Source organism: Rhododendron vialii, chromosome 2a, assembly GCF_030253575.1.
Source record: "Rhododendron vialii isolate Sample 1 chromosome 2a, ASM3025357v1".
NCBI classification, from domain to species: Eukaryota; Viridiplantae; Streptophyta; class Magnoliopsida; order Ericales; family Ericaceae; genus Rhododendron; species Rhododendron vialii.
In genome coordinates this window covers 28,645,330-28,717,418 of record NC_080558.1, presented here as the reverse complement: position 1 = coordinate 28,717,418, position 72,089 = coordinate 28,645,330, and the positions used below count along the sequence as shown (strand labels likewise).

The following is a 72,089-nucleotide window of genomic DNA, read 5'->3' as shown; positions in this document are numbered from 1 at the left end:
AATACAGAATACCTATCCTGTATGACAACCTTAGCTATAAGTTGACAAACTCAAGTTACAAGAGTGCCAAAGTAAGAGAACTTAGCAAGTTTTGCATTCACTTTCAGTTACTGAAAGAGGAGCAAATAACAAGTCTTTTTTCAAATGTGGAAGCATTTCTGTACCTAATTAGTGTCAAGATTGAATTCAACTATCTTCTTCCAGAATTTCAGAGTCATGTCTTCAATGTCTGTTTCGTACAAAGCAAGGCTGCTTATCTGGAAGTTGAGGCTATTGATGCTTTCATCAAGCATGTTGGCTTTCTCTTGAGCTTTCTTTTTCTCCTCATTGGATAAATCCCGATAAATGATACTCAGATGTGGCATATAAGCTACAAGAGTTATACGACATGTATTAATCAGCAAAACCCATTTTCTAATCAAACGAACAAGGACATAAATTAGCATTCTTTGTTCCATAGACATTGGACATATGGTAAATATCAGGTTAAACTAAGGAAAATAAAAGTCACACTGTAGCAAACTCTGGTTTTGTTTCTTTTCTCTAAATATTGAACCGTTCCATAATGCATTCTTCCAAATAGCATTACCAACAAAAGTGGTTCGAGACTCGGAATATTAAGAGATCTTAACCCAATAAACTAGTGTTTATAATTATGTACTAACTAGCAACATTAAGCTTCAGCTTTCAAGTTATTGCGAACAACATTTAATTTAAGCTTTGTCAGAAAATCAATTAAGTTGTGGTAAAAATAAGCATTTCCACAGTAGATAGTAATTGATGACAAACTGCCCTTGATTCAGAATGAACCCGTAATAAGCATTCACTCTGCAAGGATATGATCTGTTGTTACCTTGCATCCGAAAGATGTATTAGTTGTTAATTTTTATGGGTTCAAGTTCAACAAAGGGAAATACATGTCACACGGAAGCCAACTCTAGATATTACTCTCCGACTGCTATGGATGTTGAAGTATTTTATAATGTACTCTTACATATTTACTCTCCAACTATTACCAATCGCTTTGCCAATAGGTGCAAGAATGTTAAGAGAATCTTAACCTATAAACTTAGGTTTCCATCTCGTAGATACTAGCAAACATTAAACTTAAAGATATTAGTTTTAAGCTTTTTCAAGCAAATTCTATCAAGTGTCAGTCATACTACGCATTTCCTTAATATATATTAATTGATGACAAAGTGCCCAGGTTTTTGAAGAGACATAACTACGTTATACTGCTATGCAAGCATAAACGAACCTATTACACTGCATCCAAACATTCAATGAGTTGTGGGAATTAGAAACTAGTTCACTAGAAAATGCTTCTTCCTATGAAGCAAGAGAAAGTGCTTCTACCATTTCTTGATTATATCTGCATTTGACAAAACTAACTCACGTGACTTAATCAACAAAGTTTCAGAGACTTGAGTTGTCCTACGGGTTGAGCTCTTGTAACCAAAATGCCCGGTGTAGTGTGAACAAGCCTCCACTACCTGAAATAAGAAATCCATGCCACCAAATCCTATTCAGCATACTGGGATACAAGTGCTTGCTAACATATAACAAAATGAGAATAAAGTGAATAAGTATCTAAATTAATACCTACCCTCCATGGTTTTAGAAAAAGTTCAACAGAGACAAATATGATGCCTTAGCAATAAGAACAACCAACAATTGACTAACCAACTTCCTTTTTAGTCTGACTCATTCCCAAATAACCAATTTGATGATGGTCGTGCCCTGACGGTAGGGCCTCACCGGCTTGTCACACTAATTTTGTAGGAATGCCTAAGAAACTGAAAACCCCTTCTATACTGCTAATACGCCACTCTACCCAAGATGAGCTCAACCTTTTCCTTTCTTTTATCATCTCCTTACCTAGTTCCATCGATTTCCAAACTTTTATTGGCTTTGCTCTCCTATGCTCCAACCAAACACAAGGGCGTGGCTACCAAATTAGGTTTGGGGGTTTCTTCATGCTCCCACATCATTTTTAACATGCTTGAAACCTAATATGAGGTAATCATTCTAATTCTGCATTCTCCCCTTCTTTCACCAAAGTTTATTCACATTGAACCGCAGATAAAATGGCTGTATACAAGATGACCCAAACAAATATGCAAGTGTTCATCAAAGAACCCAAAAGACTATTCTATGGGCAAGTTGAGCCGTGAGACGGCATGTGCCGAGAGATTAGCTGCGGTGAAGCCTTGAATACACTCATTACTTGAAAGAAAAAACTGTATTCATCTAAAACCTGGGACAAGTTAACCCCCAATCTTTGCATACCCGGCGGCCAGATACATTTGCGGATCATGACCATTGTTCATCCACATGTTGTGTTTTCCCTTCTTGAAACCAATAATTTCTAAATTTTATCACAAAACCAATAGCAGATTCATCTTAGACTTGAACAACTATTCACCCATCAATTTTTCCATGCTTGAAACTGATAAGAGTTTAAATTCTGAACCCATTTGATGAAGCTCATTGTTCACCCTCATTTTTATGTTTTCCAATTGTTGCAGAAAATAATCTTTACCTTAAAAAAAATGCCGGTATACATCTAAGATAGCTTCCTTCCCACCCTATCCTCCGCCTGCACCCACCACAACCAGCACACTCTCACACAAAAACATAAATCTATCTTTACATTCTTGGAACACGATAGGAGTTAAAACTGAGGGGCCATTGTGATGCAGGCCACCATTTTAATTAATATAAAAATATTAGAATTTTAGTTTATTATTTTGAATTTAGTATTTTAGTAGGAATCGATCCGTTTTAGCGTAAATTGCCTAGGATATTACTCCTTCCGTCCCATAATGTTTGACACTTTCACTATTCCAACCTTATGAAAAAATTAACTATATCTTTTAATGCATAATTTTTTTTATAAGCAATATGGATCTTGTTTGATAGAGTTTTATTTGTTCTATTAAACAAAGTTCAAAAAATCGCCTAAAACATTATGGATTGAAAGATATATGCAATTTAAAAATGGCACGCATTCCTGAAAATGCCAAACATTATGGGACGGAGGGAGTATGTTTTCTTATTTTGGTAGATTCTATTTCCTTTTTATTATTTTCTTGTTCTAGAAGATTTAGATTTTTAGATTTCCTTTATTTTATTTCCATTTTAGTATTTCTAGGCTATCATTATAATTACAGTAAGTTGCAAGCCTAAGGGTTGAGGAGTTGTTTATGAATTGATTAATAAAAATTTGAGAAGTTTTCTCAATATCGTTTGTTTGTAGAGAAAGTATCTCTAGTTCAAATTTATTTGTGATTGTCCTTGTTGCGCGTTCTTCTTTTTTGACACGCCTCCCTGCATCACATTGCCATAAGTTCAAATTTTCAAAACACAAAAAAATAGAAGAGAGGGAATACAACTTTTTTTTATATAAAAGTTTTACCACAGATTTTTATGTTGTAATTAGGTATAGCGGTATTATTTCCTAGAATTGGTGGCCAATCCCTACATAACAACAATTTTGCATTCTATAAAAAATATTTTCCGTAGACGAAACACGTGTTTTGATATATACCACAAATTTTTACAATGTAGTTCTTTATAGCTAACTTTTAACTGTATATCATTGACGCATTTTACAATACATGATACATGTCCCGATACGATTCATAAGTAGAGGAAAAACGAACAACGATACACGATACATGTCCCGATTTGAAAATATTGTTGGTGGCCAATCCCTACATAGCAACAAAACCATGCCCAAAATGACGATGCAAACATTTCAAAACAAACTACCCAATTGAACAAGTCCAATACAACATACGGTCGTACTACACACAGATAGAGAGGAACACATACATAGAAAATGTATCTGGAAAATTACCATGCATATTGCTTACATATCAATCAAAATTTGAAATAAACTATCCTATTGAACAAGCCCAAATGCCCAATACAGTCATAATACACACACACACAGAAAAGCGGGGGGGCGGGGGGGGGGGGGGTGTTTCAAACTCGGGCCCACTGAATTCCGATCGGAGCCCAGCCATCAGCTTCTTGAACCGCTCTGTTATGTCCTCTAATGGTATCGCCCACACTGAATACATATGTTTCAAGGGCTGAGGTGGTTCAAGGACTTGTACCTCCATGGAGAAATTGATTGGATCAATAGAGAGGAACAAAGGTATGTTGAGAGAGGAAAGAAAAATGGGGATATGATACGAAGAGTTCAAGGGACCTGCACTGGAAGACGAGAAATTTTTCAGTGCCGCCCAGCTGACGTGGTGGCCGAGCGGGCACATCCGAACTGTCCAAAAGTGTATTGGACAGCACAGATTGAAACACCATTTCTCCTCTCACCCCCACAATCTCTCTCCTCTTCTTCTCTCATTTTTCACTCTCTAAATCCGAGCCTTCCAAAACAAAAATGGACAACCTGGATGCACCGAGCCGGCATCACGTGGTACCCGCTCGGCACTAAAAAATTTCTCTGACACCCCCTTTGGCTACCATGTGAGAAAAGAAAAGATAGGGGTGTGATTTTCCTTATTAGTGAAAAAGGAAAAGAAATGAGTGTGGTTTCTCACCGTCTCATTTGGATGGACAAAATTTAGGTGAGGAGAAAATAGAGGATCATGTGTATCTTTACCAATCTAACCTTTCAAGCCTTAAAAGTTAGGGTTCCAATTGGACAAGTACTACGAAGACCACCATGACCAGAGCGACCCCCTCCTTTTTCTTTTTTCTTTTTTTTTTGATAGGCAACAAAGTTTTATTAAGAAACTTGACAAAAGGTGTAGTTGGAGGATGGGGAAGGGGAATCTAACAAAAATTAGATGCAACACGTGTTTGGACAAAACCCAAAACACCTTATGGGCCTCAAAATGCCCAGATTTAAACCGTAAAGCTCAAAACAATACCAAGGCCAAAAATCCCACGTATTCAATTCAGCACAAATCAAAGGCAAGGACCAAATGGGGCAAACCCAACCCTAAGCCCAAACACCCAATCAGCTCTAGATCAGTTCACCACCACCACCACCCACCGTCGCCACCCACCCAGACCACGACCTAGACAGCCTACGCCGCCGCGACACCCACGAGCTACTGGATCCCACAAGATGCCGCCAAGAAACCGTTGATTCGGTTCTCATAAACGGCTCGGAAACCGACAGCCAAGCTTCCATACGCGCGCCGCTGCACTTTGCCTAGGCATGAGACCGACTGTGCCCAAGAACACAGCCGGCGTGGAGACCTCGTGATCCGCCTCCACCCACCACTACAGCACCTAGCCGTTAGGACAAACCGGTAACCCCCAGATGTGGTTACTGGCGAGCAAACGGTGGCCGGAGAAGACGAAAAAGGCAGGAGAAAACGGGTATGGCAGAGAAAAGAGAAAAACGCTGAAGGAGTGAGGGGCAAAAATGCCCAGGGGGAGGAGGGAGAAGGCGGCGCCTCCCCCCCGGGCAGCAAACCCTAGTCGGGGTGAAAATATGGAGAGTTTAGAAAGAAAAGGAATCCGCTCCAATGCTCTGGCCCCCTCTTATTTCTTCTATGGTGGACGGGTTTTTGGTCTCCTCTTCAAATAAATTGAGGAAGAGTTCAAATCGAGAGACCCTCAATTGGATTTGCTCTTGAGTTTTGCCTCCATTCCCCAGCTGAGTTCTTACCTCCCCCCCCCCCCCCCCCCCCCCCCCCTTTTCACTGGTCTTTCACAATTTCCTTCATTTCCAGTTCGAACCAAACTTTTTGAGGGGTGGGTTACAGCAGTGATGGTGGGTTGAGGACATGAAGCGGTGGTGCGGCGGTGGCGAGGGGAGGGTAAAATTGGCACAGGCTGCTCCACTCTTCCTTTCTCACGAAATCTCACCAATTTTGGTGAGAAAGAAACTGGGCTCTTTAAAGGGTTCTGGTCATTTACGGTCTCTCACCCTCTCCCACCGTTTCTCACCTTTCAAGTCATCCAAACGTGGGAAAGTGTAACAACTCCGATTTTTAGTAAATAAAAATCTTGTTTAAATATTTGAAAATTCCTATTTTATGTTCTAAATTTCCTTTTAGCTTTAATAATCCGTCATAATTAGATTTGAGACTTTTAAAATCAAATCTCTTAGCATCGGACAATCCAGTCCTTTTCCAAAAGACAAGCATGCTATAAAAGCACTTGTATATTTTTCTAGTAAAGGAAACAAAGTCTTTACAATATATTTCTTGGCTAGAAATATTACTTGGCAAGTAGAATTAGCTTTCAATCAAGTAGTTAGTAGAAACCTAGTTACCATTCAACTTAGTTACCTTTCCCTAACATTTACCCTAACATTTAAGGACCATTGGATCAAATGTAGAGACCCCTGAATTTTCCTACTTTCTTTAATCATTTAAAATATGTGGAATATTGTATTTTAAGGTTGTATTGATGTTTCGAAGTGTTGGTAGCAAGTGGAGTTTGATTCGGTGTCCGTCAGAAAAATTTTATTTTTTGCCCAGATTGTACTGGTATTGCCTTTTACCCAGTACCGGTACATGGTGTCCAGAAGTTGTGTTTTTTTGGCATTTTTGGGGTTCCAGTACCGGTACTGGGAATCGCCCAGTACCGGTACATGCTGTATTTTTCTGCAATTTTCAGCACACTTTTTGGATCACTATAAATATCCCTCTTTACCATTTTCACTCCAAAAACCCACGAAATACACTTGGAAACACCCCCTCTCACCTACCCAACTCCAATCTCACCCAAAACTCTTGATTTCAACCTCAAATCTTCAAGATCCAAGGGTTTCCAACCTCAAATCACTTGAATCTTGGATTTGGAGAACAAGGGGTAAGTTTTGTGTTCTTGCTCTCATCTTTGGGCTCTCACCCACGTTTTCCTCTCTCTCCTCTCAATCACTTGTTGATCTTTGTTCATTTGTCTTGTTTTTGGGTTGTATTCACTTTAGATCTTATATCTAAGCTTGGGTGGAGCTCATTTTTTTATGGATTCAAGCATATAACTCTTGGTAGACCTAGGATTTTGCTCAAAATCCACTTTGGTAAGGATTTCTCTCTTTCTCTACATGTATTGTGGTGATTTCGTGTGATATTGGTGCTTGAGCGCTATATATGGTTCGAATGGATTACCTTAGGGTTTGAGAATTTCATACCCTTTGAAATGATGTGTTGTTGTTTTGATTCTTGTGATCCATGAGTTATTTGTGATGTGTTGGATAATGTTGATATGTGAGGAGTTTGCCGTAACGCAAGGGGTGGAAATACAAAATCGCAATGGGTGGAGTTTACCGTAACACAAGGGGTGGAAACACGGATCGTAAGGGGTGGAAATTTGGTGGCAGTAGCATGTATGTGTATGTGCTTGAGAGTGCTTTTATACTAGGAAGTGGTGTTGGATTGTGTTATTCTTGAATGTGCCATTTAGCTTGATTCTCTATATTCATATTGATCATCTCATTACATATAGATTTAGTAGAGATTTTCCTACTGGGCTAGTGTAGCTCAACAAAATCCTTCTTTTCAGGTCCGAGTGCCGAGTAGTAGCTTGCATGGCATCGAATGCTCAGAGTGGAAGTCATTTTTGGAAGCTAACAAAGTCTAATTACTTAATCATCTTTGTAAATCACCTACTTTTGTTAGAGATGGTTTTGTAACTAATTCCTCTTGATTTCTTTGACTAAACTGTCTGTAAATCAATAACTCATTCGTACTTGTATTTGACTTAGTTTGGGCCATGGTGCCAAAGATGTAATTTAAGAAACATGGGGATTTGTTTGTAAATTGAACAAGTGGGAAACCATTTTGGGTATTATTTATTTTATGCGAGGATCTTTTATCGAAATGGTTTATTTATTTATGTTGAAAATCGAGGGCATGACAAATTGGTATCAAAGCATCTAGGTTTGAATACTTTGAGACCGAGGGAAGACTTTTAGTCTCATGGGTTCAAAAGTCACACCTTTTGCATAAACGTACGTGTGCTTGAGTGCATTGACATTATTTGGATTACTTGGCATTGCATTTGAATATGGTAGAGTGGCGTAGAGTTGTTTTACCCTTGTTGGGATAGTCGGGGGCTTAGAGCTCATTAAATGAAGTTGTTATTGATGGACCTTTATTTTCTTATATCTTGTAGTAAGATGCCTCCGAGAACGCGTGCTAGAGTAGGTGAGGGTGAAAGTTGAGGTGGTCGTGGTCGTGGCCGAGAGGCGCCAGTGAGGATAAGGTTAGCCAGCTAGGGGAAAATACGAATGGGAATCCGGGGGATGGGACCGGACACGGTCAGGGAGAGGAAGTACTGATCGTTCAAAATCCCTTTGCTAGGGATTTCGTTGTGGCTCATGCGGCCGCAAACCTTTTAAACCCAGCTCCTAGGGAAAGTGCAGACAGTCGTGCCTTGTCAGCAATGAGGGAGTTTTGTCGTAGGAATCCACCGACATTCGACGGGTCGAGCAATGACCCTTTCGTGGCCGATCATTGGCTAGCCCAAATCCGAAAACTTTTCAGGGCTCTTGGGATTACCGAGGATGACTTGCGAGTCAATATTGTGGTCGTTCAACTTACTGGGGAAGCTAATGAGTGGTGGGAGTTTGTGTTGGAGTTGAGGAAGGATACAAGGAGAGCGGCAAGGACTGCGGCTCAAGCGAATGAGCCAGATGTAGAGAACTTAACTTGGGCCAAATTTGAGGTGCTCTTCGAGGAGCAGTACTTTCCGGAGACTAGCCGTGACCAACTAAGGGAGGAGTTCGAGAAGTTGGAACAAGGGAATATGACCGTGTCGGAATACGCTCTAAAGTTCCAATCTTTGTCCCGTTTCACGTCGGAGTTGGTGGCTATTAAGGACAGAAAATGTAGGCAGTTTGAAAAGGGGTTGGATGGCACAACGTAAGGGAAGGTTCGCCGATGTCGTCGAGTGTGCAAGGAGCATTGAGATTCCAAAGAAAGCACCACGAAATCCTAAGGCTTGGGAATCGAGGCAACCGATGGGGGGTATGAGCTCTTCTTCGGAGAGTTTTGGCAGCAAGATCAATTTCCAGCTTCCCAAGGTCCGTCGAACTTTAGGCCTCCATCGTCTTCTTCTTTCGGGACTCGGGGAAATCCGACTAGGACTCCAATTGTGTGTCACGAGTGTGGTCAGGCGGGGCACATTCGTGCTCAGTGTCCGCTGCTCTTGGGTACATGTTTTACATGTGCGAAGGCCGGTCATTTTACGAGAAATTGTCCGCATAAGGAAGGTACACGAAGCGAATCTGGTTCGGTCCAGCAACCAAGGGGTGGACAGGGTCTTAGTCGGCAGTCATTTCGGGGTACTCAGAGGCAGCAACAACCTCACTTCCGTCAGACCACATCAGCTCAGGGAACTTAGGTTGAGAGAGGAGCGAGTTCTTCGGCACCTACTCAGAGCTCCGGTCAGCGAGGTGGACATGTTCAGAGTCAGATGACTCAGGGAAGGGCTTTTGCTATCACTTCTGCTATTCCGCCACCACCACCACCTCCTCCTGTCACTTCTCAAGCCCCGAAAACTTTGGTTGTGAGGGGTACATTTCTATTGTTTAACTCCTTTGCTAGAATACTTTTTGATTCTGGAGCATCGCATTCATTCATTGCTGCATCTTTTGCGTGTGCTTTGGAATTGGAAATTGAGAATATTAGTCCTCCGTTGTTCGTTGAGACACCTATAGGGGGTAGATCGCCGTTAGATCGTATTTGCCGGGATTGTGAACTCATTATTCGAGATCATCGTTTTACCTTTGACTTCATTGTGTTGAATACGTCGGGGTTCGACCTCATTTTGGGCATGAATTGGCTATCTACATTTCATGCTACCATAGATTGCTTCAAGCATCTGGTCCGTATCTGTCCACCTGGGGGTTCTTGTTTTGAATTCTTCGGGGAGCGTCGGGAACCGTTAGAGCTATATTTGTGCTAGTCTCGGGAGCAAGAGTCGATGTATGCCTTATTAGCAAGCTTGGCCTCAGATGAGGATGTGTCCGCACACGGGGAGTTGCCCTGTAACGACCTGCTCCATCTTTGTACAATATTGTCCGATTTAGACGCTCAAAACCCATAGACTTCCCAGTAGGTCACCCATCCCTGGACTACCCCAGGATGAGCACGCTTAACTATGAAGTTTCTATGCGCTTTGGCTCGCCCTCACGGCTTTAAAAGGCCTTGTACAAGTAGGAGGGATCTTTTCCTTATAAACCATGACTTGCCCCCTCCAGTCCGGACGGAGCCTGCCATCCTGCAGTACCGTCGGCCACCGGAAAGCGGGGTGTCACAATCTACCCCCCTTAGGGATGCAACGTCCTCGTTGCACAGGCCCAGCAACCTCCCCTGGGGTCCGTGGTATCAGAGCCCCGCCCTGGGCAAAGTGGTGGGTAGTTTTAAAAGAGAAGAAAGGAATTAATCCTATTAAAAGGGGATTTATTTTTATGTGGGCTTTGATATTATTTTACATGATAGCCGGGTGTTAATTTTGTGAAAGAGTGCACGTGAGGTGTTTGTGTGCTGGAGTGCATGCATGGTATGTGTGTTTATTTGTTGGGTTGTGGAATGGATGAGGAAGAAGGAAAAAAACAAACAAGCAATGGACACTTGTCCACCAAATGGCACCTAATGAGATGACTGAGCATGTTCTCTATCTATATATACAAGGAATAAAAGAAGGAAAAAGGGGGGCCGGGGAGAATATTGGGGGGATTATTATTTTGGTTGTGGAAAAGAAAGAGAGGAAGAGAGCAGTGGGAGGTGCTCCCGCAGTGGGGTTTGGCCAGGGTGGTGATGGTTTCACTAATAATTATAAGTATGAACAAAATGTGATTGGTTGTAGGAACGATTAGGACGGGTCGTTACAGATTTATTTTCTACAAAAGGTGCTAGAGGGAACGGGTCGTTACATGCCCCTTGTTGTTTGTGATTTTCCGGACGTATTTTCGAAGGAGGTACTTGGTTTGCCACCCGAGAGATAGATTGAGTTCACCATCGATTTATTTCCTGGCATTGCTTCTATTTTCGTATCTCCTTATCGTTTCGCGCCCACCGAGTTGCAAGAATTGAAGACTCAACTGCAAGAATTGGAGGATTTGGGGTTTATCCATCCGAGTACATCACCGTGGGGAGCATCAGCCTTGTTTGCTCAGAAGAAAGATGGGTCGCTTCATCTATGTATCGATTATCGTAAGTTGAACCGTGCCACCATTAAGAATAAGTATCCAATGTGTAGAATCGACGATTTGTTTGACCAATTTCGAGGCGCAACTTATTTCTCCAAGATCGATTTAAGGTCCGGTTACGATCAATTGAGAGTTCGGAGGGAAGACATTCCTAAAACCGCTTTTCGTACTCGTTATGGCCATTACGAGTTTGTTGTGATGCCCTTTGGATTGACGAACGCACCGCCAACTTTCATGGACTTAATGAATCGTATCTTTCATGCCTATCTTGATCGTTTCGTGGTCGTTTTCATGGACGATATCCTTATCTATTCGCCTTCAGAGGAGGAACATCAAACCCACCTTTTTATCATTCTTGAACTCTTACGAAAACACCATTTATATGCCAAACTTAGTAAGTGCGAATTTTGGTTGTTCGAAGTCAAGTTTTTAGGTCACGTTGTGTAGAAGGATGGGGTGTTTGATGATCCGGGGAAAATAGAGTCAGTAATGAATTGGCAGCGACCGAAGAGCGTATTCGAGATTCGTAGTTTCTTGGGTTTGGTTGGGTACTATCGTCGTTACGTACTTGATTTCTCTCGTCTAGCAGCTCTGATGACTAGGTTGACTTGAAAAGGGACTCGTTTTGTTTGGAGTGACGCATGTGAGGTGGCCTTTGAAGAATTGAAGAGAAGGTTGACTACCGCACCGGTTTCAATCCTCCTTGGACGGGGAGTCGGTTACTCCATGTATTGTGATGCTGCTAAGGAGGGGTTAGGATGCGTATTGATGCAATTGGTGCGAGTGGTAGCGTATGGATCACGACAATTGAAAACTCACGAACGGAACTACCCTACCCATGATTTAGAGCTAGCGGTTGTCGTCTTTGCATTGAAGAGTTGGCATCATTACATTTACGGTGAGAGATTCAAAGTCTTTTCCGATCACAAGAGTCTAAAGTACTTATTTTCCCAAAGGGAACTTAATTTGCGACAACGCCGTTGGATGGAGCACTTAGAAGATTATGGATTTGAGTTGCAATATCATCTAGGAAAGGCGAACGTAGTAGCGGACGCTTTAAGCAGAAAATCGACTCACCTTGCGAATCTAGCCATTCATGAGTGGAAGATGACAAACGATTTGGGCACTTATGCCTTGCATTTTGAAGAGGTCCGTGATGGAGTCACCCTGTATAACTTAATCGTTCAATCAACCTTGTCGACTCGAGTAATTGAGGCCCAATAGCAAGACGAAGAAGTAAGAGAGTAGGAGAGTTTTGTGCCGAGTTTCTTAGCATAAATGCTCAAGAGGGGTGGATGATTCATGCCGATCAAGGGTTACAATACCAAGGAAAGTTGTTCATACCCATTTCATGTCGGGAGGATTTTGAGGGAATTTCACCATTCACCATCAGCCGTGCATCCGGGGGGAACAAAAATGTATCATGACTTGCGTAGATAGTTTTGGTGGCCGGGAATGAAGAGGGACATCGTCGTTTTCGTATCCAAATGCCTTACGTGTCAACAAGTCAAAGCCGAACACCAACGACCTGCCGGGGAGTTACAACCATTGCCAGTGGCCGAATGGAAGTGAGAGAATCTGACTATGGATTTCGTTACCGGGTTACCAAGGTCGCCGAGGGGGCATGATGCCATTTGGGTGATAGTTGATCTATTGACCAAGTCGGCGCACTTCTTACCTATCCAGGTTTCAGACTCGATTGATACGCTTAGTCGTTTGTACATCCGTGAAATTATCCCTCTTCATGGAATTCCCATTTCCATCTTGTTGGATCGAGATCCAAGATTTACCGCGCGTTTTTGGCAAAGTCTGTAGGCTGCTTTTGGCACCAATCTTCTATTTAGCACCACATATCATCCTCAAACGGATGGGCAATCCGAGAGAGTGATCCAAATTCTAGAAGACAAGCTTCGGGCTTGTGTTATGGACTTCCGAGGAAATTAGGAAGATCACCTATCGTTAGTCAAATTCGCGTACAATAGTAGTTATCAATCTAGTATCCAGATGGCACAGTATGAAGCTTTGTATGGGAGACCGTGTCGATCACACGTTTGTTGGACCGAGTTGGGCGAGGTTACGTTAGTTGGGCCGGATTTGATCAAAGAAACCTTCGAAAGCATGAGAGCGATTCGCCAACGTCTTCTTGAGGCACAAAAGAGAACCACCGAGCAAGTCAAAGTGATTCGTCAACGATTATTAACCGCGCAAAAGTAGACAAAAGAGTTATGCTGATCGTCGTCGCCGACTGTTATCAGTTGAAGTGGGGGATCATGTATTCCTTAAGGTGTCACCGCATCGGGGGTTATCTCGTTTTGGGCAAAAGGGAAAGCTTTCATCGCGTTTTATCGGGCCGTTTGATATCATCGAGAAGATCAGGGAAGTGGCATATATAGCATTGCCACCAAGGTTATCGGGCGTTCATGACGTGTTCCACGTGTTGATGTTCCGAAAATACGAGTTGGATCCGTCACACGTTCTAGAGTGGTCCAAACTAGAGTTGGAAGCTGATGCATCTTATGGGGAGGAGCCGATACGAATCCTAGACTCGCATGACCAAGTTTTGAGGGGTAAGACCATTCTGTTAGTGTGAGTTCTATGGAGTGATCTTGGAAAGGAAGAATCGACGTGGGAAATGGAAGACGAAGTTAGAGAGAAGTATCCGCATTTATTTCTAAATTAACCAATGTGAGTCTCAAATTTCGACCTTATTATTGTTAACTCGTTGTTTGATAAAATGTGTTGTGACATGAGCATGTTTACTCGATGCATAAGTTTAGTCGGCATGGATTGTTAATTTCGGGACGAAATTTCTTTAAGGAGGGTACAGTGTAGAGACCCATGAATTTTCCTATTTTCCTTAACATTTAAAATATGTGGAATATTGTATTTTGAGGTTGTATTGATGTTTGGAAGTGTTGGTAGCAAGTGGGGTTTGATTCGGTGTCTGTCGGAAAAATTTTATTTTCTGCCTAGCTTGTACCAGTACTGCCTTTCACCCAGTACTGGTACATGGTGTCCAGAATTTGTGTTTTTTGGCATTTTTGGGGTTCCAGTACCGGTACTGGGAGTCACCCAGTACCGGTACTGGGAGTCACCCAGTACCAGTACCGGTACATGCTGTGTTTTTCTACGATTTTCAGCACGCTTTGTTTTTTTTTTTTTGAAAAATCAGCACGCATTTTGGACCACTATAAATAACCCCCTTTACAAATTTTCACACCCAAAACCCACGAAATACACTTAGAAACACCCCCTCTCACCTACCCAACTCCAATCTCACCCAAAACTCTTGATTTCAACCTCAAATCTTCAAGATCCAAGGGTTTCCAACCTCAAAATCACTTGAATCTTGCATTTAGAGAACAAGGGGTAGGTTTTGTGTTTTTGCTCTCATCTTTGGGCTCTCACCCACATTTTTCTCTCTCCTCTCAATCACTTGTTGATCTTTGTTCATTTGTCTTGTTTTTGGGTTGTATTCACTCTAGATCTTGTATCCAAGCTTGGGTGGAGCTCGTTTTTGGTGGATTCAAGCATATAACTCTTGGTAAACCTAGGGTTTTGCTCAAAACCCACTTTGGTAAGGATTTATCTCTTTCTCTACATGTATTGTGGTGATTTCGTGTGATATTGGTGCTTGAACGCTATATATGGTTCAAATGGATTACCTTAGGGTTTGAGAATTTCATACCCTTTGAAATGATGTGTTGTTGTTCTGATTCTTGTGATCCATGAGTTATTTGTGATGCGTTGGATAATGTTGATATGTGAGGAGTTTGCCGTAACGCAAGGGGTGGAAATATGAAATTGCAAGGGGTGGAGTTTACCGTAATGCAAGGGGGTGGAAACACGGATTGCAAGGGGTGGAAATTTGGTAGAAGTAGTATGTATGTGTATAAGCTTGAGAGTGCTTTTATACTAGGAAGTGGTGTTGGATTGTGTTATTCTTGAATGTGCCATTTAGCTTGATTCTCTATATTCATATTGATCATCTCATTACATATAGATTTAGTAGAGATTTTCCTACTGGGCTAGTGTAACTCAACAAAATCCTTCTTTTCAAGTCCGAGTGTCGGGCAGTAGCTTGCATAGCATCGAAAGCTCAGTGTGGAAGTCATTTTTGGAAGCTAACGAAGTCTAATTACTTAATCATCTTTGTAAATCACCTATTTTTGTTAGAGATGGTTTTGTAACTAATTCCTCTTGATTTCTTTGACTAAACTGTCTGTAAATCAATAACTCATTTGTACTTGTATTTGACTTAGTTTGGGCCGTGGTGCCAAGGATGTAATTTAAGAAACATGGGGATTTGTTTGTAAATTGAACAAGTGGGAAACCATTTTGGGTATTATTTATGTTATGCGATGCTCTTTTATCGAAATGATTTATTTATTTATGTTGAAAATCGAGGGCGTGACACCAAAGGTAGTCATTGTGATACTACCAAAAGTAGTAATCATTATACTTGTCAGGCACGCAACCCTAAAGACTAATTAGTACCTAGGCCCAATAGGACTAATTAGTACCTAAGTATCCTTAACTATGTATATATATAGATATATACACTTTCTAGGGGAAATATTGACCATTGGGTATTATCTAGCACTTGAGAGCCTTAACCTTTAATCATTACTTTCCCTAGGCTTAGTAAGCTACTTAGACCTTAACACCCTTAGTCTTACACATATGTATATATATATATATATATATATACACATGGGGAAAAGAGAGAGAAGCCGAGAGAGAGAGAGAGAGAGAGAGAGAGAGAGGGAAAGGGAGAGAGAGAGGCTGAGAGAGAGAAAGAGGAGAGAGAGGCTGAGAGTGAGAGAGAGTGAGGTGTGTGCATGTGTTTTGGTACACTCCCACAAGCTACTTCTTAGCCAACTTCATACTCAAGCCTAGGACTATTTGACAACTCATTCCTAGACTACTTCAAGCATACAATCTAGCCTTTAATCATCCTAGAACCTAGCCCTTGATTACCCTAGATATTGACTTACAACCTAGCCTAGGATTGACTAAACATGAAAGGCTATTCTTTAGCCCAATCAACCATATCTTTAGACTTGTAAGACTTGTTTAGATAGGGTATAATTACTTAGGATTTTCCCTAAAAAGCCTTAAGATCCTACTTGATTTTATAGCTTTATGCCTAAAGATTGGATTTGACAAGTCATGGCAACACAATGGAGCAAATCCATGAGAGAAAGAGAGAAAATGAGGGGGGGGGGGGGGGGGGGTGTGGCGGCCACAGGAGGGGAGAGGGAGCCAAAATTTTGCTAAAAATAGGACCCCCCCTCATGCCATTCAACCCACACCTTCCATCCTTTAACTTCTCTCTCTAGAAATTCTTGTGTTCTTACTTGTTTTTCCTTTGTTCTTGAGTTCTTCAAGAAACTCATTCAAGGCAGCCACTAAACCACCACTCGACCACCATTTCGATCTAAAAAGTTTAGTAGCTTAGTCAAGAACTAGTTTCGAGAGAAACCTTTCTCTTTCGAAACTACCGCAAGCTTACCGTAGGAAGTCATTCCGTGCGATCGCCGACGTACTTACTTTTCCGTAGCTGTCCTACCGCCAAGAAGAACGGTAGAATACCTCTACTCATTATCTCTAAGTATAAATAGAAGTGTGTATATTGTTTGAATGTTTGAATGCATGAGAATTTGAAAAGTGTTTTACTAAAGGTTTGAAAAGAAATATGACTTATTGAATATCCCGACTTTATTTTCTAGAAAAACATATGTTGTTTTGAACTTCCCTAAGAGAAAGAAAGAACGAATTTTCGAAATATTAACTTGATGGCAAAGTATTCGTATTTTGATCTTAGGATGGTTATGAGCATATATACGTGATTACTTGTATTACTTATTGTTGTGTGATAAAGCATAAGTGGTTTTCCACTCCAAAGGTGTCCGTCCATATGACACTATGCTTTATATTGTGTGCTAAATGTTTGAGCATGACTACGTGGTAAAATTGAGCATGATAAGTAATATAGAGTTGGATGATCTTGCTAGTTTAGTTTTAAGATTTCAATGAATGAATTATGTGTACGTACGTGAAAAGTCCTACCGCGGAGTCCATGCATGTAACGAGACATAGAAATTGAGAAAGTAGAAACATGACACCTAGGGTGTGTTAAAGACAATGTGTGGTTTTGAAACTGCAATGTGGCCGGACTTGCCTATTGTATGGTGTGTGTGTGTTTTTTCGAAAACCCAATGGGAACCTGGAGCGACGGAACCATTGTGGTATACTCGGAAACCCGGACCGGCAGAACCGAGGAATGAATTGTGGTCTGGTTATCCGCAGAGAGGAGCCAACGCAATTGTTTTAATGATTTTCGAAAACCCAAATGGGAACCCGGACCGGCAGAACTATTGTGGGATACTCGGGAATCCAGAGCGGCGGAACCGAGGGTTTTGAATTGTAAATTGGTTATCTGTGGAGAGGACCCAATGCCAAATTCCATATTTTTGTGTGCAATGGGAACCCGGAGTGGCGGAACCATTGTGAGGATACTCGGAAACCCGGAGCAGCGGAACTGAGGTTGGGTGTGTTAAAAAAATGCTTTTTGAAATGGTAAATGAAAACGAGACACGGTCTACGATGAGTCATGTAGAAGAAACACATATATATCTGACACCAACGTTAGATTAGGGAATGTGGATGTGTCATTGTCATTGTTATATTGAATATCCATGAGTTGTGTGACAATCATGAGTTTGTGTACTATATCTATGACCTGCTATGTGTAAATTATGGGTTAGGGGGTATATGATTATTCTATTGAGCTCCTATAACTCATGGTGTTACCTTTGGTGACTCTGACATATTACACTAGTGGCGACGCTGGTATAATGTGTTAGACTTTGTAGATGATCAGGGTGAGCTGCACACCTTGGAGGCTTTCGGAGCCGAAGAGCTGGCTAGAATGGAGGAGCAGGCGGAGCTGTAATTAGGAACCTTAGTTTCCCCTCATTTTATGTAATGAAAGTACTCTTATGGGAGTTATAATGAAATAATGAGTCAGACTCTATTTTGAAGTTTCCAATAAAATTGTTTACTTAACGTTCCCAAAATTTGCGGCGTTACAGAGAGAGTCCCCTTCCCTTCAGTTTCTTTTCTTTTCTCCTAAAATCATTCCATCCAAACGATCTGTAAGACTAGGCTTTGTTTGGAGTTGAGGAAAAATGATGGTCCTAAAATCATTCCATCCAAACGATCTGTAAGACTAGGCTTTGTTTGGAGTTGAGGAAAAATGATGGAAAATTAGGGAAATAAAATGAGAGGGAAATTGGGAGAGAAATTTTACTATTCGCAAAATTTAGAATTCTTTATTTTATTTTCTCTTTCTCAAACAATTAGAAAGAAAAAATTTAACTTTCCATTCTTTTCTCTCAGCTTTCCTAAGTTCCAAACAGAGCAACAAGGAATATTTCAAACAAAAGGAAAATTTCGTGGAGTATTTTTTTTTCTCCTTCATTTCTTTTCCATATGTTCCAAACAAATCCTTAACGGTATGGTTGCAAATGAGCTGAGCCATTTGTAAAATATTCAAGACTTGACTTAGTAAAAACTCGTTTAAGCTCAATTCGAGGACCAAAAGGATCTCCAGCCTTGACCCATTTTAAGACACAAACCCAAAATATGGGTAAAATCATCAAAAATACATCTCCAATCATGACCCAAATTCTTCCCCATTTTTGGATTTTACCCATTTTCTTTCCCAAATCTAGGACAAACCAGACTCATACCTATTTTTCTGCCTCTCTCTCTCTCTCTCTCTCTCTCTCTCTCCAACTTTAGATACAGATTCACACCCACATGAAACCTAGTCCTGCCCGAGCTCTTTGATTTGCTCCACGACGCTCTCAAGATCAACGGTGCCGACATCACCCTCTGCTGCGACTCCTTGAAAAACGGCCCCAACGACTCCAACCTCATCTCTTCCAACCTCCACGTGAGACGTTCGGAGCTTCGCTGGTGAGATGAATGCCACTGGGTATTTAAAAAATGATAAATTTGGGTCAAAATAGGGTTTTTCCATTAGAGATGCTCCTATCCAAAATGAGTTTTTGCTTAGAATTTGACCCAAATTTGGGGAAGAAAAATGGCAAGGACTTGAGATGCTCTAAACGAGCCAAACCTGAACCTCAATTTTAGACTCGTTTATTAAATGAGCCGAACTTGAACCTGACAGTATTAGAGTCGATTAGGCTCGCGAACTTGGAGTATGTGTATATATCCTTCAATAGCTTATTTTTTCTATTAATTTTTCCTTATAACTTTAATAGAAAAAATAAACAGTAAATATCAAATCTCCGATTACCATTTGCTGGGTCAACATTCAGTTTCACCACTCCACTCAATCCCTGACCAACCAAAGGTTGGATCCAAAACATGAACACGTGTTTTTTCCTTGTGACATGAAATTTAGTAATGTGTTGCACCTAAAGCATAGGCTGTCAAAATAAGAATTGTGAATTTGATCCCCAATTGCTGCTTTCATGTCATTTTCTTATATTTGGGCTATTAAGAAATTAAGGAAGTCAGGTTTCGGTTCTTTTTGGGACCAAAAAAAAAAAAAGGAATAGCATTCAAATTGACAATCTTTTCACGTTTGTCTCCATAAATATAGATTATACATAGGTGATTATCATGTTGAGGTGTCACATTTAAGTTTAGTGCACCAACTACTTTTTTGACATTTGCATGTAGGTCGACTCTTTCTTGTAGCATTGGCATGAGTCACATGACAATCCTTTCACCTGTTATAACATAAACAATTATGAAACAGAAACAAGATATACAACTATTCATCATGCAAACTAAATTACCCGGTTACGTCAATTTAGTTACTCCAATTGGTAATTAAAATTCCACTAATTTATACTATATAGAAATTAGAAAACAAAAAATGACCCAGGAATTTAAAAAATGAAATTTAGTCGAAACCATATTGATTTCTTGCGAACATGTCTATCGTATTCTTTTTTAACTGGATTTCATGAAAACATAATGAGAAAATAAACAAATATAACGTACCATTAATAATTATCCGATTACGTCAATTTACTTACCCCAACTGATAATTAAAATCCCACTAATCTATACTTTATAGAAATCAGAAAACAAAAAATGACCCAGGAAATAAAAAAACTAAATTTAGTCAAAACCATATTGATTTCTTGCAAAACAGTTTATCGTATTCTTTTCATATTCTTCTTTAACTGGATTTCATAAAAACATAATGAGCAAATAAAAATATATAATATACCGTTAATAATTATCCGATTATGTCAATTTAGTTACCCAACTGAGAATTAAAATCCTAATAATCCATAATGTATATAAATGAGAAAACTAAAAATGACCAAGAAATAAAAAAAAATGAAATTTAGTCAAATCCATATTGATGTTTTGTGAAGAGGCAATCGTATTTTTTTTAATTGAATTTCATGAAAACATAATGAGCAAATAAAAAAACATAATGAACCGTTAATAATTACCCGCTTACGTCAATTTAGTTACCCAAAAATGGAGTAGGGTCTCCATATTTGGAGAACCAAAGATAATTTGGAGGCCCAAATACTAAAAAATAGGATGAGCCCCTTCTAAATTTTCTCATAAAGTGCAAAAAGTGGGAATAGAAATAAGGGGAATTTAGAGGCCAGCCCCAAAAAGTAGGTTCGGACTTAATTTAGCCCCTAACAAAAATATTCCTTCTTTATTTCAGTCATTTTTTTTTACTTTCATGCATTTTTACTATTTTACCCATTCTTCTTAACTTTTTGTGTATATGTTTATTTTTAGTTAAATTTATATTTTTAGAATCAACTTCTGACCCATATTATTTCGAACAAAAATACCCTTGACTATGTGAACTGGCTATGAAAATTGCCAATTCTCATAGCTAGTTAACATAATATTTTGGACAAAAATATCCCCGCCAGTTCACATAACCCGAGTTAACATATTATTTTGGACAAAAATGCCCTTGAATTATGGCTATGAGAGCTATATTTTTAGAATCAATTCCTGAATCATATTATTTCGGACAAAAATACCCTTGTCTATGTGAACTGGCTATGAGAATTGTCAAGTGTAGCTCATAGTCAGTTCTATGAGAACTGAGCGAGAACTGGCTATGTGAATTGAGCTATGAGAACTGGCTTTGTGAACTATCAATTCTCATAGTCAGTTCTATGAGAACTATAAATTTTCATAGTTAGTTCTATGAGGATTGGCTATGAGAAGTGACTATTCTCATACAGAACAAGCTTTGTGAATTGATTATGAGAACTGGACTATGTGAACTGAAAAATACACAGTTCACATAGTCTTACCACACACTAAAATACACAGTTCTAACAAAAAATATATAATTTTTATAGAAAATACACGATTCTAATAGACAGCTCTCATAGACAATACACAATTTTTTATAGAAAAATACGCAATTCTCATAGAAAAATACACAGTTCTCATGAACAACACATAGTTCTCATAGAAAATACCCTTGGCTATGTGAGCTTGATATGAGAATTGCCAATTCTCATAGTCAGTTTTATGAGAACTGCCAGTTCTCTATGCTATTTTAACAAGCTATGAAAACTGGGCAATGAGAACTGAAAAATACACAATTCAAATAGTTTCATCACATACTAAAATACACATTTCTTATAGAAAATACTCAATTCTCATAGACAGTTCTCATGGATAATACACAGTTCTCATAGAAAAATACACAGTTCCCGTAGAAAAAACACAGTTCTCATATAAAATACACAGTTTTCATAGATAGTTCCCATAGAAGATATACAGTTCTCATAGAAATTACACCGTTCTCATAGAAAAATACACAATTCACATATGTGAACTATGTAAACAAGGCCTAATTATAACAGATTCAGTGACTTGTAATATTTAATGTCATACACAACCTTAGAATTCGAAATCAACAAACCCAAAGGAAAATGCAGAAAACTGTTGAGAAAGTAAGAAAAATTCTCACTCAAAGTAATTTATGCTGTGTTTGGATTGTTTTTGAAATTTTTTTTGAAAAATAATAGATGTAATAAGTGGAGAGAGATAGAAAGAGAAATGTTGAAAGTATGAAAAATATAGAAGGAATTTTTTGAAAAATAAAGAGAACAAGGCATTAATGGAAGAAAGTCTTTGAGAAAACCTCCATATAATTACAGTTCTCACCGAGAGTAAATTAATGGAAGAAAGTCTTCAAGAAAATCGATTAATATTTCATATATGCAATTGAGTTGACGAAATTCTTCAAGAGAACTGACTATGAGAACTGTGGCTATAAGAGCTATGAGAACTGACTATGTGAATTGGAAAATATATACTCCCTCCGTCCCATAATATTTGTCCGGTCCGTGAAACGAGGACTACAAATAATGCATTTCTTTCGAGAAAAAATTTAAATTTTTTTCATAAGTTAAAAGAACTCGTCGAGATCTAGTAAATTGTTGACTTTTTTTTCAACTTTTCTTACAAAAATAGTATTATTTTTACGTCTCCGTTTTGCGGACCAGACAAATATTATGGGACGGATGGAGTAGTTCATATAACCTCACCACACATTAAAATACACAATTCTCATAGAAAATATATAATTCTCATAAAAAATACATAGTTCTCATAGACAGTTCTCATAAAAAATACAAAGTTCTCATGGACAATACACAGTTTTCATAGAAAATACACAATTCTCATAAAAAATACACAGTTCTCATAGAAAAATATACAATTCTCATAAAAAATACACAATTCTCATAAAAAATACACAATTCTCATAGATGAGGGACAGAGGGTGTGTGATGTGCAGCTTCGTGCTGCACAGCGCGCTGCACAGTCTCCGGCGAGGCTTTTCCGGCATCGTTTCGACGATCGGAGACGTTCACCGCGTAGAGCTCGTTGAGTTCTACATGTGCACCAAAAATCAGCTCGATCAAATATCGTTAAGGTCCTCATCATAGTAGAGATTAAAGTCCTAACCTTGAAATTAAATTACAGCACCATAGTAGAGTATAATCCACCGACATCATTTCCCTGGCCAATACGTGTATGAATATGGCCAATGCATCTGTTTTCTCATAGAATAATACACACATGTTTTCTGTTTTTCGTGTCTCATGTTTTCCTATCCACGCGTGAATCTCTATTTTTGCCCCACGAGTCTTCGTTCAAGACATTTCGGAGACGTCAACTGGTCGACGAACCAGACAACTCATCGAACCCGAGCGAGCTCGGCCAAGACTTCGTCGTCATCCTCGCTGCCTCTTTTGCGCCCTAATCTGCGTCATCGGCCTTGTCGCCGTCGCTAACTGCTCCTAGTTCCGCCGCATCTCCGACAGAGCTGCTAACCACTCGCCTACTCTACCGCCGCCACCATACTGGAGGTGGCTCTGTTATCAGAGAATTGCGCTGTTCAACCACGTTTGGAGCTACAGCCGCCGTCAATGGCTGTTTCCCACCATTCGTTGAAGCGGACGTAGCAGGACTGGCCGAGGTCGACGGCGAATGATCCAATCAAGCCCTTGTTGGCACCCAAAGCTGAGAAAGCGAGATGTAGAGGGAGAATTGTAGTCTGAGGAGAGAGAGAATCGTAGTTTGAGGAGACTCAGAATCTGTACATGTGGAGATGAGGAAAACAACGAAGAGAGAGAAAGAGGGGTTATCGTATGTTGAGATTTTGGGAAACATGGTTTTGTTTCGTTTGTTGACATGTGGGGCAAAAAGGTAATCACACAACATAACCGAGCCATTTAGTTTCGGTAAAATATATTAGGGTTGGGATCAAACCGAACAAAAAAAGAGGACCTGCCTCTAATTTTCTATAGAAACAATCATGAAACAGAAGAATATACACAACTATCCATCATGCGATTTTTCCCCCAATTGCATTAATCCATTACCCTAATCTATACTATCTATACTATAATTAAAAACACAACGATTTCCATTTTTTGTAAAGAGTGATGGGTATAAAAAATATATATAGAAAGTAAGGAAGATCGCAATTACGTGTAGACTATTTGGTGTTTCGGGGTGATAAAGTCTTCTCCCGCAAGATGCGCACGATCTCACACAACGTGCTTCTTTAGCCTTTTCGTTGATTCCTTCTCCATTTGATCAATCATTGTCAGCGTCTTCACATTCGGGTTAATATTCTCATGATTCATGCTAAAAAAAAATAATTGGTCATCCGTGTACAAAGTGTGCACAAGGGAAAAAAGGATAGAAGTTTAAATTAGTATTTTTCTTGAAATGGAATAAATCGACTCGTCCTCTGTGCATGTACGGTCGAAAAGAAAAAGAAAAGAGCATTAACAACCACATAAAAGTACAATAAATATATCAGAGAGGCTTACACCGGAGTTGAAAAAATTGTTTGGCCTTCCTCTACACGATTATCTTGCACTGTGAAAAGCAAAAAGAGGGAGCTAGGATGAATTGACAATCAAAAGTGTAAACTACTTAGAGAAAAAACAAACAAACAAACAAACAAAATATTCATCAGAAGACTGCACATAAGTGGAAGGCAGTAAATGGATCCTTGAGGCAAAACCCCAACTTATGCTACATATGTGCGGACATGAAAACGGAAAATTACAGACGAACTGAGATCAATAGAGTCCTTCTGGAGGCTGGGAGAACATGGAAACGGAAAATTACGGAGTAATTAGATTGGGGTTGCAAAGCATAAATCCCACAGTAATTAGATTGGGTTTGGAAGCAAAATCATGAAAATGGAAAATTGTAAGCAATTTCATTTTGGGAAACAAAAATCATGGAATAGATTAGATTGGATTTGTAAAGACTCGCTCAGCCGTACAAGTTCGTAGTCAAGTAAAAGACTCGCTCGCCCTTGCAAGTTTGAGTCCGTAAAGGTGCGACGATAGTGATCGTATTAGGTATGTATAATTAATGATGATACAGCTAGAACATGCAAGAATGGACTGTACTGTACTTTTTCTGAAATTATAGAGAAAATACCAAAACGGTGCAATACCGTACGAGTACTTCGTTACGGTACCAAACCACACCAAAACGGTGGTTTGGTACCGTATGGATGTACTCGTACGGTATTGCACCGTTTTGGTGTGGTTTGGTACCGTATGGATGTACTCGTACGGTATTGCACCGTTTTGGTGTGGTTTGGTACCGTAACGAAGTACTCGTACGGTATTGTACCGTTTTGGTGGTGTTTGGTACCGTAACGAAGTACTCGTACGGTATTGCACCGTTTTGGTGTGGTTTGGTACCGTAACGAAGTACTCGTACGGTATTGCACCGTTTTGGTGAGGTTTGGTACCGTAGGCGCTATGGACTTCTTTCATTACTTTAGTTCGAAATTTGGGTTCTCTCTTGGGAGTAGAGTCCTGTTGAGTAGGGGCTTAGGCTGTGAAGAACTTGCCGAGTCGATCGCCTTTTACGTTTTACTTTTACTCCTATCTTGGGAGTTATTCGACGTATTGCTTGACGTAAAACAAGTAGTGGATTTTTTTCTGTCTTTTGTTGAATCTTTTTCAGGGCTTTTGAAATGGCACCTGAACTTTCACTCTAATGTCACCGAAACACCTAAACTTCACTGTATTTCAATTAAACACCTAGACTTTCAAAATTCCCAAATTGAGACACCTGCCATTTCCTTCACAAATCGGCCGATGTGGCTTATTTCTGGTGTTAAAGGGCCCCACTAGATATGTTAGGAAGTGAACTCAATGCACACAATCACAACCCATGCCAATCCTACTTCACTTTTGGAGGGAAAACGGGGAACCTAACGCAATTCATTTCCCTCCAATTATCTCACTATAAGTATCCATTCTCTCTCACTACTCTCACTATCCGTCTCCATTCTCTCTCACTACTTTGTAACCTCTCTTCAACACCAGACCTTCCCCTCCCTCCATGAAAAGCACTCAGAGTTCAACCATGAAGAGCACTGACAGTTCAAGCTTGAAGACAACTGATAGCTCAACCATGGATGGCAACCCCTGCATTCTCTACGGCAGTGAGCATATGATTCGCACTTCATGGACTGATGCAAATCCTGGTGGAAGAAGAGAACGTGTTTTGTTGGTTTTTAGGTTGAAGGGTAGGATTTGATGTAAGAATGTGGGTTTAGTGCTCTTTTGCCCCCTGTTTTATTGTAAGCAATATGTTATGTTTATCTATGAAATGATGTCTTAATGGTATGTTTTTATTTTTGTCAAAAACAAATTATTATTTGGTACCCAAGCACCACTATTTAGTGAGAAAAAAACCCATGTTCAATCAATGAATAATAGCTAATTCCAACTGGTACACTAATTCATACCCAAAACAAGTGATACTCTAAAAGTGAAGTAGGGTTGGCATGGATTGTGATTGTGTGTATTTAGTTCACTTCCTAATATGTCTAGTTAGGCCCTTTAATGCCAAAAATGAGCCACATTAGCCGATTTGTGAAGGAAATAGATGGATGCTAACGACAGGTGTCTCAATTTAAAAATTTTGAAAGTCTAGGTGTTTAATTGAAATAAAGTGAAGTTTATATTTTTTGGTGACATGGGATTGAAAGTTCTGATGCCATTTTGAAATTTTCTCGAAATTATCTTTGATGCCAAACTATATGAAAAACAATCAGTAGATTAATAATATTTCAGAGTATCTATACAAATGAATAAATCCGGCTTTAGAAATTCTAGTTCGTCAGGTCGGAAAACTAATCAAACTACGCATAAAGATATCCAAAAAAAACTAATCCAAGTACACATAAAGATATCCAAAATCCAACGGGTCTACGTGGACCTACATAACTTTCATTTTGCTTGCACACTTTACAGAGTCACAGTCACAATTCAACTTGTAGATCGAAGTCCCAAACATCAAACAAACATGAAAAAAAAGGTAAAACATAACAGACTCGCACATAAATTACCACACAAACGTATGTACATATCTTACATACTGCATTCTTCTTCCTACACCTGAGTAGTATTAGCCCGTTTCAGGGTTGTCCTCCACCGAGTTAATTTTCAGGGAAACGGTGCTATCTTCTTCATCTCCGTCGGCTCAACAACAATAGAAAAACCCTTCCCGTGGCTCTTCCAGTAGTCCGCCTGCGGATTAATCCACTCCGGTTCCGGAATCTCCACCCTTGAAGCCTTGAGAGAACTGGAATCGACATTGTACTTCTGATCCCTTCTCTGAACTAGGTGATCTGGCCTCACCACACCCGGCTGTGGGGAGAACATCAGTGCAGGTGGCCCCATGGGAAGCCTGTCACCTAGATACACTCCAAATCAATCATTTTGCCGCCATAAACACTTACACAAACCTACCCACATTCACAGTAGACCCACACACATTGCACCTTCAGTGTATGTAAACCCCACCAAAAGATGTAAGTGTGTGTAAGGTGTTTGTATGTGTGTTTGTGGTTGAATAATAATGGCACTCCAAATACATAAGCATGCGAATAATGATTGTTACTGAGAAACTAGATCACATCGGAGTGGGAAATCCTATAGTGCAAGGCACTCTGTAGGGCGCACACAGGCCATCGATCTTGACAATGAATGGTTTTTAATTATGACCAGTAAGAATCATTATCATTTATTGCTGGTCATAATTGATTTTTAGTGTGGACCGTTGATTGATGACATCGATGGCTGTGTGTCGCCTTACACGTGCACTACACGGGATGCACTACAGCACTTCCGGATCCGATCACATCAGACCATTCGTGTGCTCCTTGTACTTGGAAAACTAAGACAGAAGATGCTACATACACTATATCTGTAGAGACCCGCATCTTATTTTAATTTTATTTATTCCTATATGTAGCGATGTGGTTGTGTGTCTTTGTAATTTATACTATGCGTGCTACAGAAATTTTTTATGTGTATACATGCATATACATGTGTTTATAAGTTTAGTTGATCGGGCCCGAGTTTGTGAGCCGTGGACAGTGTGTGTTGGGACCGACAGGTATTCGGGAATGGTACAAATATTGTTATTTGATAGTGTTGGGGATTTTTGTATGAGGACTAGTAACTTTGGGTGATAGGATGATAACCAATTAATCAGGGGCTGTAGTTTAATTATGCACTTAAAATGGCTGAATCCCATCAGAGAACTTTTGAGAGTTCAGTTTTTTTTCCTTCTTCACTTTTTTTCCGCTTTCTCTCTCCTGCGTCTCATTCTCTCTCTACAAACTCTCATGTTCAAGTCCTAAATCGGAGACCAAGATTCGAGAATTTTGCGAAAGGGCAAGAGGAAAAGTTGATCTAAGGACAAAGGGCTACGTTTTGATCAGAACAAAATATTAGTCAGCCAACTTTGGAGTTCCTAGCTTTTTTCGGGATTTGGCTCTTTTGAGGTAGGACACATGACTAACCCTCTTGATATGTTTATTTTTAGTATAAATATTGTGAACTTATTTGTGGAATATGAATATTCTTTACATTATGTGAAAAAAAATTGTGTTAGGATTTTAAGATCTCACATGGAAATGAGTGGTACTTGTTAAATTCTTGAAATTTATGTGCTATTGAAATGTGGAGTTGCTTAGTATTGGGAATATACACAGTTTATATGAGACTTTGTATCCGTGCTACGTGCTTAACATCTAGAGAAACAGGAAAAAGAATGCTTACTTGAGAAATTAAGGTTAATTCGAGATGCAAAACTTATGATATTCTCGCACCTTGTGATTTATTTTTTTTATGACTTGTGAAGGTTACTTGTGTTTGTGTTAATGAAAGGATTTGTGTGTTTGAAGTTTATTGAACACTTAGAGCTTGGATACTTGGTAGGGAATTATGCAGATGATATTTCGATAGAAATTATCCCGATTGGTGAGATAGGTAGAGATATTTGAGCTCGAATTATGTTGGTCTAGATCTTGATCGTGCACCAAGAAAAAAGCAAGTTGAGCTTGGTGAGCTCATTGGTGAAAGACCGAAAATTGATGGGTTCGTACTCTGTACCCGATTACCCCGGTGCAAGGGTGGTGCTTGTACCCGATTACCTCAGTTCATGGGGTGGTACTTGTACCCGACTACCCTTGGTTTGTAAGGGTGGTGTTTGTACCCATTTACCTCGGTTCATGGGGTGGTACTTGTACCCGACTACCTTCTGTTAGATATTGGAGTTAGCGTATGGTTATGACTTTGAGTTGAACCTAGAAATGTTGGGCTTGGTTGATTAGTTGGGGAATGTATTAGGTCATTAATATGGTAAATTTATCAACACTTGAGAATTATGTGTGGATTTTAATTTATGCTTGTTTCACGGCATTTATGTTAACTTGAACATATTATTTGGTTTAGTCTTGTTTCCTACGAGCTTCAGCTCATGTTGTTTAGCCATTTCAATTTGCAAAGGGGCGTCGTAAACTTAGTGAAGTGTTGCATCATGGAGTTCCTTATGTGCTATTATTTTGTTTAGCTTATGTAATGGAACCTGTAATGCCATAAGGCTGGATTTGTTACAATGTCCTTTGTGGTATGAATTGTGAAACCGAAACCTTATTTTATTATTTTGGAACCATAAAACTATGGGTTATGTAATCATATTTTGAAAGCCCGCTCTATGGTATGAATTGTGAAACCAAAACCTTATTTTATTATTTTGGAACCATAAAACTATGGGTTATGTAATCATATTTTGGAAGCCCACTCTATGGTTTGTAGAGCTTATTTTTTTATGGAAAGAATATGTTGTTCTTGGGACTTATGGGAATGAAGCTAGATAGTTTGATCCTAAAGAGGTTAAGATTGGTGAGGTATTTTTTTTTTAAAGTATAGGAAACTTCTCAAGCTTTTGTGAAGAATTTATTCGTTACAATTATTCTTATTTTTTTATAATAACAAATTGCTCCAAGGTTTTAAAGAAAGGGAAGTCTTTTATTTTGGTCAACCATTCCAATGTTTGACGAAGACTTGACTTTTCAACGCGATGTTTATGCTTTTCTTGCACGTGTTAAGTTTGAATTTTCCAGGGCGTTACAGAATGGTATCAGAGCTATAGGTTTGAATACCTAGGAACTGTGGGAGGAGACTTGGTCTCATTTGGGCACCTTCCTTTCATTAAGCTAGTTGCAGTATTTGCTTATTGTTAACTTGTGCTTTTGAGGCTATGTGCTTGGAGTCATAGGTTAGATGGCCTTAGGACAGTGGGTAGAAACTTTATTTCGGTTGAAGCGTTGCTTGCTACATAATTTTTTTTTTTTTTTTGTGATCGCATGTTTATGTGCAAGTCAATAGCATGAGTAAAATTATGTGCTTATGTGCTAAGAGAATGATGTGTATGTTAACTATGCGTTAAATGAAATTTTTATGTTTGGATGCTATGTATTTACATGCTAAGTGACATGTTTAGTAGGTTTACCGTCATAGCTATTAAAGTAATCATTTTCTTTGGTTCACTTGGTTCTTATCTTAGCTTTTGTGTCTTAATCTGCTTCCATTGGTTAAGGCCTTTTGTGTCTCATATCTTGTCTTGGTTTTGGCTTTTTGAATTGGACGTCACACTGCTATTTCTTGGATTATCGTGAGCTATTCAGACCCTTTCTCTTAAATGTCCTATGGTGTATCTGCTATTGGTATTTATGGCCATTCTATTGGCTTATGGTTCTTGATCCCTAACTCCAGTTCTGCTGCTAACACCACTACATTTAATATAAATTTTGTTGGTCAATTTTGGTTTCTATGTAGCTGTTGTTGGTGTTTACTACTCCCATAGCAATTTCGCTCGAGTTGTGGTATTGCTACTGCTTATAATTATAGTCAAATTTGATGGTGTCATGTTCAGTGATTTTAATTTGTTGGTGCTATTCTATTCAGATCTTGTTGCTACTGGTGTGTTCCTTGGTTGTCAAAAATCTAATGTTGTTTCTCTGCTTTTGAGGCAAATTGTATGATTCTAATGGCCAAACCTCACCTTTGAATCTCCTTTGATTTGAAATTTGCACATTATTTGAACGTCATACAGTCGGTTGTGTCGAGCCCTGAGTTAGAATTGTGGTGTTTGTTATATTGCTTATGTGCTATGAACTACGGTGTTAGATTTGTTTTGAGCTTTTTGAGAATTACTCGCATTAGTAGAGTTCACCTGTGATAATAGTTATCAATTGAGCATCGGGATGGCACCATGTGAGAGCTTCTACAGAGATGGTTGATTTGTTGGACCGATTGGGAAGACAACGGTTGCGGCCCAAACTTAGTGCGAGAGACCACCGAGAAGATTGGTACGTTCGGCAACGACTAATTACCGCCAAGGTCACCAAAAGAACCATGCAGATTGAAGGAGATAAACTTGACGATTGAGGTCTGAAACCATTTTTCTTTCAAGTTACATTATAAAGGGTTTACAGACGTTTGGCTGGATTTGGAAGTTACTACTGCATTTTTTTTTTTGGATAAGTATACTACTGCATTTTTACTAGGTCATTTTAAATACTTGAGAGGATTGGGAAGGTAAAATTTGTCTTGCATTACTATCACGGCTATCAAAAGTTCAAAATGTTTCGTGTATCCATGTTACGAAAGTAGGAAACTTCTCCTTCACAACTACTTGATTGATCAAAACTAAGTATTGTGGATTACCTTTCTTACGTGAAGTGACAAGTGAAATCATACACGCCAGCAAGTCTTTCGAGGGAAGTATGTTCCTGTGGTCACAATATGGCAGCATCATGGAGTCAAAGAAGTCATGTGACTGTTGAAATCCGAATTCCGTGTGAACTATCCAGCTTGTTTTCTTCTTGAGGTATGTGGCAAATTTCAGGAACAAAATTCCTTAAGGTGGGGAGATTGTAGACCCGCATCTTATTTTAATTTTATTATTCCTATATGTAGCGATGTGGTTGTGTGTCTTTGTAATTTATAATATGCGTGCTACAGAATTTTTTGTGTATACATGCATATACATGTGTTCATAAGTTTAGTTGATCGGGCCCGAGTTTGTGAGCCTTGGACAGTGTGTGTTGGGACCCACATGTATTCGGAAATGGTACAAATATTGTTATTTAATAATGTTGGGGACTTTTGTATGAGGACTTACAACTTTGGGTGATAGGATGATAACCAATTAGTCGGGGGCTGTAGTGCAATTATGTAACGCCCCGAAATTCTTGGTACGTTAATAAGACTTTTTATTACAAAACAAGTGAGTCTGGCTCATTATTACATCTCAAAGTCTTACAAGAGTACTTTTAAACAAACAAAGAGGGAACTAGGGTTCCTAACTACTGCTCCGCTTCTTCCTCCATCCGGGCTAGTTCTTCGGCTCCAAAGGCCTCCAAGGTGTAGAGTTCACTCTGTTCATCTAAGAGGTCTGACATATTATACCGGCGTCACCACCAATATAATATGTTAGGGTCACCAAAAAGGCAACACCGTAAGCTACAACGCTCAATAGAATAATCCAAACCCTCTAACCCTTAACTTACAAACAATACATCATAAAGTCAACAATTTTCACATAATACATGCTAATCTAGCCAAAATAATTATCAATGACATATCCGCATTCGATATTCAATCAACGTTGGTGTCCAAGAGTTATGAGTTTCTCCTACGCGACTCATCGTAGACCGTGTCACCATTTTCACATACCAATCATCATTTTCCAAAATCTTTTGTTTAACACACCCAACCTCGGTTCCACCGTTCCGGGTTCCCGAGTATCCTCACAATGGTTCCGCCGTCCCGGGTTCCCATTGGCACACATTGCATTGGCTCCTCTCCGCGGATAACCAAGCACACACCTAACCTCAGTTCCGCCGTTCTGGTCTCCCGAATATCCTCACAATGGTTCCGCCGTCCCGGGTTCCCATTGGCACACAAAACACACACCACACAATGGGCTACCATTTCCGGCCACATTGCGGTTTCCAAAACATTTCACCCTTTTCAAAACACGTCTTTTCATAAACCACACCCTAGGTGTCATGTTTCTACTTTCTTGATTTCCGTGTCTCGTTTTCATGCATTGACTCCGCGGTAGGACTTTTCACATACGCTATCATTCATTATAATATTTAATCTAACAAGATCATCCAACTCAATATTATACCACAAGCAATTCATGTATGCATACTCATAACCAACCTAAATATCAAAATACGAATACTTCTAAACAAGCGATAAGTTTCTACCTTTCAAAAACCGTTCTTTCTTCCTTTGTGGGAAGTTCAAAATAACATATGTTTATTCGAAGTTAAAAGTTGATTATTCCAACATGCTCAACTTCCATTTAGCGAAAACAAGTTTGTAAATTATCATGCATTTCAAACGTCATAGGTGAAAGATAACCTTATATACTTAAAGAAAACGGTTAGGGACATTCTACGTATACTTTAGAGATAGGGAATAAGGATAATCTACCTTGATCCGAAACTAGTCGGGGGCGAATAAGCTAGTTGGAAAATCCTACGGGTGATGAAACTCGCAAATCTGGACCGATCTTTGGATGGCAGTAACTCGGTCAATCTTTGGCCGAATACGATGGTTCTTGGGTCCAACTTGAAGGTCTCGAAGTGCTTTACAACTTTCTTGAAGGAAGTTGATGCTAAAAACTACTCTAAGTAGGAGAAAAATGAGGATTTGCGAAGGGACAGTATGCTGTCAGGAAAACGAATTGGTTTCTAGAGAGAAGTGAGAGCAAAGGAGTGAAGGTGTGAGTTGAAATGACATGAGGGTGGCTCTATTTATAGCCAAAATTGGACTCCCTCTCTCTCTCTAAAGGCCGGCCCCTCTCTCTCTCTCCCTAGCTCAATCTTTCACATGTCAAGCTTGATTGAAAGCTTGATGGGTTAGGCCATGGGGCTATCTAGGCTTGCATGGCTAGATTGTGTACCTTGGATTGAATTTTGGAACATTTGGTGGAAGGAAGGATAGTTTGTACAAGATTTAGTCTTTCAATAAACATAGAAGGACAATGAGAGGATAGATTTTGGCTAGGAAGAAGATACACCCAAGGATTTGAAAAGATGAAGAAGATCAAGGTGATCAAAGCATGGTACAACCTAATCTTTCTTTCTTTCTTTCTTTCTTCCTCCCCCTCTCTCTCTCTCTCTCTCTCTCTCTCTCTCTCAAGTACACTATATATATATATATATATATATATAATAATGGCCAAGGGTACAAATACTAGATTTTCAAAATCAAAATCCCAATAAAGAATTCTAATTAGACACATGTTTCTATTAAACTAATAGATATTATACTTTTGGAAATCTATATCTATATATAATATTGTTTATATGTACACATGCCTATATATACATAGGTACCAAGAATATATGGCTTAAGATTTCCCCATTAAAATATAATATAGGTACTAGTACTAATTCATTACAAAAGGTACTAAAAATCTAGGGTTTAGATTTACCCACATATTCTAATGCATAAAAGCACATGGAAAATCAACACTTGAATATTTAATAGGATTCTAGTACTTAGTAGGAAGATTAGAGCTATTACCCAATAGGTAATAGTTTCCCTAGCGGTTAATTACCAATAGGTAATGGGGAAAATGATAAAGAATGCATATTTGTCCTTTGTATATGGGAAAATACACCAATATAATACTATATCTTTGTACTAATCAAATATTCTAATGAATGGCCTATTGTCCAATGGACAAAGATTACCCTAACAATTATCGCCCAATGGGTAATGGTCCAAAGGTAACTAAATGGATTGGTAGTTTGGTCTCTCTAACTAATTTGGTTAAAAGCTAACTATACTAGCCAAGAGATGAAATCTAAGTATGACGGATTAACAGAGATCAACGAGAAAATTAGTAAGCCAGTCAAGAGAAAATAAAGAATTTCGAATAAACAAGATTTTTATTCACTAAAAATCGGAGTTGTTACAAATTATGCACTTAAAATGGCTGAATCCCAACATAGAACTTTCGAAAGTTCTCAGTTTTTTTTTCGTTCTTCACTTTTTTCCGTTTTCTCTCTCCTGCGTCTCATTCTCTCTCTCTACAAACTCTCATGTTCAAGTCCTAAATCGGAGACCAAGATTCGAGAATTTTGCGAAAGGGCAAGAGAAAAAGTTGATCTATGGACAAAGGGCTACATTTGGATCCAAACAAAATATTAATCAGCCAACTTTTGAGTTCTTAGCTTTTTTTGGGATTTGGCTCTTTTGAGGTAGGACACATGACTAACCTTCTTGATATGTTTATTTTTAGTATAAATGTTGTGAACTTATTTGTGGAATGTGAATATTCTTTACATTATGTGAAAAAAATTATGTTAGGGTTTTAAGATCTCACATGGAAAGCATGAGTGGTACTTGTAAAATTCTTGAAATTTATGTGCTATTGAAATGTGGAGTTGCTTAGTGTTGGGAATATACGCAGTTTATATGAGACTTTGTATCCGTGCTACATGTTTAACATCTAGAGAAAAAGGAAAGAGAATGCTTACTTGAGAAATTAAGGTTAATTCGAGATGCAAAACTTATGATACTTGCACCTTGTGATTAATTTTTTTCCGACTTGTGAAGGTTACTTGTGTTAATGAAAGGATTTATGTGTGTTTGAAGTTTATTGAACGCTTAGAGCTTGGATACTCAGTAGGGAATTATGCGGATGATATTTGGATAGAACTTATCCCAATTGGTGAGATAGGTAGAGATATTTGAGCTCGGATTATGTTGGTCTAGATCTAGATGGTGCACCTAGGAAAAAGCAAGTTGGGCTTGGTGAGCTCCTTGGTGAAAGACCGGAAATTGATGGGGTGGTACTCTGTACCTGATTACCCCGGTGCAAGGGTGGTGCTTGTACCCGATTACCCCGGTGCAAGGGTGGTGCTTATACCCGATTACCCCGGTTCATGGGGTGGTACTCGTACCCGATTAACATTGTGTAAAAACCTGATATTTTTAATAAATAATAATAATTTCCAAAACAAAATTATTCTTTTATTCGTTAGTTTATTTAATGAAAAAAATTAGTTATTTCGTCACACCAATTTTATTCCGTAATCGATTGTGCGCGCCCGTATCCGGTGAGTAATTTTTCTAGTGTGTGCATATGTTGCACCGGATCATTTTTCCAACCCAAACCCATTTCTTCTCCCTTTTTCCATTTCGTACTTTCGGCTGAGGAGAAAAAGAAAAAAAAAAGAAAATAGAAGAAATAAAAAATTTCCCCATCCTCCAATCAAAATTCAACAACTCATTTTTACCCAGAGGATATTACCCTCCCTCCAAAAATCCAAAACCCATTATATTCGCTTCTTTTTCCATTTCTTGTTCCCAGCACACACACACACACTCGGCAGAGAGAGAGAGAGGCCAGTGCACCCATTGCCGCCACCTCTCGCCGGTCGCCGTCGAGTTCTCCACCATAACCACCGAGCACCCCCACCACCGGTTATCACCATGACTGCCGGCCACCGGAGAACCACCTCCTTCCTCCATTACAACCACCATCACCTCCTCCTCCCTCCATCACCAACCGGAGCCACCACCGGATTACTCCACTGCCGTGCTCACCCTCAGCCGAGCTCATTCCCAGCTGAGCTCCGTCGCCGTTCCAAACCACCACCAAAATCACTCCGTAAACCGTTTCGCCGAACGAGAGGTAGTCCGAACTCACCTCCCTAAATATATATTATGTTCCGTATTGATTATTTCGTGTTTCGATTTTATAAGATTCTAACCCAATGTCGTAAACTGAGTTGGGCCGAAACCCACTGATTTTCCGTTGAAAACATTCGCTGGAAATGGAAATGTTCAAACTAGATTTAGAAAAATTACAGTTTGGTCCCTCGAGTTGTTTAGCTTATAAATCTAACCCTAGTGTATTGGAATCTAATATTATAAGTCCCAACATTAATTAGTTTCGAGGCAATCCTAGTTTGGTTGCAAATACAAATTTTTCTAATACCGTCAACATCCCGAGATGATTAAGAGTAAACGTAGATTTTAGCTTTGAAAAAGAAAAGAGAAAAGAAAAGAAAAGGAATTACTTAATTTGTTTTGATAGAATGATTCACTTTTATTGCACGGTTAAATATTTTTAGCATGTTGGTATGTTTAGTTGGAGTATTGAATCGTATGATTTGTTATTATTGTAAAATTAATTATGGTTAGCCTATTAGCATGTTTCCTAAAAATGTTGGACTGCGTGATGTGTTGCTGTACATGTAGAATGGACAAATAGGTTCCCGGGATGGTATACGATTAGAGGATCACGTAGACGTTGATAAGTAAAGGATAAATGAGAAAGTGATTGAGTCTTGGTTTTAAGATGGGTGCTAACAGGGGGTCCAGTCTTGTATTAATGGGTGCTAACAGGGGCCCAGGTTGTTTGAGAAACGTAACCCTAGGTAAGGCACAGTGGTGATTGGCTGCGAGAACAGATTTAGTTCCTTCCTTGTGTGGTTGCGTTGACTGTAGATCCGAGTAAATAATTTGGTAGCTATTAGCGGGACACAACAAGGAGCTGTCTGAATCACACTGGGTTGCCTTACGCTGGAGGTTAAGGGTAAGAACGGATCTGTGGATAAGATCCGAGATCTCACTTAGGTTAAAGAATAGTAATGAAATAATGGATTGTTCTCTTTTGATGTCATTCGTATTGCATTTCAATTATATATCTTATTGCTAGTAAGTTATGGGTTCGGGTGGATTTTGGCTACTGAGCGTCATTGCTTACGGTACTATGTTACCCTGATAACTCGAACGCCAGGTATTGAAGACGGAACAAAAGGGCCGTAGGCAAAGAATGATTTGATGACGACCAATGAAGAGATTGTCGACTTTGAATTCCGTCCTTTAGTTGCTCTGACTAATTTAAATCGACCTTATTTTGAGAGCTTTCTGGTTTATTGAAAATTGTAATATTTTGACAAATTCAAAATACTTAAACTACATTCGATATAGTTGTAATATGGTGACATGGGCTTTTGGACCGATGACGTAGTAAATCTATGAATTTCTCTTTGAAAAATTGTCTTTGGAAATTTTAAAGCCTAGAAAATGAAAAATATCTTTGAAAATCTCTTTTCAATATTTTTTTTAATGTCTCCGAATTTTCGGGGCGTTACAAATGGTATCAGAGCTTTAGGTTCAACCCTCGACCTTGGGTAGATTGGGTAGATCACTTTTCAAGAGTGTTTTCCGGGATAGTTATGCACTTAATCTACCTTTTGTCTTAACTACTGTACGATATTTTATTTTATTATAAGAGTAGCATATAAATATGTCTTGTCGCCCGAAGCAACTCTGTCAAAGTACTGAAGTCAACAGCTCCAAGAAAGAGATAGAAGAACTCGCTCTTATTGTATATGTAAGCCGAGCAACGCTGTCAAAAAGTTCTCGTTCAAAGGTGATGTGATAGGCCTTGACAATTGTGGGAGAAGAGATCGAGGTCGTCAAAGCGGTTACCTAGGAAATTAAGTACCTATGTTGAAAAATGATTTTTTTTTCCTTGTCTAAACTACGATCAAAATAGGATGGAAAGAGTAGGGCTATTGTGAGAACGTACCGTGAGAAAACTTAAGGCTTACATGTATGACTAGCAGTTAAGGTTGACTGTAGTGATCACGTGTCTAGCCCATGTGGCACTTTCTACATAGATGTGTGAAACTTTCTGCATAAATACTTTCAATTGTCTCTTTCATTATATATATATATATATATATATATATATATATTTAAAATTATGGAGAAGAAATTTGCATGTCATTGTATATGAAATTATTTTTTTTTAACAAAAAATGTTTTATTTTGCTACTTCAAAATATTCGTCACGATTTCGTAATTAGAAACCCTTAACCCTAAGTTTGTATGAACAATAATGCCAACACTGCCCACGTCAATCTCGAAGTCAACGCAACACGAAAGAAACCCAATGTGATACCGAGTAGCATGGAGGTTATGCAACTTTTACAAGCGATGGTCACATCGACTATTTCGACACCCAACCTCAAGTGTCGCAGACTCCTCAAAATAGTAGATCGACGAATAAAAGCATGATGCTGTCAGAGATTCAAAATCATCATCCAGCTATATACTATGCAAACTGAATTCAACGATGGCACCATCATAGTTCAAACAGATCAAGAAGGGTTTAAGGTCATGAATTTTTTTGAAGCGGTAACCGTTCTCTTGCAAGGAGGTTCTATTTTTTTTTTAGGGGGATAGAAGAGCTATTGACGATCATTCATCTTAATCCTCCTTCTCTAATTGATTGTATTCTAACCTTCTGCTATTTTTTAATCCCTCATAACTCTTCTTAAAATCACATTTGTCATTGTGACTTTTCATAGTTAGAGCTGCGACTTCAACTAAAACTCAAATCGTTGAACGCTTGTCTATTTTAAGCACCTAACTCTCGTGACATTTTCTTTTGTGAGTTGGGTATTCCTAAAGATCATCTTTTTCCAACCTTACTTAATTTGATTAGATTTTATTGTGAAGTCAACTGTTCAAACAATTAGTAGTCTAACCTTCCTAATTCCTTGCATACCGCATGCTTAAAGCAATTTTCGTCAAACTTGGACTCGTGTACTCTCAGCAAATTTAAGTAAATCTTGTTACTAGTTGCGTAGGGACCACTCACAACCTTCAATTATGTTGATAATCATATCAAGACTTGTCACCGACCTTTCAAAACTCTAAAATTCCATAACCTAGTTCGGTTTCAATATTGGAGATGTCAAGTCCGTGAACATGTTGTTGTTATACTCCACTTTCCTTGAGCTTTGTATAATGTCTTGAGCTAGTAAGATCCAATCATCGTTCTATTAATGACTTTTTCTATTTTTGGATTCGAAAGTCATTGTTTACTCTTCACTCGTGTTGCTTATTTTTTTCCTTTCTTTTAAATATCCAGAGTTAGATGCCTGTTGCGAACTGCGTTTGGCCAATGTGGTGCAAAATAAATATCTAGTTCGGTTTCATCGTTGGACCTTGTAATCTTTCAGAACCTATAGCGGTAGATCTATATTCTTAAGAGAAACCGCCGTGCTCATTCCATTGCAATGTTTGGAAGCCCAAGTACTTATTTGTTTCACTTGCATGTTAAATCTTTAATCAGAATAATGATGAAACTCTTCTTCCAAATCATTGAGTTTAGTCCGGCCAACATAATCCTCATTCTCATCGTGTTCCAACTCCAACTCAAAACTACTAGTACTTCGACTCACGGAAGAGGATCTATTTGTACTTTCTATTTGGTTCTATGACCTTCGGACATTTGACTCATGTTTGAAATCTTTTGAAAATTCTTGCAATCTTCTCGTTTCTTTTGGAGAAAAGTATCATCCACCAAATAAGAGACAAGAACCGAAGTTTCAAGAACTGGTCGAGGAAGGCGATACGCTGATGATATACGATCACTCAAAGCTTGTATAAGAGTTACGCCGACAAGAGGATGAGATCATAGACTTTCAACGTACTTTTTGATCAAGCCGCGTAGAGGGATCATCAGATTTGGGCAAGAAGGGGGAAGTATCGCCTCGCTTCATTGGTCCATTCAAAATCTTGAAGCGAATTGGAGAGGTAGCCTATCGCCTAGCTTTATCGCCGCAGGTTCCCAAAATTCACAATGTCTTCCCCATTTCTATGCTAAGGAAATACATGGCGCATCCCATTCATGTGCTCAATTGGGAAGAAGTCACATTGGACGAGGATACGATCTTTAAAGAGCAACCGGTGAAATTTAGGATCATGGAGAAAAAGGTACCCGAGGACGAACAATCAAATTAGTCAGGGTCCTATAGAGACACCGAGCACTGGAGGAATCAACTGGGGAACAAGAAGACATGATTCATGCCAACTACTGACAATTGCATTCACCAGAGAGTACGCTTTAATTTCGAGGACGAAATTGTTTTAAGGAGGATAGAGTGTAAAAACCCGGTATTTTTAATAAATAATAATAATTTCCAAAACAAAATTATTATTTTGTTCGTTAGTTTATTTAATGCGAAAAATTAATTATGTCGTCACACCAATTTTATTCCGTAATCGATTGTGCGCGCGCGCGTATCCGGTGAGTAATTTTTCTAGTGTGTGCATGTGTTGCACCGGATCATTTTTCCAACCCAAACTCATTTCTTCTCCCTTTTCCCATTTCGTACTTTCGGCTGAAGAGAAAAACAAAATAGAAGAAAAAAAAAATTTCCCCATCCTCCAATCAAAATTTGACAACTCATTTTTACCCAAAGGATATTACCCTCCCTCCAAAAATCCAAAACCACCGAGCACCCATTGCCGCCACCTCTCGCCGGTCGCCGTCGAGTTCTCCACCATAACCACCGAGCACCCCCACCACCGGTTATCACCATGACTGCCGACCACCGGAGAACCACCTTCTTCCTCCATTACAACCATCATCACCTCCTCCTCCCTCCATCACCAACCGGAGCCACCACCGGGTTACTCCACTGCCGTGCTCACCCTCAGCCGAGCTCATTCCCAGCCGAGCTCCGTCGCCGTTCCAAACCGCCGCCAAAATCACTATGCAAACCGTTTCGCCGGACGAGAGGTAGTCCGAACTCACCTCCCTAAATATATATTATGTTCCGTATTGATTATTTCGTGTTTCGGTATTATAAGATTCTAACCCGACGTCGTAAACTGAGTTGGGCCGAAACCCACTGATTTTCCGTTGAAAACAGTCGCTGGAAATGGAAATGTTCAAACTAGTTTTAGAAAAATTACAGTTTGGTTCCTCGAGTTGTTTGGCTTATAAATCTAACCCTAGTGTATTGGAATCTAATATTATAAGTCCCAACATTAATTAGTTTCGAGGCGATCCTAGTTTGGTTGCAAATTCAAATTTTTCTAATACCGTCAACATCCCGAGATGATTAAGAGTTAACGTGGATTTTAGCTTTGAAAAAGAAAAGACAAAAGAAAAGGAATTACTTAATTTGTTTTGATCGAATGATTCACTTTTATTGCACGGTTAAATATTTTTAGCATGTTGGCATGTTTAGTTGGATTATTGAATCGTATGATTTGTTATTATTGTAAAATTAATTATGGTTAGCCTGTTAGCATGTTTCCTAAAAATGTTGGACTGCGTGATGTGTTGCTGTACTTGTAGAATGGACAAATAGGTTTCCAGGGTGGTATACGATTAGAGGATCACGTAGACGTTGATAAGTAAAGGATAAATGAGAAAGTGATTGAGTCTTGGTTTTAAGATGGGTGCTAACAGAGGCCCAGTCTTGTATTAAGATGGGTGCTAACAGGGGCCCAGTCTTGTATTAATGGGTGCTAACATGGGCCCAGGTTGTTTGAGAAACGTAACCCTAGATAAGGCACAGTGGTGATTGGTTGCGAGAACAGATTTAGTTCATTCCTTGTGTGGTTGCGTCGACTGTAGATCCGAGTAAATAATTTGGTAGCTATTAGCGGGACACAACAAGGAGCTGTCTGAATCACACTGGGTTGCCTTACGCTGGAGGTTAAGGGTAAGAACGGATCTGTGGATAAGATCCGAGATTTCACTTAGGTTAAAGAATAGTAATGAAATAATGGATTGTTCTCTTTTGATGTCATTCTTATTGCATTTCAATTATATATCTTGTTGCTTGTAAGTTATGGGTTCGGGTAGGTTTTGGCTACTGAGCGTCATCGCTTATGGTACTATGTTGCCCTGGTAACTCGAACGCCAGGTATTGAAGACAGAACAGAAGGGCCGTAGGCAAAGAATGATTTGATGATGACCAATGAAGAGATTGTCGACTTTGAATTCCGTCCTTAGTTGCTCTAACTAATTTAAATCGACCTTATTTTGAGAGCTTTCTGGTTTATTGGAAATTGTAATATTTTGACAAATTCAAAATACTTAAACTACATTCGATATGGTTGTAATATGGTGACACGGGCTTTTGGACCGATGACGTAGTAAATCTATGAATTTCTCTTTGCAAAATTGTCTTTAGAAATTTTAAAGCCTAGAAAATGAAAAATATCTTTGGAAATCTCTTTTCAATATTTTTTTTAATGTCTCCGAATTTTCGGGGCGTTACACATTGGTTTGTGAGGGTGGTGCTTGTGCCCGTTTACCTCGGTTCATGGGGTGGTACTTGTATCCGACTTCCCTCTATCCGACTACCCTCTGTTAGATATTGGAGTGAGCATATGGTTATGACTTTGAGTTGAACCTAGAAATGTTGGGCTAGCTTGATTAGTTGGGGAATGTATTACGTCATTCATATGGTGAATTTATCGACGCTTGAGAATTATGTGTGGATTTTAATTTATGCTTGTTTCACGAAATTTATGTTAAACTTAAACATATTATTTGGTTTAGTCTTGTTTCCTACGGGCTTCGGCTCATGTTGTTTAACCATTTCTGGTGGCAAATGGGCACCGTTAAGTTAACTTAGTGAAGTTTTGCATCATGGAGTTCCTTGTGTGCTATTATTTTGTTTAGCCTATGTAATGGAACCTGTAATGCCATAAGACTGAATTTGTTACAATGTCCTTTGTGGTATGAATTGTGTAACCGAAACCTTATTTTATTATTTTGGAACTGTAAAACTATGGGTTATGTAATCATATTTTGGAATCCCTCTATGATTTGAAGAACTTATTTTTTTTCTGGAAAGAATATGTTGTTCTTGGGACTTATGGGAATGAAGCTAGATAGTTTGATCCTAAAGAGTTTAAGATTGGTGAGGTATTTTTTTTAAAGTACAGGAAACTTCTCAAGCTTTTGTGAAGAATTTATTCGTTACAATTATTCTTATTTTCTTAAAATGATAAATTGCTCCAAGGTTTTAAAGAAAGGAAAGTCTTTTATTTTGGTCAACCATTCCAATGTTTGACGGAGACTTGACTTTTCAACACGATGTTTATGCTTTTCTTACATGTGTTAAGGTTGAATTTTCCGGGGTGTTACAATATCCATCCACTACATCATCCATTAGATTTTTTTTGGCCCAATCTAGGTCCCAAAAAAATACAAGAAAATGTCCATAAATTTTAAAATAATATTTTTGGAGCCCTGTAAAAAATTAGCTCCAACGGATATCGGTAGGTATTATTTCCAGATTTGTCGTTCCCTACGAATCACCGATATCCGTTTGGAGCTAATTTTTTACAAAATCGCTTAAAATATTATTTTAAAATTTATGGACATTTTTTTGTTTTTTTTTTAGATCATGAGTGGGCCTCCACAAAAAATGTAGTGGCTGGATGTAGTGTACCTAGACTTATTGATCTGGTAATGCTTTTGACCCAAAGACAAAAAGCGCAGGATACTATATTGGATAGTGAGAAATAAAAACAGAACTATTAATTCCACAATATATTTTTTTATATATTAGCATAATTATAAAAATATGCTATTATATAGACACACACTTGCATATATCTCAAAATATGCATATAAAATTAATTTTATGCTTCAATTTTATAGTATTGTGCTTTAATACTTCTTGGTATATAGACACACACGCTTGCATATATCTCAAACATATATCTCAAAATATGCACATAAAATTAATTGTATGCTTCAATTTTATCGTATTGTGCTTTAATACTTCTTGGTTTACAGTACAGTTTGTCTATTTAGAATTATTCTTTCTTGATTCTCTTTATTTTTAACCGTCTGAAAAAAATATTCTAAAACTTATCGATGTTCACGTAAAATATACACTGAAAAATTTGAGCCATTTTTACATGATTTAATTGAAAATAAGCATTATAAACTTTTGTAGTTAGTAATGTCTCACTTAATTTTGTACGATCTTATTGTGATTTGACTATAAAAAAATAAACTTTCGTCATTATGATTAACATGGTGACCCTACTAAACTACATTCGTATATTCCTAGATCCGTTTCCAACACTATCCCTAAAACCCAAAACCCATCTTGCTTCCCATTAACTCGCCACTTGTCCAAGCCACCTAACACTACTCTCCATAGTAAAGCATCCACATTAGTCTCCCGCACTCTCCTTGGACACTATAATAGCGAGCAGAACACACAAAAACCAGCTTCATCAGCCTCGATGGACCATCAGCCTCGGTGGACCATCGCTACTCTGGAAAAGTGCTACAGTTCCTCATGTAAGAAGACGAGCGACTGTTCCAACAACTAAACGTTATTATATTATTCTCTAATGCCACATCCTCCTCATTAATAGCTATGGGTGTTTTTATAAGAATTTTAAAGGGGGTTTTTTTTTTTTATAGCTGACAATTTGATACTCTATTAATCAAAGATCCATTATGTTCTGGAAAATGAAGACTGAAAGATAAAAATTAAGTGAAAAATTAAAAGTGGATAATTTTTAAAATAACAACAATGAAATATAAAACCATAATGTCCAACAATTGGCTATATACCATTCCCACAAATGCTCGACAAAGTCTGATTGGAGTTGAGTATGAATGCCTCACCATTGGAACATAGGTGTTGCGAATAGGACTGTTAGAGTATAGCCGTTACAAATGCAACCACTATAATATATCCAGTTAGTAAAATATGACAATAAAAAAATATCATTTAATTGAAAAGTATAAGTTAAAAGAAAGAATAGTTTAGTAAAAAAATAAAAAATAAAATTTTAAAAATTATATTAGCAGGTGGAAATAATATATTAGTAGACCATAAGTTAAAATAAAGACTCTGATGTAGAAGATATTTTAAAAGTGACTAGCTAAAGTAATAAAGTGGTCTTTTAAGGTGTAATTTGATCTAAAATTCAAAAAGTCTAATGTGGATGCTCTAAAACTCATCTAGCTTCCCATTAACTCGTGGGCTACTTGTCCAAGCCACCTAGCACTACTGTCCACAATATATTGTTGTTTTCCATCACCCTCTGACTTGTGTGGTTAGAGCCGTACAATTATACTTCCTCTATCCCATATTGGTGGTCCACCACGGGAAACTAGGACACATAAAAAGTTTTATTAATTAGATTAGATATCTCCATAGGAAGCTCGATTAGATTTTCCATAGAAAGTTTGACTAGATTTTCCATAGAAAGTTTGATTAAATTTCTAATGTGACCCCCTTCTTCTCTCTTAATTAAGAGGACAAGGTTAGTTTGTGAAAAATGTACTCACTTTTATTTTTCTTTCAATAGAAAAGCATTTTAGAACATAATAAAAAAGGTACTAGATAAACAATAATGAGACAGGAGGAGGAGGGTGCGGGTGTAGAGACAAATTTAGCTCTTGGCCGGAGCTAGAGACAAGGTTAGTTGGCCACTTGCTGTTAATCAATTACTGTACATAACAGGCAAACACAGCGGTCCAGGAAAAATCTGAATGCCAGAAAACAAAATAAGCCTAATGGGGTAGATAGAATAGAAGCACGGATTTAAATATCCAGGGCTGTTTGGTCCTCTGATACCCTTTTACATTCCGTACGTTATGGTGGTGCTACCCAACATTCACATGTCTGTTCCCGTCCTGATACAGTCATTTCGATTCAATTTTCTGCCACGTCACAACTGATACTTGACCGTGACGACCGCTACAAGTGCTTTGGTGCCAGAGATAATTTCAAAAAAGTCACAACTGTGCATTTGATAAACGAATTCAGGGTAAAATTTCTTTTTAACAAGTTTCCCTCCCCATTGCTAGTTTTTTCATCTTCTTTTTGGAGAATCAAATATCCCATGTAGTCGTGTACTTACCTCTGTCAGTTTGCCAGGTGCACCAAAACTTGCCATAAGTTTTGGCAAGATTTTCAAGTTCAGGCTTGATAACCATCTCGGGAACACGGGGATTCACCCAAAGCCCTGATTTGATCTGAACCATAAAAAATTCACATGATTGCAAAATATTAGTTGTTAACACGGTAGGAGTAGTTCCGATTCATAAGTGAAGGATTGAAATAGGTGGTGTTGCAGTGAACCTCGTATGCATGGGAGTGCCAAAGCTTCTGCTCATCGGGCGTCAGTGTTTCAAAGATGCGGTCCGTTATTATATATTCAACCCCTGTTAGGGAAATTTTAAGCATATATAAATCCTGAGTGACGCAGTAGTGTTTCCAAATGAAGAAATTTACTATTACCAGTACTGTCCTACCATTTATTTAGCACCAAAGGCGTCCCCAAACCACCCTCTACAGCCTCATTATACGTCTATTTCTCCACTTTTAGCTAGGGAAAACTCAAGTCTAACCCTCCCATTAATTTTTTCCTTTACTCCAGAGTCCAGAGTAAGAGAAAAGAAACCGGTGGTATTGACTCCGTTCTCTAATAATAGCTATAATTCCATTTCTTTGAAAGAACACCCACAAACATGGACTACATAGCACAGATACACAAACGGAGAACGGGGTGGGCGGAGGCCAGGGGGCATACCAATCAGACGGCCATGGGACTCGTCGGTGTCGTGAACGGCACACTGAAGGAAGTCCTCGTTGATACGAGTAACGAAATGGTGAGTCTCGATCTGGCGAGTCAAGTCATGGCCGTACAAGGCGAAAGTGCAAGCGTGCTGGCTGAACTGCTTAATCGGCTTCAACGACTGCAGCATCGCGGCCCCTTTGTCCAGCAACTGCTGTTCCACCGACATCGGCTTCCCCTCCCCTTTCTCCGGCGCCAGCCCGTGTATCTCTCTGCCTCTGTCCGCCATTGAAAATGTGGGGAAAAAAAAAACAATTTCTTGATGCAGAGTTAAGTGAGTGTCCGTTTCTTTCTGAGGGGTTTGTGGTGAATTGAAGTGGGAGATCAAATGAGGTTCGAGTTGGGTGGATATATTTATGCATGGAGTGTTTGGGGGTGGTGGGTGAGTGGTTGACGGGGGTGTTTGTGGGGGTGCCAAGTATTCATGCTTGAGAGTTGACGTGGCCCGGACTGATGTAGCCTGTTGCCACGTGGTGAGGTCAAGGACACCTGTGATGTGAAGCTATTTGTCTGCTGAGAGAAGTTACCTTTGGCTTTGTGTTCTGCTCGTTGTTAATGTGTCCTCCTGTTTAACTTCATTCTTTATTTTTGTTCCTTTGTCCCGTTTTTGTCTTGTGTTTGTCCCACTGTTAATTATTAATTATATAAGCTTTGTTTGGTTTGAGTTTTCAAGGAGATTTTTTGAGTAATTAGAAAGAGATGAATAAAGAAACGAAACTAATAATTGAAAAGAAAATTTATTGAAGCGAGTTGACTGTTATGCCCATTGGTATGATTCCAGTGGGTCGAGTCTTCGAAAAACGACTCATCAGTTGTCACTCCAAATATAACTTACAAAGAAAGTCATATATCCTGCTATATATACATGCATGACAACGTTGTAAGACCATTGGTATGATTCGAATTTCGAGCTTTATTGGCGAGGAAGAAGAAGCATATATCCTATATAGAAAGTCATATTTGGCGGGAACCAAGGTCCTAAAAGATCAATATAAAGTACAAACACATGAGGAAAGGCATACGCATACTCATCCAACATCCGCCCGCCACTTATGAGAAAATGCATGGCATTTTTTGGTGTTAACGCACTAATTCCTCCCTAACCACAGATGTATACAATATTGCTAAAAAAGAAACAGAATTCCCAAAGCTCATCCAAAAATGCTACCAATTAGATCAGTTGAATTCATTGCTCCTATTCATAGACAGTAAGGCACGCATGCCAAGTTCGTCTAATAGAAAATAACATTACAAGCTAGATTACTCACTTTCATTCATCAGAATGACAAAAAATATTATTCACCAAAAAGAGCAAACAAATTAAAGAAACCCAGGAAAAGAATTCAATACTAGTAAAACATAACTAATGTACAGACCAACAAAGAACAATAGCTATGCAAAAAAGAAAATAAGCAATGCTTTCCGGTGAAGATAATAACAGTGTGTTTGTTATATCAGTAGTTCAACAATGAATACTTCAAGCGTAACACAATCTTCCCCTTATCTACCCCAAGCTTAGCACCCGTAACCAACCAATGACCCGGGACATCTTGCGGCCCCTTCGACATTTCAGTCATGTCCACAATTTTCGCCAATTTGCTACTGTGGCTCGAACCATCTCCTCTTTTATCATCAGAACCCCTGTCCGTAGAACCACTAGTGGAAGCATTGACGGGGCTGTGATCCCAGACCGATCGCCTTATCGTGCACCCCGGTACCTTGGAGAAGAGGAGTTTGAGGTGCAACACGCTTTTTGCACCGAAGTCCCAAACCCCGAGTTGGGCCCCGGTTACAATGTGGACCCCAGACAGATCTCCGATGGATGTCTCAATGTGCTCGATGGGTGAGGTGCTAACATGGGAGAAGTTCTTCCATTTGATCGGCTCGAACCAACGGCTGTCCTGCTCTTCGGGACCTTGCCACTTGGGTGCACCGATGGCCACGTGTGTGTCCCAGTGGGGTTGAAGGATTTTTGGGAGAGAGACGAGGTGTTGTAAATGAACGGCAAGTCGGTTTTGCTTGATGCCTTCTAGGCTGAGTCCAAGTCCAGTCACTGGTTTACGTCCAACTGCTACCTGCAATATCACAAGCCCATTAATCCTCAAACGAAGGTAAACTTTTTAACCTCATCAAATCACATTAAAGGTGGGAGAAAAAACCTGCATTTCTTGATGAAAAAAAAAACCAATATGAGGAAGAAAGTTAAGTTTCAAACTATTTAAAAGATTGAACTGAGAGAAGGTCCCGATATGCGGGATTGGAATTTCTGATTGTTTCAATCAGCTGAGAATTAGGTATTGATTTAGTCATTAAGCTTTAGCGAGTTAACAAATTCTTCCTTCTTTTTCCAGTGAACTGCGAAGTTCTCTTCATGAAGAAATACTTGAACTGGGATATGCTTTCAGTGTTCCAAATTCCAATTACTAACTAGCTTAACAAGTTGTGAAGTTCTCAATCATGAAGGAGTGCTCAATGAATTGCACATTCACATTGTTTGAAAAGAAATTACAAACTAGAACGGAGGATTTCTAACTGCAAAATTCCCAATCGTAGACTTTCATATGCTTTCTACTTTACTGAGTACAACTGAGAAAAAATGGAGAATATAAAGCTGAAAAAATCACAGTATCATACTTCCAAAGAGATGATATATGCAGAGATGAACTTTGGATTTGATCATATGTTTCATAACATTAACATCTTAATAAGAGAAAAAATCTTCTTCCAAATTATCTGTTTGTATTTTCCTTATGAATCACACACAAAAGTAGTTAATCAACAACATAACATAACCCATCTAGTCCCCAATCATTGGGGGTATGGGCGGGAAATGATTGGAGACAGACCTAACTTTTGGCAATATATGCACAAAGTGGCTGCTCTCAAAATACCACTAAAACAGTGGCCCCCCTAAACCTCCAAGAATCGAGGAGCTACAAGAACGTTTTGTTGTAAAACCATGCCCCCAAATGAAAGCCAAATGGCATAAGAGAGAGTAGGCCTAGAGACCAAATCAATTTATGTACACAAAAGTAGTTAATCAATTCCCGAAATTTTAGCACCAAAATCATGATGGATAAGTATCTTGATTACGAAGCAAATTCCCTTGAAAAAGTATTCTCATCAAATTTAAATCATTGGTATTTATGTCAGAAAGACGCACCAATATTTTTTTTAAAAAGGACTTTTTGAAGTGAACAATGCACACAAGGATTTTTCGATTACCATATATGTATGCAATGGCGAGCTATGTAGTTCACTGTGGGGTCGCATGACCCCATGGCAGGAAAAAAATCCCCTGTAGTTATACTGAATTTTTTTCCTAAGTGAACAAATTAACCCATAAAGATTTTGCTTTGAACCCAGGGCCAGTAGATTATTTCCTGGAAAAAGTTGAAATCCACCGCATACAAAAGTCACTCTTCTCTCTCATCTTCATGAGTCCAGTTTCCCTCGGTCCAATTGGCTCTCAAGTCGAGTTCTCGTCTTTGTGCCTCTCTCTCATTGTCAACAACAATCATGTTTTTCATAAATTTTCGGTATTGTCTACTTTTAGTAAGGTTTTTATTAGTTTTTCATGGTAAATTTTGGGATTAAACATTCACCTCTCTCGAATCATCAACAACCCTCAAGTAAGGGCATATTCTTCCTAAAATTTTGCTATGATACTTTTTCGGTATTGTTTATCGTATATTTTTTTTTGAATTACTTATTTGTCTAGATGAGGGGAATCAGAAAAGCATGAAAATGTTGAGCTTTTGATATGTGAGTTGTGGTTTTTTTTCAGTCATTCGTTAAACCTAATCTACTCTATCTTAGGGGACTTTGGATAGGGGATGGGTGCTTACGGGAATCAAACCCTGCCAGAAATATAAGAGACGCCAACTGCACTCCACTTGCGATACGTGAGTTGTTGAAAATAGATTTTAAATCATTTCATTACTATAAAATGCATGTTTCTATTATATATTATCGTTCACTTAAGTTTATGAATGACCCCATGTTCATATATTCCTGGAGTCGCCACTGTATATATGTGACTGTGTAAATAGGACATTCATGTCAACTTCTGTATAGTAAATTTAGATATTTAGCGCTTGTTCATTTGGGGGCTTTAAAACCCCTGCACACAGTCCATAATACATTTTTTCTATCCCTCTCTCTCCACTCAAATCTCTTTCAAAACCCAAAACGAACAAGCCCTTAATAGACATTACCCTTGACAGAGCAGAATGACAAAAATTGACGAGGACACAATACTAGTTTAATTTGATTCAGTTATCTTGAAAGCTCAAAATATGCTCAAACAGCTAACTTTTAAAATTAAGATGTTTTTTAAACCTCTCTAAAGAAAAAATGAGGTCAAATTTTTTATTTTAAGTGGAAATTAACAGGATTCTTCCTCTTTAAAGATCTTATGCATGCATAACTTTGGAGAGACCTTCGCCAAGAAAAGGAAAATTTGTCCATGCCAAGAAAAAATCTCACGTGTACTACTACTGAGTCACTGACTACAGAGTCTACTGACATTCTTCTTTTTAACAGGAGTTGCATTCAGGCAAGAAACACATTGCACTTTCTTTTACAGGAGATGCAACTTGGAAGAATATATGATCGAGAAAGGGAGTCATCTCTAAATTGCAAAATGACTTCCGGAGCAAAAGATATACTAGACTAATCAAATATTGCTAATACGGTCCATTGCACATAAAATATCTTTGAAAGCATACAAAAGTATAATTGTCAAACAAATTTAAAAGAGAGTTACCGGGAACCGTTTAATTACCTGATCTGGACTTATATAAAGCTTGGGACCCATCAAACTGAACTGAAGAGATGGGCAAACAGGCTCCTTTCTTTGGATGTTACTCTGTTCTGGAGCCCAAGCTCGAGCAATTTGAAAATCCAAGAAATACTGTAAATCTTCAATTGGAGGCTTGTCTGCACAAGACAAATAGATAATCCACTACAGATTATTACAACAGAAGAAAGCACGTACAATGCATGTATTTGTCGGAAACAACACATGTGACATGAACAAACCCTAGAACTCGTTTACTGCTCAGGATACCAGCACATTCAAACTTAACTCCGACTGACCTTTCCAGTAATAAGCTATGATCCAGAGAAATAACAAAAATCAATGACAGTATTCAGATTTTACCACAAGAAACTTAATCTCGCCCATAATAGTATGAGTTTCGAGTCCACAAACAGCCAGGACACCATGAAAGCATGAGTTAATAAATTCTTTTCAGAAAAAAAGAAGCCCATAATAAACTAAATCAAATATATCCATGAGAAAAGAACATGCCCAATTTTTACCAAGCTTATTTGCAGATATAGCGGAGACTCAGAAAGTTCTCCAATATGAACTTGTATTTGACTGTTGCATTCCAAGTCATAACAAAAAAAAAAAAAAAGTTTATCTGTTGAAAAAAAAAAAAAAAAGCTTCAAAGAAATGTCTATATTAGCACTCATAAGTCATAGCATACAAATACAGGTTCAAGTTTTCTAGGATAGTAAAGCAAAAGGATTTTCCAGTACAACCCTATTGGGGGGTAAAGGGTGAACACCCCCGGGAACCTACTCTACTTAATATTTTTTGATGGTAAAGCTTTGTATTATTTTTAACTGATGAGAAGAGTAGAGGCTCAGAAGTATGTCAGATAGAAACAATCTCTTCCTTGTTTTGGTGCTTTAGTGCTTTTGTAGAGGTTTTGGTTTCCTTTTTAGTTCGGGTTGAATATAGACCTTCAGTCCCATACTTCAGCTTCTTGACAGTTCCAACTAAACTCCCTGGGGTTAAAATGATAAGGGATTACAATACCGTGTCTAGAGATGCTCAATTGCAATCTAAACCAAACCGAGCCATATGTCCCAATCAATTGGGGTCGGCTATATGAATCATTTTTCTCCATTGAGCTCTGTCAATTGCAATCTACCCAAAATAATCAATGAATGAGATGTACAACTCAAACTAGTAACACAAGTAAATATTAGTGAGATCTTACACTCCAAATACAACTCAATTGCACGGGCCAAGTTCTTTATTCCAGGCCCCCCTTCGAGAAGGGAAACAATAGGAGTAAATGTCATGTTAATTACATCTGGTGCTGTTTGTACGGTCTCCGCCCATTTGCCATGGCTTTGCTCAAGATCGTCACCTCCTCTTCTTCTAAAAATGACTGTAACATCCTGCATTCAAATAATCCACTTTTCATACCTCTACACACTAGAATACAATTTACGCTACATATTGCAAGATTCGGTGAACCAAGAGGTCGATTTTATCTATACGGTGAATCATTGGAAGCATGAATCATATTAGAATCTCATGACTTTTTGTTTCTACCACGTGATTCAGTTTAATACACAAAAAATTCACAATATCGCCATGTTTTCCAAGCAAAAGGACTATTCTGAAGTCATCAAGTGAGATTGAACACAGGATGTGCGTTGGAAGTTCCACGCATCTTTCTCCAAAGCAGATTTATTGGGAGTAAACAGGATGTGCTTCGGAGGAAAACAAGTTTGCCTTAGGGATTTGTTTGGAAATTGGATCATGGAATTGTGGAGGTAAGTTGGTTTTTTCCAAAAATTAGGGAGGTGAAGTGTCAAAGGACCAAACGGCAAGGAGGTAAATTGCATTCTGCTCTTTCAGGAAATTGGAAAACTCTTGTTAGTAATATTATTCTTGAAATTAGGCTGGTTTTGAAAATTTCTGGAAAACAGATATGAAACTTGGTTCGGCAAATAAGGTTTCTGCGTTTCCTGAAATCTGACAGCATAGATTGAATACAAAAAGAACAAACTACACTTATAACTTCTGTACTTCAAAACGATTTTCAATCACCCCACAACTATAAAAGTAGACGCATGCACCCCATGAACTATAAAGTGAAGTGAAACTGTTAGTGTTTCCATCAATAATAAAGGAAAAGTGGTTTTTTTTTTAGCATTTTTATCTATCTTACTAAAACATATTTTAAATGCCTAATGAGAAAATGAGTTTGCGTATACAGTATTTTAATAGGCTCGAAGATATGTTAGCCAGTTAGGCATTTAGAATACCTTAATACATTGGGGTGATAATTTTTTATTGTAGCACATAAACTTATTAGTACTATTAAGTATCAACATTGTCTAAGGTATATTTTTCTTTATGAACACCTTCTTGTATGGTTGTTAAGGATATTTGGGAACTTAGGTTGCTCACAGGCTTGTAGCAGGTACTTAGGTAATAAAAGTTGCATTATTTTGCTCATAATAACTAAAAATAAGTCAGGTCTAGTTTTTAAATTTAATAAGTCAGAAATACATCATTGGCACAGTTAAATTAGGCCTACATGATCTCAAGCACAAGTATTCAGTAACTATGAGTAGATTTTCTAATTTTGTTTTTCTGGTTAATCATATTGTTATTTTAAAATGACAATTTTGGTTGATAAGTAGGCCTGATGATAAGAGAAAAATATGGATGAACATTTTACGTGAGAAAAATAGATAGAAAGGCAAACAATCCATTTGTTTTGTTTAAAACTAACAGAAATAGCAACAATAGTAATAGGATTACTAACAGCTTCACTTTAAATGATAGTTCAGGGATCCATGTGTACACTTTTGTAGATGTGTCATTGAAAATTACTCAAAAGTATAGGGGTGAAAGTTTAATCTTCCCAAGAAAAAAAGATAACTGACATTCCCTAAGCTTTTGACAAAAACGAAATTGAACAGTCGTTCCATACTGATACTGACCTTGTCCTTGTATTTTATTGGCGCAGCGGACTGGCTTTTTGAGTCTGAGAACCTCTGATCTCCAATGTCTTTCACATAATTCTGAATGTCTGCTGCTGATAAAGGAGAAGACTGATGTTGCCTGATATATGCTACATCTCTTCCACCAATCGTTGCAGAAGTAACAATATGGGTGCCATAGGTTTCTATAAAACTGAAAACAGGAAACTACCCATCAGAAGCCGCATGATCTAATGGATAAAGTGGAAACCGAAGAGTGATGATGTATTTCTCCCTCCATCACTCCCTAGGTTTCAATAAAACTTAAAACAAGAACCTAACCATCAGAAACCACATGATCTAACAGGAAAATGAATACAAAATAGTGAATGATGTATTACTCCCTCCCTCAAATGAATACAAAAGAGTGATGATGGATTACTCCCTCCCTCACATCCACCTTCCATGCGTGGCACTCTATCTGTTGTTTCACTATTCCTAGAGTCCCTAGTATAACACAAATGGTGGAGCAAAAGACATAGCGGTCAAGCCCCAGAGTTTATACTTTGCACAGCTGAAGTTCATTTTTTTTTTTTCCTTTGACAAGGCACAGATGAAGTTTAACCTTAACAAAACTTGAAACTACCTGGCTGGACTCTTTTTCCCCATAGAGATCCAATAGTGCCAATGTCATCACAGCCAATTAAGTTACACATAAATCTGGGATAAGGCAACTACTTCCATTTTGATTTTAAAAAGCTACCCCTTCAAAAGAGCACAACATCATTGGTGTACACATGCTTAAACGAGGGTTGACGGGGGGTTTGTTATAAAGCTAGCACGACATAATGAAGCATCCAAAGAAGAGTTGATCTGGTGAATTATTTACCTTGCCAAGGATGCAGGATCCCAAGAGTAAGGTACAGCACGCTTTATTTCCTCATTCAATAATAAATTCGATTTTACTAATTCGACCTTATATAGAGGGATCACATGTCCGATCATTGCAAGAGATTTTGTAACCGCTGCGTCGAGTTGCCAGGAGCCAGTGAAATTGAACATGGCATTAAAGCTTCCGAGTGGAATAGGTCCTGAAATACTTGACTTCTCATTGAAATATTTTGCCATCTGAAATACCATGTATAAGAAATATTAGAACAATGACTGGTCCCTTGAGTGGATTTGAATTTCAGAGCTGCTAGTCCTTTCTCCAAATCTCCCATCAGGAGAAAGTTAGTAAAGTGTAGATGCATAGACATTCTTCATAATATAGTAGGCAGTCATGTTAATCAAGAGTCAGGAAATTGATACACGATCTTGGGTAGAACTCAACCCCAAAAGCTAGCTATTGAAGTGAGGGTGCTGTCACGCTTATATTCTTCGTATTGCTTTGGTACCCAAGCAATGCGGGACTTCGCTTCACATCCTCTCCCACGCCCAGCGTGCTCATTCGGCAGCACCTGCTGCGTGCGGGACACGCACTCTACTCATCCTTGGCATACTCAGCTTAGATACCATGTTACATGGTCTTGAGTAGAACTCAACCCCAAAAGTTAGCTATTGAAGTGAGGGTGCCCTCGCGCTTATAGTCTTCATATTACTTTGGTACCTAAGCGATGGGGGACTTTGCTTCACAGAAATAGGTTGTAGATATTACCTACTGACCTCCAAAAAAGCGAACACTACAAAACCCAAGACTCTTCTAACTTCATCAGTTTTTAATTTATATTGAATTCAGCTTGTCCAGGTGACTTGGTTCTTATGAACACTCATCCATGAAGCACCAGAACTTCAGTAGTTTTCAATGCTCCTTGAAACAGTCTAGTTGCAGAGACATGCAGTAAACGAACCCTTGGGCCTTGTTTATTTGTCCGGATTAGAGCATAGGATTGGTCATATATAACACACATCCCATGCTTGCTTGGAATTTCCATAACAAGGATTAAATGTTCGTCAATATGCAATTCCACAAATCATGGGAGATACAGTACGTCGAGGAAAGTGATATTATTAGTCCCCTCTCTGTTAGTTCGAGAGAATTTGTTGTCACACAGGACAAATATATCCCTTCACCTATGAAGCACGGGTACTTCTAAAACCCCGGTGAACTCGTACCCGTAACGTATTGGGAACCAGTACTTCGCAAGGTACTTCTGAATCCGTACCGGTAAACGAAACATGTACCAAAACTTCTCTTTGACTTTTGCCTTACCCCAAAAGTACCCCAGTATATATCAAGCCGTACCCAACACAAAAATGAAACTAAGCTGATAAGACTTCCTTTTTCTCTGCTTAGCATGACTGTAAAATATCAATTTGGGTCAATAGGTTCTTAGCATAATGGCATGAACCTCTTATTAGAACTTTAAGTCTGGCGTTAAACTATTATTTGATGCTGGATTCCTAATTGCCCAAGTTATTTAGCTATTTCCTTAATTTGAAGCGTAATTATCACGTATAATACATTCCTCTAAGCTCTTAACTTATAAACGTAAATTTGTTATAGCAGTACCCGTACCCTTCCATTTTTTTTGGGTTCCGCCATATCGATATACCCGTATCTTATTAGCCTTTCACCAATGGTCCAATCAAACAACAGAGGCCTAAGGATCATCCTGCCGGCTTGCCAGGCCCATCACAAGATGACATGTATGGTTGGAGTACGGTATGATTGTCAAAGTCCTTTGGCCAGCCGGATCTTATTGAAGACAACTTGAAATCCAGCTATGTTTCATGGTATAGAACGTACACAATGTGAAGTTGAGAAAAAACAAACTTCAGAAAAATAAGCATAACAGAATGAGGATTTTAGAGGTTAGGAATTATGTATCTAAAATCAAAGAAAACAAAAGGAAAGAATCAAGTATCAACTGCTTCAAGTTCTATCATAACTTCATCACAAAAAACAAAATTTATTACCTCTGACCCATATTAACAATTGTTCTTAATTTGTCCTTGACGGGTATTAATTATCAAAACACGTCCTAGGCCGTCATTTTCCCAAATCTATTCTTGTTTTCACCAATATACATTGTTTATTTATTTTAAGTAGAAAAAGGACCAAGACTATGAGATGGAGAGTGTTAGAAAACATTCTGGGAATTATATAGCCCAGCAACAAGTGTGAGGAGAATATTCACTCAAGGAAGCAAAAAAACTATGTCCAACAGAATGTGAACTCCACTCCAGTCCTCGATACACTCAACTTCCTCAATTACGATTACTCCTTTAAAAGGATACAGTAGGTTCGGATAACATCAAAGGCCGATAAAGATGCGCAATTGTGCGGCTTGCACCTCTAAAAGAGATGCCAGTCTCTGCTCGGTGTCATAACTGCTCCCACCCTTCCAAGACGACACAACTCATGGTTATCCTATCTCGCCCCAGATAATAGACCCGGTGGCGCATTGGTAAAAACTGTAATACCAGCAGAGACCTCGTCAAAATGAAATTAGGGTTAGGCCTGCCTATTCAGTACCTTGGCAGTCATCACTGAGACGCTGAGATTGAAAGAAGAGGCGAATACAGATACAAATAAAACTGATTACTCCCCACACGTAAGGATCTTAGTAGCAGGAACCTCCTATGTGGTTGGTGAATCCACTTCGGAACCTCGCTCCCGCGGTCCTTCCTAGGAACCTCGCTCCCATTGAGAAAGGAACCTGTTCCCAACTAGGATAGAATCATAGAACCTCTTTGGCATAAATCCCAAAAGAAACAAAAATAAAAGACACGAAGCAAGAGAAAAGACAAAGTAATGATACAATATTATAAAAATATTAACTTAAATTTGCTCAATTACTTAATATAACTATAATATTACTTAGTCACTAAGACGATCTTTGCAACTGACACGAATGACGCATAATAATATTTACTTGCATTACATATTTTCATGTATTATTCCTAAACGCTTCCCGTCCTGAAAGATGAGCTCCTATAATCCTCCACCACCTATCCCGCTCCCGCCCCTGCTTTGTGCCATTAAGATATAGAGAACAGCTGGAATCACATGTTAAAATTATAAATATTTTTATATTTTGCAATTTAAGTGGTAGAATAATAATTTATTTTTGACATTTAACTATATTAAAATACATAAAAATATTTATAACTTTAATAATTTTTCCTATATGCTCCCGACGGCACCCTCACACTAATATGATCATCCGCTCTCCCACCCCGCTCCCGCTTCGTGCAACTGAGGTAAAGATAAAATTAACAACTTTCAAGTTTTGAGACGTATTGTAATATCCATCACAATGTCAAACCCTCTCCAACACAAGAAAACAACCCCCAGCAAAAAAACATACCAATGCCAACAGCATAAAGAATTGCATAACCATATCAAAAACATCATAATTCTTGGAGCACCTGCCAAAACACAATAAACCAATTAGGTGATACAAACTCACGGGCAAAACTCACCCTTAAAAACCGGCTTACAAGGGGAGGGTGCCCAAGAGCTTATGTACACAAGACCAAGCGCATAGGCCGAGTGCAATTTTGTTCATCCTCATTAAAAGAGTGTGAACATTACCCTCCCTCTTATTGGTTGAAATGGTATGGATCTCACAACAAAGTGATGTCATGCTTACCATGCAATACACTTTTTGGTAAGCATGATATCACTTTGTGGTGGAATCCACACCATTTCAACCAATAAGAGAGAGGGTAATGTTCACCCTCTTAAGTGGAAGGTGAACAAAACTCAACTCCCCATAGGCCCCATACTTAGGCAATGTTGGACATTGGGATCATAACATACCACCACGCTCTGCAACCAATGAGCAAGGCAGCCCACGACACTGACCCAATGGAGCTCTTTCCCTTGTTTGGCAGCTCCATTCCCCTTTGTATCAGTATTCAATACTTTAAGTATTTTAATCCAGCCTATAAGTTGCCCCCTCCGCGGGTTTGAATTGCAACGCGGTGGCCAACTCTGATACCAAATAATACAAACTCACTGGTAGAACTCACCCTTGAAAATTGGCTTACAAGGGGAGGGTGCCCAAAGCTTATGTACACAACGCCAAGCCCATATTTAGGCGATGTGAGACATTAGGATTGTAACACTAGGAGTAAGGGGAGCACCAGAACAAGAGAACGAAAACCCAGCAAAAAAAATCTCCAATCACAACAATATACAGAATTGGCGAAGACTAAACAAGAACCCAGAACAATATTTGAGAACCAGAACACAATCAGAACAACTATGAGGGGAAAACCCATATACTCCTATTTTGGGCACCAGACAGAGAAAACAAAAACCAACGACCAAACAGATCAGAAACCTTACCTCATGGAAGCTACAGACAGGGATTTCCTCAGTGATCCTCTTCCCAGTAGACGACTCAATATCAACTGATACATTTGGAACAACAACGCCATCAGAAACTTGAAGATCCCTTGTCTGTTGTTCATCAATATGAACCAAACGAGACCCAGGAGCCCCTTTACAGTATAAAAGCCTGATATCAGAAGTGACGTCAAACCCTCGACCAAGTGCTTGGATGGAGTTGCAGAGAGTTGTGAAGAGAGCATCTGAGATTGAGGAGTTGTTCCCTGCTAATGATCGGTCTTCCATGGAAAAATCCTTCATTGGGTAGAGCGAAGAACAAGGACGGATTTGGGGGGATTTGAGATTAATATTTTTACTATTAGTACAATGTTAGGTGGTGCGGTGTTGGAGTGGTTTGATTTGGTTTTGTTTGGGTTGGTGGTGGGGAAGAGGTTTGACTTTTAGACTTTTCTTAGTTCGTTGAAGGCAGCCAGCAAGCCTTTTGACTGTAATAAAATGGATTGATTCCAACGCGTTGTGCCTTTGTTTGTGGATATGAATGAAATTTTGAGTTGACTGGTCTTCTCTTTCTTTTCATCCTCTAAAAAAACTGCTCCCAAAAGAGCAAAGTAATTCTCTTCTCGCAACCGCCCCCCCCCCCGACACACACACCCCCGGCCCCACTCCCTTTTTCCGAAAATACCCCCAGAAATACAACCTCCCATTTTTTCATATTTCTCTGTTATTAATAATCTTTATACTCAATTTTTCATTTTTATTTATTTAATATTATTTAAGTGTTCCGATTTACAATCTGGTTGAATCGGTGCAAAGATCTTGTTTTTTTTATCATTTTATCTTCAATGATCATAATGAATTTTTGGCTTTAAGGCCTTTCAACGAGCACCCTAAGGCTCTTTATTTAGTTTCAGGTCTCTCTAAGAGTGCTCATTGAAAGGTCTTAGAGCCAAAAATTCATTACGACCATTTAAGATTAAATGATAAGAAAAACAAGATCTTCACACCGATTCAAAAGAATTCAAAATTGGAACACTTATTTTTTTTTACATAATTTTCTTTTTTATTTAATTTCTTAATCCATTTACGTTATTTAATTAATTATTCATTTATCTATTTATTTAGGTCTTTTTATTTATATATTTTACTCTATATGTTTTTTTAATCTACCTAATAAAACACAAGGGTGTGAGGACCACACAAACATAAGTTAAAAGAAGGCTGAGATTCATTTCATCCAATGACTGATGTGTGCTCTTCAACTCTCTTAAGAAAACACCCACACTCTTACAAATATATTACAAAATGTCATCGATTTTTTTACCCATTGCTTGGCTTCTGGTGTTGGCATAAAAAAATAAAAAAATATTACAAAAATGCCCGTACGTAGTGTTGTAGGTATGAGCAAGTACTAGTATTATATACGTGAGTAATTTTTTTAATTTTATAATTCTTTTATGTTGTTGAATTTATTAATTTTGTATTTATTTATATCTTTTATCTATTTTATTTCTAACCAATTTATTCAGATTTCCTTTTATCGTTTTATCTTCAACTATAACCACTTATTTATTTTCACTCTTCGACGAAATTAGTAGAAGTTATATTTTAATATTTATTTATTAATTAAAATTAGTACAAGTTATATTTTAATTATTCATTTATTAATTAAAATTATAGTAAGAAGTCTTTTAAAAGTAAAAAAAAAAAAACTAGTAAAATTTAAAAAAAAACTAAAACAATAATTAAAGTCTTTTAAAAGTAAAACAAAAAAAACTAGTAAAAGTAAAATAAAAAAAAAGGGAATAGTAATTAAAGTATTTTAAAAGTAAAAAAAAAAACTAGCATAAGTAAAAAAAAAAAAAGACAAAACAATAATTAAAGTCTTTTAAAGGTAAAACAAAAAAAAAACTAGTAAAAGTAAGAAAAGAAAAGAAAAGGAAACAGTAATTAAAGTCTTTTAAAAGTAAAAAAAAATAGTATAAGTAAAAAAAAAGACAAAACTGGGGGAAGATGAGGGGCAAGGGAGGAAAGATGGTGGGGTACGGAGGGGAGGGGTGTGTCGGGGGGGGGGGGGGGGGTTGCGAAAAGAGACTCTCAAGAGCAAATCAAGAGTTCCGTAGTTTTTGACTAGTTTTAGATCGGGTTAATTGTCTATTCCATCCCAAAATTAAATGACTACTATTCGTAGCCCCATATTTCCTCCTTTAGTTCGTTAAAAATTTTCAATTATACTCAACAGTTAGTTACCGAAATTGAGATACATTTTCAGCATATAATTACCGAAATATAATATTTTTTTCAACAGCTATTTACCGAAAACGTATGTACGGCAGTTGTTTACCGAAGGTTGAACATATTTTTGACATGTAGTTACCAAAATATAATCTTGTTTTCAACATCTATTTACCGAAATATTACGTATGATTTTCAACAACTACTTACCGAAATGTAGTGGACTAAGGGAGAAAATACGGGGCTGCGAATAGTCGCCCTCCAAAACTATTACTCAGTACAATTTTTGGTAATTCGTCCCTCAACTAGCAATTGAACTTAAGGAGTACTCCTTCAACTGTATGATTGTCGATTGATTTAAATGCAGTAATTATCCACGCCGTTAACAATCCATTAACTAAATTGAGAAAAACATGCATTAAAGAAGATTTTACTCGAATAACTTTTGCAATGACTTTTACACTATTCTCAACTTGAATTATAATGGTTCATTTCGTAGCTAGTTAAACGATCATTCACATGACTGAAATCGATTGGTCTACATTATAAAGTACTCCCTCCGTCTCTTTTTTTGTGTCCAGTATTCCATTTTGGGCTGTCCCTTAATAAGTGTCCATTTTGTAAAGTTAGGGAGGTAAAAGTTGGTGCATTGTCCATTTTGTCCCTAAAAGTAGATTTTATTTTGAAAAGTTAGTGAATAAAAGTGTAATGATGATGGGTAAGTAGGAAAAGTGGAGGAAAAAGTTGATGTGAATGGTGTAATGATGATGTTTTTTTAATAAGTTGGAGTTACGAAGCAGGACACTTAAAAAGGGACGGAGGGAGTAATCTTTATGTTGAAACTGAAAACTAAAAGTTGAAAAACTAAGAAAACTCAAGCTCCGTTTGTTTGGGCGTAAAATGTTTTACTTATTTTCCGATATTTGGTTCTGTAAAAAATAGGAAAATATTTTACAGTAAAACATTTCCATTAATTGGAAGAAAATAATTTACCCTTAAATCTTCCGTAAATTATTTTCCGAAATAAACCCGCTGCACTCTACTGCAATTTTCACTGCTCAATTTTCTAGATCGTCTGTCCTGACCCATGTTCAATTCCAATATTCTCAAATCTCTCCACCGTTTAAGCCCCTCCTCTCTCTCTCTCTCTCTCTCTCCACTATTTTGTCAATTTCTGCCAACTAAACACCAAAAAATAAAAGTTTGAAATTTGTTTTCAAAAAAAACATTTTACATGGAAAACTTTTTACATCGAAACATACGAAGCCTCAATGCTAAATTTTTTTAGTTGAAAACCCTTTTGATAAAAATATAAGAGTTGAAATGAAAAAAAATGGAACATAAATAGTCATTAAAATAAAATATTTTTGATTATTCTCTTTTACTTTTGCTAGTGTTTGCATGTACAGTGTTGGTTCGAATGGCGGCAGAGAGGTGGTGGTAGAGAGGCCGTAACTACATGTGGTGGTGTGAAGGAGAGATGGTGATCATGGTGGTTGGTGATGATGTGGTAATGGAAAAGTGGTGGTGGTAGAGAAGGGAATGACAACATGAAGTGATGTCGTGTAAAAAATGTGGATGCAGGTGGGGATGTTTGTAGTTGAGATGGTGGAAGGATAATGGCGACGAGTATAGGTATTGGTGATGACAACGACAAGTGGTGATGGTGAGGTGGGTTGTTGTAGCGGCAGTGGAATGTGGTGGAGAGGTGGTGGTGTCTCTAGAAGCTCAACAGACAGGAGATCTCAAGCGTTCTTCTCCGCTCGGGTCAGGGGGCGTGGGATGCCCTTTCCTCCTCCCCTGGGGCCTTCTATCCTCTTCTCTTATTTTCCCATTTCCCTCTTCCTCTAGCGCCTACCTCTGTTCTCGTTTCTAGTTATTTTGCTTCGACTTCGCATCACTTCGCTAGTTTTTCGGCCTAACAGCTTGTCGTTTCTACTTGTCCATTCTGTCTTCCATCGATTTCTCATTATTGGATGAGTTCAGTCCTCCGCTTATCGGAGAAGTGGAGCCACAACGGGTGGCATCAGTTCATTGGATCTTGTCCCTGATGTTTATTGCTTTCAGTGATGGCTGTAGTGGTGGAGATCTAGTTATGGTGGAGGCTGGTGGTCGTGGGTGGAGGATAGGGTTTCTTTTTTGCAGGTTTTCGTTTGCAGGTGGAGGTTGTTGTGGAAGGGGATGATGGGGCTATCTCAGATCTTATTTTTTCTGTGGTAGCTTGGGGGTTAAAGGACTTCGATAGCATGAGATGACATTTGGTAGCTAGAGGCAGCATCATGGCAGAGGCTGGGATGCGAAAGTCTCGGCGGCCTTTGTGGCGGCGGCTCTCCGATAATTTTTGGGATCGACGAGATACATGTCACGCCCTCGATTTTCGACATAAATAATAAACACTTTTAATAAATAAAGTCCTCACTGTAATACAAATAATACCCCAAAAAACCTTTCTGTTCATTGTTCTCAAATAAAATTCAATGAGTACATCCCTGGCTCGAAGCCCCAAGTTATCGAAATACCAATGTCCGAAGAAAATAATATTACAGTTCTAACAAATGTCTTTCCAAAAATACTCCTTTTGAATCAAATGCAAATAATCGCCTCTTTTATACCTTTGAAAGACATGATCAATAAGCACGATATGCACGCCATGCCAACTTCCTTATTTTTTTGTACCTGAAAATGATAGGGTTTGAGCATACACGTGCCCAGTAGAAAAATCTATACGCAAGTTATAGGAAAATATGATGAGTTATGCATCTAGAGTGAGAGAGAGTAACGACAGATAAGCCCGAGTGCACAAGACTGTCAACAGTAGCACACTATGATCAGGGATTCTAGGCGACCTATATGAAGGATCTATCTGCTCATATGTCAAACAAGGACCACCAATATTCCTACATCATTCTAAGTAAATAAACAACAGCTTTAGTACCGTTCATTACATCTCGTACAACTTCACAATCTTTCACATTCCACATTTCATCACCAAATCCCATTTCTCATATTCATCAGTCACCGGAATCTCTTTCATCAACTTCATAAACCAATTTCATGTCATGTGTCTGAGCCTAAGCTCCTGCCAGGCATTTACTCGATAACGAGCCCTGAAAGCGTACGATTTGAGCATACAGCTCCTGCCAGGCATTTACTCATTTAAGAGCCCTGAAATTATACGATTTGAGCATATAGCTCCTGCCAGGCATTTACTCATTTAAGAGCCCTGAAATTATACGATTTGAGCATATAGCTCCTGCCAGGCATTTACTCATTTAAGAGCCCTGAAAGATCTCTTTGTGACTATTTGTCATCACGTTCATTCCGCGTTCCACAAACATCAAATCATTCAATCGAATCCAAAAGTCATTTAATCAATTTAATCAAACAAGTACTCGTCTACCAATTAAGCACGTCACAACATTTCTTATAGTCTACGACATTCACGGACTCTTTCACGCTACTATAGCCTTTACGACGATACTCCAACTATGCTAACGAAAAACCAATGGCACAGATACGTTCGACAAGTCGTACGATACGATCTTTCAAGCTTAGGAATGATTGTCAAATATTCTAATTTTCAGCAGAATAGTCCATGTTCAAAAATTTATTAAAAATAGCATACTCAATATCTTTCAACGATTCCAACGCCAAAACATCACCAACTTACCCATCTTTAAAACCTACAAGGACCCATAACCAATAGGGTTGTTTAACCACAGCTAATTAATGAAAAACACTGCTCAGTGAGCTGCCCAGATTTTCAGATTACAAGGCAATCTTCTACAAATCACTATAAATCGAGTTCTTAATATTTTTGAGTGATTCCAGTCTCAATAGTTGTGCGATTGAACGAAGCTTAAAAGTCACGAAGGAACCCTTATCAAATCTGCACTCCAAGGGTGGTTAAACAGGGGTTTACCGAGGCTACATGAATCTGCCTGACAGATTGACATACCTCCACTCAATCGATCATAACTTTTTGTGTACTAAGAGTTTTAAGACAATTCCAGTGGCGAATGAAAGCTGACTTCAAGGTCTTCGAACCGATATAAAGTTTGCATGAAATGGACATCGGACGAGGAAGTTATGGTCGTTCGAAGTGGGCTGAAACCCAGAAAACGAGACAGATTGCAGACCAGTATTCTAGATATCACCATAAATTCAATTCTCAACGGTTTCGAGTGATTCCAGTGGCATTAGAACGGGCTCTAAGTCTACTCTATTTCCTACGAAGGAACCAAAATTCAATCATGAGTTTAAGAAGGCGTAAAACCCCAAAAACAAAGACCCTGTTTCTGCAGAATTTCGGAAATGGAACAAACAACCTCAAACAACGAAACAAAGCACGATCTAGGTACATAAACACCGTATAAACGCATAACAAGAGTAAGAGATCCCTACCTCATGGGTTTTGAGCAAAACCCGAACCTTTGACCAAGTCAACCAAGCTCCCACGCGGTCCAATCATGATTTTTCTTGGATATTCGGAAAGCCCATGCGCTGTATAGCATCTTTAATTCTCGGGCCTTGTCCGGAATCACCCCTAGGTAGATGAAATCGAAGAGAGAAGAGAGGAAGAAGTTTTTCGGAGGAGAGGAGGAGAGAGAGTGCCGAGAGAGTGAGAAAAGAGAAATGGGAGAAAGTAGTCTCCTGGGGAAATTGTAGAAGTGGGGAGCAATCCCCCGCTTCTCGCACCACACTCACACGTGCACCCTTCACACAATTACCCTTATATCCTTCCACGAACACGTCACACCGAATATCTGTACTGTCTATCTTGACGGGCTATACATTAACAAAAAAACAAAAACAAAAACAAACAAAAAAAATATATAGCCTAAAAAAAATAATACGGGTCTCTACAATACGGCAGGTTCTCGGCGGTCTTGTTTCGCCGCCGCCGCAGCAGGGCATTTTGGATTCTAGTTCGGCAGGTGGTGCTTAGGGTTTGGATGAATTTGGGCTTTAATGTTGGGCTATTACCCTTTTGTGGGCTACCAAGCCCGAGGCCTATCGGGGACCCCCGCTTGTTTTCAAATTGAGGTTTTGGATTTATTAAAATAGAAGAGTCACCACCCGGGATTTTGTAAAATGGTTTATCACCCGAGAAACCTGGAACTTGAAAATGGTATTCGAGCTTGAAAGATAAACCAGAGATTTTGAGCTCGGGAGCCAAGTTAAGAAAAGGGAAGGCTTTTGTTCGGCACCCTTCTCGCCCGACACGAGGACCAGTCTCTACTAAATATTCGTGGGATTTTGAAAAATGCTTATATTCTCAACCTTTAAAACACATAGCAAGTAGAGTGTATGGTGTAGGCATGTGATATGTGTACAATATGTAAAAGAGTAAAATGGAGCAGAAAGTTGCATGCAACGAATGAAAAGAATGCAAACTATTAAAAACTGCAGAAAATTGAGACAACTCCTTGTGTTGGGTCCCGGTGCTCAGTGCAAAGCACTTATCCAAATTGGTTTTCTGAAAATGTTTTCTTTTTATGCAAACAGTGGATTAATTAGTAAAATGCATGGATAATGGCTTTTGAAAATGTTTTGAGGTGTTTCTAGATTAAGTAATAAAAGACAATTTGAAAAGTTTTGAAAACGAATAATGAATACTAGAAATGAGCATAAAAGTCTCTGGCCCCCACTGATATTGAAATGATCAGTGAGCCCAGGAGAAAGAGCTTTGTGCTGGGGAGTGAGTGACCAGCACAAAGCAGTTAGTGAGCCCAAAAATAGGTGTTTTGCGCTAGGGAGTGAATACCCAGCGCAAAGCACACGCGATCACATTTTTTTCTTAACAAGAGCCCATGATCGCGTTAGCCTGCTAGTATCTCTGCTTTAGGTTCCTGATTTCCTCAAATGAACAGAAACTAGAAATGCAGGTAGTTTACTACCTTTTGAATGCTTGAACGAGACTTTGAGCTTCAATTTGGATGATTTAGGGGTCGTTTGGAGTTGATGAATGACAAAGAAGATTTATTATAATGGAGTGTTGAAGAAATATAAATTTTTGGGGTGGAAATGGGATTTTTTTTCTTTAAATATAAGACATTTCAGATTTTTCTTCAAGTATATATGAAGAAAACCCAAAATATGTATATATATTCTAGAGAGAGATAGGAGTTTTAAAGATGAGAGGAGATGTATTGTATGTTATATTGTGGAGTGGAGTACTTGAATATGGCTCTAAACACCTCTATTTATAGGGAAAAACAGAGGGGGAACATCTGTGCAGGCTTAGAGTTGGCTAGATGCTTTGTAGGGTCATGATGAGATTCCTGCAGCAGTCAGAGCTGTAAGAAAAAGAAAACGATTCCCAACGTTGGGGAGTTAGTGTTTAGCGCTGGAGAGTCTATTGGACTCTTTTGTGCTAAACAGTTGGTGCTTTGTGTTGAGCACTTGATGCCTTGTGCAGTTGTGCTGGGCAGTTGATGGGTTCAGGTTCTGGGATGCTCAAGAGTCATTGATCAAGCCTTTGAATTTATGGTTCTGTCCCATATCATCATTGGAGATCTAAGGTAGTTCGGAGAGTCTCAATTTGTGGTGTCTATAGTTGCCCCTCTTTGACGAATACTCAGGTGTTATTGCTAGATATGAGTGGGAGTCAAAGATCAGGACACCCCAATAGAGCATCCTAAAAACCCTTAGACCGAATAACAAATAAGTAAACATGAGGTCGCGCGCGAAGGGCTGCCTATGTACCCCAATTGTAGGGATCAGACATGCATAGTTCATTGGGGCAAATACAAATAAACAAAACTACATTCATGATAGTGTTGTAATGCAAGAAAATAGATGGGATGGACCCTTGCAGTAAAAATTGAGTTTGAAATTTGCAATAAAGATTGAAAATGGGACGGACCCTGGCAGTAGAATTCTCTATGCTAAGAAACTCTTGTAATTAGAGACGCGGGCCATTGAAATTTTGATTAGAAACCGGACGAACCCTTGGAGTTTTGATCGAAAGCAGGGTGAACCCTTTTGATTAAGGGTGGGATGGACCCTTGAAGTTAGTTGAGAATGGGATAGACCCTCGCAGCAATATTGAATTCGAAGTTGATTGAAATTTCTTTATTGAGAAAGGGACGGACCTTTGAATTTTTGAATTTCTTCTTGATTGAAAGCAGAACGGACCCTTTTTAAAAGTTTGGGTTTGAATTTGAAATCGGCCCAAAAATTGATTGAGATCCTTGGATTCTGGACCTTGGCAGCCCAAAAGGAATAAAGTAGGCCGAGGTCCAAATAAAGGCCCATTGTTTCCTGGAAAAGGTTCCCAGCGCTGCGAACGTTGTCTTTTGCACTGGGAGTCTCTCCAGTTTCCAAATTTTTAAATCCCAACTGCCCACTTTTCAAGCATGCCTTTTCGCTTCCTGTGTACAATTATGACATTTTAGACGTCCGAAAAAGTCTTTAAAGGCTAAGGTGAGCCTTTCCTTTTGTCAATATTCACCAACATTTTCAAAAGGGAGACTCTCTTGAGTTTTCATTTCTTTTCATGGCAGATCTCAAGGCTCGAGTGCAGTTTTTGGAGGCCGAGGTGGCTATTCTCGGAGAGGAGATTGCTCACCTTAATGCTCATATTGCCTCGCTTCTCACATCTCTCCCCTTCGGAGGGCGGTCTCCAACCTTCAAGACATGGCTTTTGATGCGGTGGATGATGATCTTGACCCAGAGTTTGGGGGTGCCGCTGCGGCTGAACAACATGTTGAAGACAGTGACGAAAATCTGAATGCTTCAGATGACTGTTCGGACGTAGCCAATGATGTTAGCGACGGGGCCAACTATGGAGATGGGGTGAGGATGGCGGAGGCAATGAGATTGATAATACTGCGTTCAACGTTTTCAACCATGCTGATAGCGATTAGGAGTAGAGGGGAATATGGATAGTCCCTTCTTTCTTTTTTTCCCATTTTCTATTTTCTACTTTTCTCTCTCTTTTTTTTTTGCTTTGTTGTACCAAGTCTATAGGCCTTGGAGCGTAGGAGGGTCGCAATGCCCAAAATTTGTAAAATCGGAATGGTTTAGTAAAATCCATCTATTATTATTATCAAAATTATTGTTTTTGCTTCAATCAACTCTTGGATGATCGAATTCAAACGAAACTAAACAAGCTTGGTGACTTGAATGCTTCTTGTTGCGGGCACACGCCTCTAAAAATTTGGTATGAAAATCGGGTACGCCATTTTTAGAAAGCGCGACGAAATGCTTCGATTCAGAGTCGCCACTCGGGTTTTTATGGTAAACCACCCAAGGAACCGAGCTTGAAACACTTGCTACGTTTTGATTGGAAAATGTTTTGTAGACTGGTCCGTCGTCACCTTTTGATATCTGAGGTTCGGGAGTCAGGTTATGAGAGGGGAAGGATTTTAAGGCACCCCTCTCACCCAATCTGGAGATTGGTCTCTACTCGGGCATTTTGTAAAATATTTGCGCCTTTCTCTCATTAATCATTTTTTAGCCAGTTAGGGCGGGAGAACAGTTAAAGGGGATTAAAACTGTAACATGTTGGCAAGATGTGATAACATGACATGCTTACTTTAATGAAACAATTAATATAGGATGAAAACAGACTCCTATGGGTGTTTTAAACAGACTAGAAGGCACTGTTTTGGAATGATGTGAGTAAGAAGAAACCAGCATGAACTGATCAAGTCAATGCATGCTAATCACACCTGCGCACGCCATAACTGAACTCGCATACGCCAATAAGTTTAAGCCCACAATTCTTATTTTTAACCATCTGGGCTTTGGAAATGACTAGTGCACACCCAAAACAAACCAAGCAGTTCTATATATAGTTATAAACAGTTTAAATGGGCTACAATGCCACAAAGAGAATAATACACCCCATAAACAGTGTGGGGAACAAAGCAGAGGCCAAGACCTAGTTCCATGCAAGGGCCAGCCAATGGACTAGGATGAACTAGCGCATGTTGGTAGGAGATTACCGTACGCCAGTTTTAACCTCTTGTCTAGTGCTTGGCTTTGCACTTTCTGGGTTCTGAGACATTTTCAGAAAGACCCTAGAGGCATTCCAAAGCAGCAGAAACGAATGTTTGAGAAAGTAGAACTAACAACTTTAACTATGGAAAGTAGTAAACTGATTTTTAACATACTTCACAATGATATATGGAATGAAAGACACAAAATAGCTAGACACTGATCCCTATGCCAGTACTGCACGTATAACCATGACTAGCGTACGTGAACATGGGACTAGCGTGTGCCAGTTCTAGCCACGAAGAGCTTTGAAACTTTGCTAGTTTTAGGGCCAAGACTAGTATTGATTACCAG

At 38.7% G+C, this 72,089-nt stretch overlaps 3 protein-coding genes and 1 long non-coding RNA gene across 5 annotated transcripts in view; 1 reads left to right on the top strand and 3 right to left on the bottom strand.

Moving 5' to 3' along the window:
- Positions 1-2,635, bottom strand: part of LOC131316649 (cyclic phosphodiesterase-like) — a 2,661-nt gene extending 26 nt beyond the window's left edge. The window contains exons 1-3 of the mRNA XM_058346083.1: positions 2,543-2,635; positions 1,439-1,493; positions 1-370 (exon numbers count right to left, since the gene is read on the bottom strand). The exon at positions 1-370 is cut by the window's left edge and continues 26 nt beyond it. Coding sequence (XP_058202066.1) covers positions 165-370; positions 1,439-1,493; positions 2,543-2,566 — 285 coding nt within the window. The 5' untranslated portion in view covers positions 2,567-2,635 and the 3' untranslated portion in view covers positions 1-164. The remainder of the gene's footprint in view (positions 371-1,438; positions 1,494-2,542) is intronic.
- Positions 2,636-26,944: 24,309 nt separating this feature from the next.
- Positions 26,945-48,141, bottom strand: LOC131316647 (oil body-associated protein 2B-like). The gene is made up of 4 exons (XM_058346082.1): positions 47,473-48,141; positions 47,022-47,104; positions 46,801-46,915; positions 26,945-27,443 (listed from the first exon to the last, which is right to left on the bottom strand). The coding sequence occupies exons 1-4, from the start codon at positions 47,744-47,746 to the stop codon at positions 27,193-27,195; spliced, it is 723 nt and encodes a 240-aa protein (XP_058202065.1). The 5' UTR covers positions 47,747-48,141; the 3' UTR covers positions 26,945-27,192.
- Positions 37,332-42,964, top strand: LOC131316648 (uncharacterized). The gene is made up of 3 exons (XR_009197212.1): positions 37,332-37,457; positions 37,491-37,648; positions 42,433-42,964. It is a non-coding gene; the product is annotated as an uncharacterized LOC131316648 (long non-coding RNA).
- A 623-nt stretch (positions 48,142-48,764) lies between the features above and the next one.
- Positions 48,765-60,986, bottom strand: LOC131316646 (MACPF domain-containing protein CAD1). 2 transcript variants are annotated; one of them, XM_058346080.1, is made up of 6 exons: positions 60,555-60,986; positions 56,145-56,383; positions 55,277-55,469; positions 53,533-53,716; positions 52,304-52,458; positions 48,765-49,592 (listed from the first exon to the last, which is right to left on the bottom strand). In XM_058346080.1, exons 1-6 carry the CDS (start codon positions 60,855-60,857, stop codon positions 48,972-48,974), a joined length of 1,695 nt encoding a protein of 564 aa, XP_058202063.1. In that variant the 5' UTR covers positions 60,858-60,986; the 3' UTR covers positions 48,765-48,971. The 2 variants fall into 2 exon arrangements, with proteins under 2 accessions (XP_058202063.1, XP_058202064.1); XM_058346081.1 differs by lacking the exon at positions 56,145-56,383 and having other exon boundaries at positions 60,555-60,958.
- Between the last annotated feature and the right edge of the window lie 11,103 nt (positions 60,987-72,089).

Excerpts from the sequence above, each read along its gene's own strand:
- LOC131316646 (XM_058346080.1), bottom strand. The coding sequence starts at position 60,857 with ATGAAGGATTTTTCCATGGAAGACCGATCATTAGCAGGGAACAACTCC. Across the intron at positions 56,384-60,554 it reads CTGTCTGTAGCTTCCATGAG|ATGGCAAAATATTTCAATGA; the intron begins GTAAGGTTTCTG and ends ATGGTATTTCAG. Across the intron at positions 52,459-53,532 it reads AATTGAGTTGTATTTGGAGT|ACAAGCCTCCAATTGAAGAT; the intron begins GTAAGATCTCAC and ends TGTCTTGTGCAG.
- LOC131316647 (XM_058346082.1), bottom strand. The coding sequence starts at position 47,746 with ATGGCGGACAGAGGCAGAGAGATACACGGGCTGGCGCCGGAGAAAGGG. Across the intron at positions 47,105-47,472 it reads GTCCCATGGCCGTCTGATTG|GGGTTGAATATATAATAACG; the intron begins GTATGCCCCCTG and ends TTTCCCTAACAG. Across the intron at positions 27,444-46,800 it reads CACCTGGCAAACTGACAGAG|GTGACAGGCTTCCCATGGGG; the intron begins GTAAGTACACGA and ends GAGTGTATCTAG.